The sequence below is a fragment of the Myxine glutinosa genome, chromosome 3 (genome assembly GCF_964187855.1).
Source record: "Myxine glutinosa chromosome 3, kmMyxGlut1.1, whole genome shotgun sequence".
Classification (NCBI taxonomy): Eukaryota; Metazoa; Chordata; class Myxini; order Myxiniformes; family Myxinidae; genus Myxine; species Myxine glutinosa.
The window spans coordinates 55243179-55315267 of NC_136263.1; the positions used below are offsets into that span (position 1 = coordinate 55243179).

The following is a 72089-nucleotide window of genomic DNA, read 5'->3' on the forward strand; positions in this document are numbered from 1 at the left end:
CACTTTTTTCTTTTTTTTATTCTTTTTTTTATACAGAATCGAGTTTCGTGAAAGAGCTAACATTTATTTCACAAACAAATCAAACAGACAAACAAAATATATAAAAAGAGGGAGCAGAAGACAAGATGGGGAGAGAAGGGGAAGCACACAAACACAACATTTGAGAGCAGGGAGATGTATGGGAGAGGGCTTGGGGGGAGGAGGCGTGGGAAGGGGGGGGGGGGGGGGCTGGGAGAAGTCTAAAACACAAGGACACCAAGGACTTCCAGGACAGAAGTTGGTATTTCAAAAAAGTGGATTTGGGGTGAAATTAGCGGGGGTAGAACAGATCAAGGTTTTGGATGGGGGAAGATAAGAGATGGTGGTGAACAGCTGTTTTAAAGACCTGGAGGGTGGAGTGGGATTGAAAAGAGTGAGGGAGTTTGTTCCAGAGGCGGGAGAAAAGAGGAATGAAGGCGTGAAGGTGAGCAGAGAGTCTTGATTTTGGCAGTTTAACCATAAGAGGGGTGCAGGCAGATCTTGTGCGACCTGCAGGAATATTTGGGGGACAGAGCCCAGAGAGAGCTGGGGGGGCAAGGCCAGAGATGAGTCGGTAGAAGACGGAAAGACCACCAACCTGCCTGCGGTGAGTGAGTGAAAGGCCCTTGGAGTTAGCTTCATCGCGGGAGATTCCAATGATTCTGAACACTTTGGTTTCAACAGCGTGAAGACGAGCTAGGTGTGAGGCAGGAGCATCAGCCCAGAGGGGAGAGCAGTATTCCATTGAGCTGCGAATGAAAGCCTTGAATGTGGCGAGGAGCTCAGGTGTGCCAAGGAAGGACTTCGCACGATGGAGGATGCCCAGTTGGCGACTGGCTTTGGAGGCCAGATTTGAAATGTGGTTTTCCCAGGAAAGATCATGGCAGATAGTGAGACCCAAAAGCCAGAGTGATAGAACTTCTTGGAGAGGATTATTCAGAAAGTGGATGGGAGGGTTGTCCAGTCGGTCTTTTCGGAGAGACATCGTAAGAGTTTGAGATTTGTCAGGATTGAAAGACATGTTCCACTTGTTCGCCCAGTCTGTGATTTTGTCCAGGTCTGCAGAGAGTGAGGAGGCTGCAGACTGCCGATCTGAGGGATGAGGAATGGAGCGACAGAGAGTAGAGTCATCAGCAAAGAGATAGAGAGGATTTTCAAGAGTCAGAGAGATCATTGATGAAGACCAGAAAAAGCACAGGGCCCAGAACACTGCCTTGGGGAACTCCAGCCTGAACAGGAAGAGGAGATGAGAGAAACCCATTCAGGGCCACACGTTGACTACGACTAGAGAGGAAGTCCACCAGCCATGCGTGGAGATTTCCATGGATACCAAAGGAGGAGAGTTTGGTGAGCAGAGCGGGTGCCAGACCGTATCGAAGGCACGTGATATGTCAAGGGAGACAGCTCTGATTTCCTGTTTGGCATTGAGGACCTCCATTCTTGAGAAAGCAGAAGCAGCATGTCCAGAGTTCATAAGTCCATAAGCATAAGCATGCATGTCCATAAGTAGAGTGACCAGGTCTGAAACCAAATTGATGATCAGAGATCAAGCCATTGGAGAAGGGGAAAGATTTCATATCCGAAGCAATGATGGATTCCATGACTTTGCTGATAATTGGGAGAAGGCCGATTGGTCTGTTGTTGCTAGGATCTGTTTCTGCACCTTTTTTATGCAAAGCGGTGATGTTGGCTGATTTCCAAGCAGATGGCAGATGACCTTGAGCAAAACAGAGGGTGAAGAGAACAGAGAGAGGGAGTGAAAGAGCGGAAGAACAGGATTTTAGGACCCGTGGGCTGATGCCGTAAGGTCCAGTTGACGAATCAGAGACAAGGGTTGACAAACTTTTCCACCTTGTCAGGAGGAAAGGACACAGAGTCCAGGAGCAGCTGGGTATGACTGGGTACGGTGGGTACAGAGAGGGATGGGTTTGGGACACAAGGTTTAGAGGCAAACACAGAGTTGAGGCATTCAGCTTTTTCACGTGCGGAGTCAGCCGTGTAGCCGTTTGAGGTGAGGGAGGGGATGGAGGGGGGACAAACATCAGAAACAGATTTGACCAGACGCCACCAGGATTTGGAAGAGGGAGACAGACAAGAGAGTTCGGTCCTGAGAACGGAGAGAAATTGTTTCCTGGCTCTCCTGAGGGTGGACACACACTTGTTTCGGGCTTTGTGAAAGGAAATGAGATTTCCTTCCGTTGGATTTGCTTTCCAGGAGACGAAAGCAAGTTGTTTCTGGGCAACAGCCTCACCACAAGATTCCGTGTACCATGGACGGGAGGAAGGGTAAGACAACTGAAGACGAGATGGGATAAATTTGTGCATGAGAGAGAGCAATTTACTTTGGAAGAATTCCCAGGATGAGTTGATATCAGAGGCGGTAGAGATGGGAGACCAGTCCAGATGGTTGATGGCTGCTTGAAGACCGTGCCAGTTGGCCTGAGTGAAATGCCAGACTCGTCGACGCTGAGGCGGCTCTCTGAGAATGGTCAGAGAGATGTCCACTTTATCAAGCACATGATCAGATGAGCTGATTGGAGCAGAAGAAGAGCAGCAGACATTTTCAGGGAAGTTAGTCATAACCAAGTCCAGAAGAGAAGATGCTCCGTTGACTGAGATCCGGGTCGGGAAATTGACAGATTGTGTCAGTCCCAGTGAGTCGCAGAAGTCCTTTGATGAAGAGCCATGGCTGGTGAGAGAGGTACCCACACCCAGCCAACTGGCATGGTGACAATTGAAATCACCACATATGAGGAAGAGAGAGTTGGGATGGGTAGATAGAAGTTGGTCCATATTATGAGACAGCGAGATGCAGATGGAGTCATCACTGTTTGGTGGACGGAACAACACACATATGAACAAAAGGTGGGAGCGAAGGGGAAGCCGTAGCCAAAGGTATTCCTGGGGGTGAGGTGGAGAGAGGGTAGTGCAGGGCGAGTGAGGAAGAGAGTTTTTTTTATAAAGATAGAAACCCCACCACCAGGACGAGGCTCAGGTCTATCATACCGGAGGAGGGAGTAACCTGGGAGAGATACCAAGGAATCAGAGACATCATGAAGGAGGAAAATTTCTGTTAAGCAGATCACGTCTGGTTTGTCAGAAGCAACCTGTATAGAGAGATCAGTCAAGTTTGAGTAAAGGCCCCGGATGTTTGAGGTCCATACCGTTAATGGAGGAAGGGGGAGCATCGGATACAGAACAGGGGGGGGGGGGGTGGAGGGGTAGGGTAAGATGTGGAAGAGGAGGAAGTGGTAGGAAGCGCTGTTGAAAGTGTGTCAGAGATTTCAGAATAGCTTGGAGAAAGGGAAGAATGAGGCGGACAAAAGGTTTGATGGTGATTGGGTGAGGCACAGTGAGGTGTTATTTGAGGAGGGGGAAGAGCGAGGCAGAAGGTTGGGGGAGATGAAGGTGAAAGTTGGAAGGGTGAAGAAGCGGGGAGGATTCTTTGAGGAGGAGGGGTGAGAGGGGAGTCAAGGAGGGGAGGATTGTGGGGGGAGTTTAGGAGGGAAGGGGCAAGGGGGGAGATTTGAAAGGGATGGGTGATGGGGAAGATTTGGAGGGGAGGGGCAAGGGGAAGATTTGAAAGAGATGGGTGATGGGGAAGATTTCGAGGGGAGGGGCAAGGGGGTAGATTTGGAGGGGAGGGTGATGGGGAAGTTTTGGAGGGGGAGGGGGGGTAATGGGGATGTTTTGGAGGGAAGGGGTGATGGGGAAGATTTGGAGGGGAGGGGCAAGGGGGAAGATTTGAAAGGGATGGGTGATGGGGAAGATTTGGAGGGGAGGGGCAAGGGGGAATATTTGAAAGAGATGGGTGATGGGGAAGATTTGGAGGGGAGGGGCAAGGGGGTAGATTTGGAGGGAAGGGGTGATGGGGAAGATTTGGAGGGGAGGGGTGAGATTGGATTTTGAAAAGTGTACGATTAATGGGAAATGAACATTTATTGCAAAATGAGTTTCTTGTGACCTTCGAGTCAAAAATACGTTTGAGGACGCTGAAGGAGGGGTGGAGTGCAGGAGAGTTTCGGGAATGTAGAAAAGAGGAACTGTAAGAGATGGAATTTTTTTTTCGAATGAATAGATTTGGTGAGCAAGTCAAAAGCATCCTTTTATAGAAGAAGAAGAAAAAGGTGTTATAATATCTGACAGAATACAGTTCTTCAGGGGAAAGTTTAACCATTTTTAAATTGAGCAGTGAAAACTATCTGGGGAAATGGAAAATGGAAATGGGGGTGAAACACGTGATCGAAGAACGAACGAACAAATAAGAACAACGAATAAGCGAATAAGAACAGAGAAGGAAAACTATTATTATTATTTTTTTTTGAGGAGATTTTAAACAAGGAAGACTGGGACAAAAACAGAGAACGAAAGTAATTGCAGCGCAATCGACGGACCGCTGAGAGAAATGCTTCAGCTTCAGCCACTTCAGCTTTCAGCACCACTTTCAGCCACTTCAACTCACTTCAGCCATTCTCAAGTTATAGACCGATTACAGATTTGACCTTTGACCCCAAAACATAATAAGTTAATCTTTACATCATTATAAATACCTGTACGAAGTTTGAATTGGAACACTTCAGCCGTTCTCAAGTTATAGACCTATTGCAGACTTTGACCTTTTACCTCGTGACCCCAAAATCTAATCAGTTCATCTTTACATCATTCTACATAAATGTACGAAATTTGGTCAGAATCCCATTGCTGGTTCACAAGTTATCGCAGAAACAGTATTTTTACCGAACATGACCTCTGACCTCGTGACCTCAAAATCTAATCAGTTCATCTTTACCTCATTATACATACTTGCACCAAGTTCGACTAAGATCCCTTTAGCCGTTCTCAAGTGATCGTGGTAACGAAAACATATCACGGACGGACGGACAGCCGGAAGGACAACATGAAAACATACTGCCTCCGGCGACTTCGTCGGCGGAGGCATAATAATTCAAATTTGTGCGGAGAATGGAGGGGAGCATACAGATAAATTCTAACTAAATTCGAACTGCGTGCATAGGGACTTTGTGGCCACTCTGTGCATGTAAATTTCCAGGATCGCTCAGTTCAGGTGAGGAAAATGTAACATTCCATATTATGCATTCAATTTCACGAATGGATTTCTTTCCTCAATAGCCAAGGTTTTCTGACACATGACCAATACATTTCTGAAGTGTGAATCCATAGTTTGTTCGTTTTTCAGTTTAAAAGTACAATGGTGTCTTCTAATGTCTTTGTCATGCATTGGATTCATGTACCAGCTCCACCATGACACTTAGAACAACGTTATATTTTTGAATCAAGGGGTGCGCAAAGCACCCCTCCCTTTATATGAAACGGTTTCTCTGTATGGAACTTCAACACAGGGACTTAACATTAGTTTCTTGGCTTTTGCTGGACGAAATTGGCTGCAAATTTCAGAAATAAATGCTTTGTACGTCGAAGTAATATGTTCCAAATTTCAGCAACTTTCGTTTCCGCATTCTTGCGTTTTAAGGAAAACCTTAAAACCACGTTGCTGTCTGTCAGTCTGTCTGCCCAAAATGTGTTGACAATCATATCTCAAAGGCTATGCATTGAAACTCGTTGAAACTTGGAATATACATCGGCCAATACATCTCATTAATGGCTTTTGAAACAAATTCCACCTCAGTGCCATAGGTTTTGCTTGGCTCATAGCGGCGAACCCCAAAAAGTTGGACATAGAAAAATTTCGACTCCGGTAGTAATCAATATAGAATGAAGCAGTGGGCAGAGAGCATGAAAAGTCACAAAAACAATGGCAGCAATTTTTTTTCTTTGAACAGGATTGGATTGACACCGTATTTCATGACGAGCAATGGAAGAGGGGGTTTACAGTGTTGGGCAGGACCTCCATACAGACCGTAGGAAATAGGTTGGTTTTTAATTTGTGCGATTTCATTGATGTATGTGATGTCTCCATGTATTTTTTTCTTCCGTCGTCGTGATGGCCACTTTCTTTGGCCACTTGTAGTGGCCAGAGAAAATGAAGGACATTCTTGGGGAAAATGTCAGCGGCATAGAAAAGGTCCCTTTGTATGGTATGTACCATGTGGCAAACTATAGAAAAGAAGGGACATTCCATGGCTTGTGGAAAATGCCAGACGATAGAAAATAACGGACATTCAAAAAAATCTCGCGTGCATGCTGGACTACCCTTGTGTTCTTAGGAGGAACCAAGTAATGCTCTCGAAAAGTTCATATAAAGGGGCACCCTCCATATATTGGTTAAATACATTTACTTCTTCATGCAGCTGTATGAATAAAATTGGCACCCCTTTATATGAACTTTTCTGGAGCATTACTTGGTTCCTAAGAACACAAGAGTAGTACAGCATGCACACAATATTTTTTGAATGTCCCTTATTTTCTTTTGTCTGGCATTTTCCACAAGCCATGGAATGTCCCTTTTTCTGTTGATTGGCATTTTCTACAAGCGATGGAATGTCTCTTCTTTTCTACAGTTTGCAACATGGCACATCTATATCTATAAAACATAGTTTGTGTGTGTGTGTGTGTGTGTGTGTGTGTGTGTGTGTGTGTGTGTGTGTGTGTGTGTGTGTGTGTGTGTGTGTGTGTGTGTGTGTGTGTGTGTGTAATGTTACCGATAGACTCCTAAACGGAGAGGCTCTCGTACTTGATATTTGGCATAGACATAGCCATTGAGCCTGGGACGAACATGGCCGAGACCATATTTGACGAGATCCATATTTTTTATTCATATTTACCTCAGCGCATTTCAGCGAAGTACCCGCTAATCTCAGCCGGTTCCAGAGCAGCTCGCCGATTCGCTCAGAGCGATCACGTGATGTTCCATTCCCGCCGCCAGACTGATTCGCTCAGAGCGATCACGTGATGTTCCATCCCGTCACACGTCACACGTTTTTTCACCTTTTATGCGATCGTGTTTTGTATCGATTTTGTGCGATATGAATTAAATGTCTTTGAAACAGCTGTGAAACATCTTTCCACAACCCTTCCGAAACCGATTGGAGCAGTTTATTGCCGCACAAAACGAGATCCGCGAGCGAGTTGGTCGAGTCGTGCTGACCAAGATGGCGACACGGCGGCTTCACTTTTCACGGAGTATGAGCGTTCTATATATTTTCAATTCAGTGCGCCCGTGATTTGTGGCATAGACATGACCATTGGGCCTTCACGGTGTAATTTGTGCGAGGCTTTTGTCCGAGTGAGCTTGAGTCGAGAGGGCGAATGTACGGGTTGGGAATGTACGGGTCTCCCTTCCCCCGCCCGGCAACGCCGGTACTGGAGGACGTCACAGGATCGGTGAGTCTCCAAAATCCGCTTCGTGCTGTTGCGAATATGCAGGACTATGTCCGATTGTTGTGCTGCTCTCCGACCATGAGAACTGCAACGTCATTGTTGACTGGCCATCCCCTTCCCTCCCCTTTCCCCCTCCCCCCTCCCTTTCCCCTCCACCCTACCCCCTCCCCTTCTCCACTCCCCCTCCCTTCTCCCCTCCCCCCATCTTCTCCCCTTCCCCCCCCGTTCCCCTCCCCTCCCCCGCCCGGCAATGCCGGGTACTTCTGCTGGGTCCCCCCCCTCCCCATCCCCCCTTCTTCCCTCTCCCCCTCCCCCTTTCCCCCTCTCCCCCCTCCGGCCCCTCCCCTCCCCTCTCTCCCCCCTCCCCTCCCCTCTCTCCCCCCTCCCATCCCTCACCCTCCCCATCCCCCCCTCTTCTCCCCTCTCCCCCTCCCCCTCTTCTCCCCTCCCCCCCGTTCCCCTCCCCTCTCCCCTTCTCCACTCCCCCTCCCCTCTCCCCTCCCCCCCTCTTCTCCCCTCCCCCCGTTCCCCTCCCCTCCCCTCCCCTGCCCGGCAATGCTGGGTACTTCTGCCGGGTCCCCCCCTCCCCCTCCCCCCTCCCATCCCTCACCCTCCCCCCCTCTTCCCTCCCCCTTTCCCCCTCCGGCCCCTCCCCTCGCCCCCTTCCCCCTCCCATCCCTCATCCTCCCCATCCCCCCCTCTTCTCCCCTCTCCCCCTCCCCCTCCCACTCTTCTCCCCTCCCCCCCCCCCCGTTCCCCTCCCCTCCCCCGCCCGCAATGCCGGGTACTTCTGCTAGTACCATATAAAGGGGCCGTTTCTATGCCCCTGGCATTTTTCCCAAGTCCATCGAAATGCTGGCACAAAGTGCCTACCACACACACTACAAAGAAACAAACAACCATAGGAAAAATATTTTACTTTTTACATCAAAGCACCCAAAAATGGGGTTTACAGAACCTACTTTCGTGTCAAAAAATCAAAACAACACTGCAATATTGGTTGAAATCGAGAAGCAAAGGTTTGCTTCAGTGGGAGCGACGGAGTCGACTCAAGTAGAGGGGACCCCAAGGATATGCCTCCGTGGGAAGTAGTAGTATGCCGTGGCGAGCAATTTCATGCCCAGGACCAAATTCCCGGAACATGTCGGGAAACGCAGAGAGGACGTCAGATGGGTCTTCAACCTGTGAATATGCGCAAGGTCACTCCCAACTGAAACTCTGCTGCACCACTAACCAAGCATTTGCCCCTGAAACTCAAACCAGACAGTGAGGTTCTGCTACATGGAAGGATTAGAAAAGACATGGCTGTTTACATTAGATAAGCAGATACCACCTGAGTGAGTGATGCAAAGTTACCAGTTACCAGGTTGAAATCCCAAATAAAATATTGTTCATCCATGTGCACCCCTCTCCATTCCCACCCCAATCTTCCACTGGCTCACACTCCCAACTCTGAATCTGAAAACTACTCAATGCCATGAAACATCATGCAGTACTGTTGTATATAATTCCATGGGGATAAATGTCACCAGTTGCAAATCAAGATGGTTTGGAGATTTGTTTTCTCAGTGCAATAAAAAAAAGCTACTCTGATCAATCTTCCTGTCCTGCAGAGTCTTCATTGGTACTAAAGAATACATAGGTTTTGTGCCACACTGCTGTGTTGCAAAATGCTCACAGAACATTACCTAGTGTCAGTCGAAGTTTTAATAACTGCCGTTTCTAATTGCTATACGTTATCCGAGCAATCCTAATATTGGGGAATGTTCCGAAAATGCCATAAGCAACTTAATGATGATCAATCTCCATCTCCAAAAATTAAAAATAACACGAAGTCAAGCCTGATTACCTCAACATTCCCGCTTTCCTTGGATACGGCATCGACAACACCATCATTCTCCAACAGGCTGAGAGTGCAGGTCACATAAAGCACCGTGCCACCTGGACGTAGTGTACGCAGCGCGGAGCTGCAAATGAAGCTTAAGTGACAATGCGGCACCAGTCAATAAGCAGAGACGCCGAGAGCTGCACCACAGTATGCATGCCAAATCACAATCATATTTGTTCTTTCTTCAAAGCAACAACGCCCAAGTTAGACAGTCATCTTGACTTGTCACACCGAAAAGACGGGAAAAATCTCAAATGTATACTTTCATCTCTTCTCCCTGTTAAGGCCCGAGTGCTCCAAGGCAGTGTTCTGGGCCCAGTCTGATTCCTAATCTTCAATGGTTGTTCACTGGAAAATCCCCTATATTTTCTGATGACTCCACCCTCTGCTGTAATATCCCTCATCCTTCTGAGAGGCAGGCCTCTTCCCTCTTGACTTGAGCCCTTGACAAAATGACAATCTGATCAAACACTTGGAAAATGCTTTTCAATCCTGACAAATGTCACACTCCCTCTGAAAGAACCATCTGGAAACCCCCCTCTCCTCCCCGACTCCCTCCGCAACTACTTTCTTAACAATCATCTTAAGGATGTTCAGTCATTCAAACTCCTGAGCCTCACTATCAGCCATGATCTTTCTTGGGAAAACCACATGTCAACGTTGGTCTCCAAAGCCAGCCACCGATGGGGAATCCTCCGTCGTACAAAATCCTTCCTTGGCACACCCCCTGCATCACACTTGGCTCAAAACAAGGCCTTTAAGATCATTGCATTCTCCCACGATGAAGCTGAGTCTATGGGCCTATCACCTCCCCATCACAGACAAGTTGGTGGTCTCTATTTTCTACGGCCTCATTTCTGGTTTTGAACCCTCTATTCTTTCCGTGCTTTGCCCTCCCGCCCCCCCCCCACCCCTCCCTCATTTCCCCCAGGTTTAGGCAGTGCCCACATAATCCTCCATCAACTCCCAAAATCCAGAATCACTGCTCACCTACACTGATTCGTTCCTTTTTTTATCCTGCCTGTGGAACCAACTTCCATTCCACATTCTCTTCAAAATCATTCTTCCCTCTGTCTTCAAGACAGCTGTTCACCACTACCTCAGAGCATCCCCAATCCAAAACCATGATGTTTTCTACCCATATTAAACCCCCACCCACAAGTCAATCTCCTTCCAACTTTCCAATTTTCCCTTTCTGAGAGTTTGCTTTTTGTATTCACGTTGTCCACTCCGTGTTTTTATTCCTCTCCACACCCAGTTGTCCAAGTATCCCTCCATTTTTACTTCAACCCTGCAGTTGACTTCACCCTCCCCCCCCTCCCCCCCCCCCCCCCCCCCCCCCCCACCTCTTTGTATTGTTCCTTTTGTTCTGTTGCATCCTCATCCCTTCAGTGTTCTACCTCTTCCGCGAGGCCGGACTCTGTTTTCAAAAAAAGGTATTCAGAAAGATTTGCATTCAATGTCCCTTACTGTAACAAGTTAGCTTGTAGAGATGGCAAGTCCGACCTCCATGCAATGCGTTCGCGCACCTTGTCGGTTTCAGAGTTGTACAGCCAGCTGCGGTCATTGGAGCACGGCACATCAGCAAGCACCTGGAGTTAAGACAGACAAAAGTAAAATTGCAAGTCTGTGTTGGCAATTTGAACAACCTCTGGCTTTAACCCTGGACCACGCAAGCTGGCTAGTTTCTTCCCATGTCACAAACGGGATTTGCTATATCTGGATTTGCAAAAGACAATCCAAAAATCAAACAATTTTTCGAGCTTATATTCTCTTAAATATGGAAATCCTCACCAAATTATCATAGCTCACTCTTGTCTGCTAAATAATTGCATATTTAAGTTAGGCCCTCATTCATTCACAAAGAGCCTCGTTTGGGAAGTTTTCAGAAAGCCAATCACCAAGAAAATACGGTGAATTTCACACACGTTATATATGCCCTCGCTCCACAACACCACACCCGTAGATGCATGCATGCATAACACCAAACGTGAACTCCAAACAATCACAAAATCCACTTCTCATCACGTCAAACCAGACACAAAACCAGCTATGTTCATGCCCCGGAAACAAACAAACAAAGACACGCACAAACAAATGCACGTACAAACAAACGCACGCACAAACACAAAAACAAACACAAGCACAACCAGAGTAGACCAGAAAATCACATTTAATCAAAAGCATCCGTCCACAACGTTTTGAGATAACCTGCTACAGCATATCGTTTTTGGCCCCATCTCCCAATGGTGAAGAATCACTTAACAAATTATACCAGCCGGATCTGAATCTGGATCTTCACCAAAATTGAATCGATTCTTCCTTGTCACACATACAACCTGTCCACCATGTTTCGGCCAAATCCATCCATAACTTTTTGAGATATCCTGCTATGTATCGTTTTTGGCCCCATCTCCTAATAGTGAAGAATCACTTTAAAATTAAATAATTCTCAAATCCGAATCCATATTCAGATCTTCACCAAAATTGAATCGATTCTTCCCTCGTCATACACGCAACCTCTCCACCAAATGTCATCCGAATTCGACCACAACTTTTTTAGATATCTTGTTCACAGACAGACAGACATACAGGGTTGAAAAACATAACCTCTGTCCACCTTTGTTGGCAGAAAGCGGACACGTGCTCACCCGATCGTAGGTTTCTGGTTGCGCCTTGCCAAACCAGCAGCCATCCTTCGCTGTGATGTGAACCATCGGTTGAAGGACCTCCTGTGGTACATACGACTCCAGCGTATGCCTGAGGCGCAGGTTCCGCAGGGGAGATGGTTCATTGCAGCAAAGCAGTGCTGAGATTGGTCATGGCAATGGAGGGAAGAACAGCACGGGTATAACTAAAATGGCACTAGGCAGAGCGCATACCTCCGCCAGTCTGAACAGTTTAAGTTTTGTTTCCCACTGATAGGTCGGATCTGGATCCAGATCTGAACCAAAAGCTATTCGGCTTGTTCTTTTCACTTACCCAAGCTGTCCACCAAGTTTTGTCAAAGGTCATGCACAACCTTTTGAGATATTGCACTACATATCATTTAGCCCATCACTCAATGGTGAAGAATTACAACCCAAAAAAATTATACACACATACACACATACATACACACATACACACACACACACACACATACTTTGAAGAAGAATACCTACAACAAACAACTAAGTTTATTATTGTTCTTTGGTGCAAAACAAAACATGATTACTCGTTAAACAGCCTCTCTAATATACATGAACCAGATCAGTTCAAATGTTCAAACTGCACTCTGACACGCAGTTTTGCATGTTTCAGTTGTTAAGGCAGCAGTCTCATTACGGATGAATTGTTTAAAGTGTCGAAGGGTCGTAGTATTCCTCGCATACACTTTGTGTTTGAGGAAACGCCAAAGGAAGAAATCAAAGGGTGTTGTTAAATCACAAGACCGTGGAGGCCATTCAACTGGACCACGACGACCAATCCATTTGTCTGTAAAGTTCAAATCAAGGGCCTGGCGTACACTGGCAGCATAATGAGGAGGCATACCATCATGCATGAACCACATTTGGCCATCATTGAGTGGAAATACATGCTGCTCCAACATTAGAAGGTAATTTGCAGCATTCACATTTTCTTCGAAACATATTGGTCCAACAATGCCTCCAGAAGTAATGCCTGCCCAGACAGACACACTAGCTTGATACTGGACGTTGTGCTCAACAGTAAATTGTGGGTTGTCTACTGCCCATATCATGCTGTTGTGACGATTCACAGAACCAGATAAAGTAAACTTGGATTCATCTGACCACAAGATCCTGTTCTGCAAATCATTGTCCATGTCCATTAAACCACGCAATGTCTCACATGCCTCAACGCACTTGTCAAAATCATCCTCAGATAGTTGGTGAATTAATCTGGGTATGTATGGTTTCGCATTAAGATCTTTTAGTATTCTTCGAATCGATGATCGGCTTATGTTGGTGACGTTTGATAAACGGCGAGTTGATAATGGTGTGTTACTGTCAAGTTATTGTTGAATAACCGCTCTGCTTTCCTCAGTTTGAACAGGATGAGGCCGACCTGGTGACTGTTTTGGAAGAATGCTGCCGGTTTCATCAAACTTCTTGTTTATTCTGCCGATGGTTCTTCTGACAATTGTGTCGGCGCTACATTCTTTGACAAGTTGTCTGTGAACTTCAGCCAAATATCCAGATACAGAGTACAAGCGTACGGCGCAATTTTTTTGTCTCACGATATCCTCCATTATATTAGGGTGTCAAATTCACAATGAACTGAACTAATGCAAAGACAAACACGTGCAGCACAATGAGCGAAGCTCACCCCGATCCAGATCACGTGATGCACCTCACCCTGTTGCGTATCACGTGATGCTTGTGCATGTTGAAGCGGTCACATCCATTTACGAGTAATCATGTTTTGTTTTGCACCAGAGAACAATAACAAACTTAGTTTGTAGCAGGTAGCATTCTTCAAAATGTGCCCAGGGTGTGTGTGTGTGTGTGTGTGTGTGTGTGTGTGTGTGTGTGTGTGTGTGTGTGTGTGTGTGTATATATGTGTATATTTTCTCGTATCCGGATGCAGATTCACATTCAGATCTTCACCAAAATTGAATTGTTTCATCCTTGTCACACACCTAAACATGTCCACAAAGTTTCGTCTGAATCCGTCCAGAACTAGACCTTTTTGATCATGCAAAATATCAGTTTTAGCCCTAACAATGGTGAAGAATTACTTTTAAAAATTATCTGATCTGGATCCGAATGCGAATCTTCACCAAAATTGAATCAGTTCTTCCATGTCACACACCCCACAAACAGACAAGCAGGCAAACAGACAGACAGACAGGGGTGAAACCATAACTCCCATCCACCTTTGGTGGCTAATGTAACAAGTGGATCGAGATCATGTAAAATAAATAAAAATGAATGACATGTCATTGGGGGCTGAAGAAACAAGTGAGGGTTAATTGAACAATTGGACCTGTTTTAAAATAGGCAACCAGAACCAGATAGAAAACCAGAGTGTGCCATTGCTTCCAACTTAAAGGAAGGTTGAAAGCGAGCAAATATTTCCCCAAGCATAAAGTTCGATAAAAATCAAATACAGTTTAAAAATTCCCCATGTCGACCCCTGTGACACAAAGTCCGCACCCCATGGAAAATGAACAGACAGTCAAATCCAAAAAATCATATTAAATGTATCTCCCAATGTTGATTGCATATACAAAATTTCATTTTAAAATGTGCCCGTAATTGCATTTCTCGGTATTTGACCTTTTCACACCCCCAACCCGCCCCAGGGACCCATGGGGTGGGGCCAAAAATGATAGTACTCTCGCACTTTATTGCCATGTGGTAAGCACAACTTCCAAGTTAAGTGAATTTCTCCCCAACCATTTCGGAGATAGCATGACGGACAGACAGACATCAGAGGGTTGGGGCTTGTTGATTAGCGAGGGATTATGGGTGGTTGATAGAACCCTGGTGTTGGGCTAGCGGCTAGGATGCCGGCTTAGGATCCGAGGATCCTGGGTTCGAATCCCGGTCGATCGCTGAATTAACGCCAGGGGGGTTGACTCAGCCTGTCATCCTTCCGAGGTCGGCTAATTGAGTACCAGTTCACTGGTAATTCCCTGTTTGTCGTTAAAGGCGGCAAAAAGGGTTGGCGTCAGGAAGGGCATCCGGCCGTTAAGCATTGCTTCAAAAAGGGGACCGAAAAACATCAACAACCACGGTCCCCGAAAAAGGCCAACCCCCGCTTGCGGGGAAAAATGGCCTCTAAAGGTGGTTTTTATGGGTGGTTGATTCCCTGTTTGTGATTGCCTCTGTGATCTTTTCCTGTGTTCCTTATGACACCGCACGAGACACCGAGTAAGAGGTCGGCCATTAACCACACTAATTGAAAACCAGGCATGGGGCACTATCGCTAATGACACCGACTTAGTGAGCACAGAGGCGAAAAAGGTTTGTGAGGTCACGCCTTGAGGAGCAGTGATTGGTCCGGGATTTGATTGACATGGTGAAGAATCAGTCCATTGATTGATTCTTGGAGGGGACTGGTAAGATGGGACTATGGGATTGGTGAGGCAGGCACGGATGACGTCAGAGCCACGAGTACAAAACACTTGGAACGGCGAAAATTTCCCTTTCTCGTTTCTTCTGATTCTGGATCCCATAGCGAACGGTCGCATTTTGGCTCCCTCAGCATCGACATCCTCTCGCCCTTCTCGTTTTGGAGCTGGTGGTGAACGGTCGTGGGCCGACATTTTTCTCTCGTCTCTTGGGTCCGGACTTTGTTGGTGGGTGGTCGCTGTTGCTCTTGCGCAAGGAAGCTTCATCGCGAACGGTCGTGTTCAGAGATCTTGCTAGTGGTCGTGAGGAGGACATCTTGCCAGTGGTCATGAGGAGGGGAACTGAGGACGGAGAGCTGCGGTTTCCGTGCAGAGATCGTGTGGACAAGCACGGCTGGAAGAGCGAGCTGCATGCCAAGCTGGTTCGCTTCGCGCAGGAGGCCTACTTCGCGCCAACGAGCGCGTTTTGCGCGCAAAGACACCAAGGCCTCAGACGATCTTTGACGATTCCTGATGAGACACATCAGCTGATTTGAGCTAAGTGCCCACAAATAACACGTATTTATTTTCAGTTATTTTAGACCAATTTTTGTATTCGAGTCTGTATGTGGGGACGTCCAGTTTAGGAATTAAAGTTTTATTTGGCTGTGTTTTACTTTGTCACTGGCATATTGATTCATAAGAAGGCATTTTCTTGTACATTTTAAACCTGTGCCGGTTGGATTAATTATTGCAGGTTTGAGGACTGCCGGTGGAATCCGTGAAGGTAAGCGCTCTTCGGTCTCTTCCCCCCACGTGTATTCTCCGCTATTTTTTGACTGAACGCCTCGGAATTAAAGCTCGTTCGGAAATCCGTTTCCTTGGAAGATTTTAATCACCAATAACGCGACGTATATATATATATATATATATATATATATATATATATATATATATATATATATATATATATATATATATATATATATATATATATATATATATATATATATATATATATATGTATGTATATATATATATATATATATATATATGTATGTATGTATGTATGTATATATATATATATATATATATATATATATATATATATATATATATATGTATGTATGTATGTATGTATGTATATATATATATATATATATATATATATATATATATATATATATATATATATATATATATATATATACATATATATATATATATATATATATATATATATATATATATATATATATATATATATATATATATATATATATATATATATATATATATATATATATATATATATATATATATATATATATATATATATACAGGGTGATTGAAAAGTAACTCCCTATTTTAAAATACTTATAATTTATTTCTTAACTATAATTTTTACAAGAAATGGATATAAGAAGAAAGCGTATAGCATGAAGTTTTATTTAAAATTCCATATGGGCACCAGAATTCGCCACCAGCTTCTCAAGCCGCCCGGGAACTGCGTCAACTGATTTCACCAGGAACTCTTGTGGGATGGAAGACATAACTTCTCGTATTCGCCCTTCAAGTTCTTCCAAAGTCGTTGGTACAGTAGACTTGCTCTTTTACCCAACCCCAAAGAAAAAAGTCACATGGTGTTAAGTCAGGGCTCCTGGCTGGCCACTCATACGGACCACGACGACCCATCCATCTCCCAGGGAAGTGGGCATTCAGCCATTCACGAACAACAATCGCAAAATGTGGAGGAGCGCCATCTTGCATGAAAATCAAATCTTCAACATTCTCCGAAGCACTGATAAATGGCCAGATTTCGTCTTGCAGAATGGTGAGGTACCTTTTGGCATTCATGGTATCGCGAAGAATGAAGGGACCTACAATCCTTTCCGAAGTCATTCCACACCACACCGTTACCTTGGGCCGATATTGCGTTTTTTCAGAAATAACACGAGGATCTTCTCCTGCCCAGTAATAGCAGTTGTGACGGTTCACAAACCCACCGATGTGAAATACCACTTCATCAGACCAGAGGATATTTTTAAAGAGATCAGACCAATCTTCATACCAAGCCAGCATCACCTCCCAAAACTCCATGCGAATGTCGCAGTCTTCAGCAGAGAGTGCTTGACAGTAGTGCGGCTTCCAAGCATGCCATTTAAGCTCCTTTTTGAGCACAGTTCGTACTGTGTGAAAGGAGAGCCCACTTTCCCTTGCTGCTTGTCGAATTGACTTTCTTGGGCTATGTGTAAACATTTCTTGAACTGCTTGCACTGTCTCCGGGTCACTGGACTTGGAAGGGTGACCGCTTCTTCGAGTATCAGATACAGATCCTGTAGCCATGAGTTTTGCATGACAATTCTTGATCGTCTTTGCCTCAACTTGAGCATGTGCTCCTTTAATGGTCCTCCACCATCTTTGCACTTGAACAACGGATTTCCAAACTTCGTAACGTGCCGCTAGCTGGGCACGCTCCTGCAGGGTAAGACGTCCAGCCATGTTTGTAGGGCTTCCGAATTTGAAACAAAAAATAATCTGAAAAAACCAACACAGATTAAATTCTCATACATTAAGGAACAAACACTAAAAATTTGAGAAAGATATTACAATAAATAAATAATTTCTAAATATTTTAAAATAGGGAGTTACCTTTCAATCACCCTGTGTATATATATATATATATATATATATATATATATATATATATATATATATTGTTGCGGATATGAGGACTGTATTTTTTTTGATTGTGTGTATTATTATTATTATTGTTTATTCTGCGCCTCCTGCCTCCGGAGCTGTGTAAAGGTCAAAGGGCGTCCCATAATTAATCCATAAAGCATCCACACGTCAGCCAATCATAGAATACCCCTGTTCAATAGTTATATCTTATTATGTGTTTTAGGGTAAGGCTGTGTCTCCCATTAATTGAAGTACTCCATTGCACCAGTGAAAGAAATAGATTCCCTTCATTCCCACTCCCAAAACTTCCATTCCCCCTTTTCGTCAATTGCCATTCGCATTGCCAACTGCATTTTGGGCGGTTTTCTCTTCATCCGCCATTGACCACGAGGCAGGGTTGGGGAAGAAAGGCGGGTCCCCACCTCGTCATAGAGGGGAGGAGTGAGTCAGCCCCACTCAACCAACCACGAACAAGGGGTTGGACTTGGAGAGGGTGTGGAGAGAAACATCGAGGAGGTTCGCGAAGGTTGAGGGGCGGGGCCTATATAACCCACGGCAGGGCGTTTCAAAAGGAGATGAGCTTTTACAGAGAGACGAGAGGGAGTCCAAGGAGTTGAGTCCGAGAGAAGTCCAGAGTTGAGCTGCAGATCGAGCCACCGCAACTGCATTTTACTGCAGTTGGAGCCACCGAAACTGCAGCCACAGCAGCGTGAGGCCTGGACGGCAGTTTGGAGCAGGGCCGCGAAGGAGCGGCGGCTGCCCAGCGAGTCGATCGTGCTGCAGGACCAGTTGGACCTCCCTATCCCGCCAGCCATCCACCAGCCACCCACCTGCCATCCCTATCATCATTCCCCGTGTAAGTGTGCTCGTAGTCTGTCTTTTGTCTTGTCCCTGGGTTAATTAAGACTGTAGGTAAGCTAGCGTTGCACTGTGTATCTAATATCTTCTGTAAATAAACGTGACTGCTTTCTTCTTGATTATATGTGTAAATAATAAATCCAATTACTCTTCTGTACGTCTTCTCGTCTTATTCCTTTTCCTCTTTGTATTCGGTCGCTTTAGAGTTTTCCATATTGAGCAGCCGCGGTGCGATACGGCCAACGTTTGGGTGGAATCGGGTTCTAGTCGGGGAATAACTGTTCGGTCGCGGTAATACCACCGCTCGGTCAAAATAACATCTTTAACCGCGTCCGTAACAATTGGTGCCGGGGAGTGAGATACGAGGCCCGAAGCGCGCTTAACGCGCTCAAAATTACAAGCTGTTGGAAATTTGTGTTTTAAAGCAAAACCCGAATTTTGAAATCGCGCCATGGCTGGTCAAGGCGACGGGATGCCGGTGGGAGAGATAGACGGGGTGGAATCGACCCAGGACCTAGGGGAAATGTATGTGGATGAAAGAGAGGAGGAGAACATTGGCAATGTGGTTGAGGGGGTATCAGACGCGCAAAATGGCGCTCTCGCGCACGAGGTTTCAGGCACGCAAAATGGCGCCTTTGCGCACGCGGTTACAGCGGCACCAAATCTAGCCGCGCCCGGGACCGTAGCAGCGCTGCTGGGGGATTCGGACCTGTTTGTGTTACAAATGGGAGCCCTTATGGACAGGCTAGAAGCCAAAATGGGGAACCGGATGGATGCTCAGAGTGAGCAAATGGGGGGCAAAATGGGCGAAATGGGGGGCAAAATGAGAGAAATGGGGGAACGGCTAGAAGCTAAATTTGAGGGGTTAGACAATAATTTTAAGGGATTAGACAAGAAATTTGGGAAATTAGACGACAAATTTGAGGGGTTAGACAACGGGATAAAAGAGGTAAAGAATGGGTTAACGGGGGTGGAAAATAGAATGGCTGCCCAGGAGAATCAGTTAGAGGGGGTGAAAAATGGGTTAATGGGGTTAGAAAATAGGATGGAAGACAAATTGCGGGAAATAGGGGAGCAATCCGCCCGGGAAATCGAACAGATGGGGAACCAGATAGAGGAGGTGAAAATCGGGTTAGAAAGTAAATTGGATGCTCAGAGGGATGAATTGGGACAGATGAGGGTAGCATCTACAAAAGAGAGGGAGGAGATGAAAGAGGAGATACGACGAGGTGTAAGTGAGGAGGTCTCGGGGGTACGCGAGGAGGTAAAGCGAGGCGAAAAGCGTATAGAGAAAGAGGTGAGGAATAATACGGCGAGGTTACAAGGGGGAATAGAGGGTCTGACGAAGGGAGTAGAACAGCTGACGGTGGGACAAAAGGAACTAGTGGACCAAGTGGAAAAGAACACGGCAATAATCGGGGGGTTAAAAGCGACACAAAAAGACATTAAGAACGAATTAATAGCGACACAGAAGGAATGTCAGATGGTACATGAGGGGTTGACGAAGAAGTTGGAAGAGGTGACAGAAGTAATGGAGACGAAGGACCGAGAGGTGAGGACGCACATAGAAACGGTTAAGGTGGCGTTAGAGGAAGAGATAGGGGGGGCGCACCGGGAGATGAAGGAAGTAAAGGAAAAATTAGAGGAGGTGGAAGAAGGGGTGAGTGAAATTAAGAAGAGACGAAGGGAAACTAAAAAGGAAATAAAGGAGGAGGTGATGGAATTGGTACAAGGTCTGTGCTCGAATCGTGATGAGGTGCTCACTAACCAAATAAAGAGTTTGCAGGTAGCAGAGGAGGTGCGGAGACGAGGTGTCAAGGTGAGTGGCGATATATTCGGAAATGTATATGATGTGAGGAGAGCTTCAGTCGGCTTGGGGGTTGATTTAGACCCGGGTGTTCGTGAGGGACCAATGGTGAGGTGTATGACTGGTCCGGAGTGTGTGGAAAGAGGAGGTGTACAAGGAGGTCTGGCTATGGGGAGTGAGGGGGGTGCTGGTGAGCAAGAATGTGCGGGTATGGAGTGGGTAAGCGGGTTGCGGCAGGGCGACCCAGGCATCGACACCACGGGGGGTAGTGTTTGGAGGAACGGGGGACGCGCGGGAGCCCCCGGGAATAGCGTACTGTGGGAGCCCGAGCGGTTTGGTCCCGCGTTGATCCCGCAGGGAGTGACGCGCGGGGTCCGACCTTCGGGCACCCACAAAGTCCCACTCGCGCCGTATGACGGCAAGAGTGATTTGAGGGCGTACCTGGCACAGTTTGAGTACGTGTGTAAAGGCAACGGTTGGAATCCGGACGAAGGTGGAGTACACCTGGTAGGGGCGCTGCGCAGTGCGGCGGCGGAGGTGCTGACAGCTTTACCACCGGGTGCTCTCACCCTGCCAGCTCTCCGTGCGGCTTTAATTAACCGTTTCGGTATTGAGCAGCAAAGCGAGCTTGTTAAAGCTCAACTTGCGCAGCGTAAACGCAAGCCCCAGGAGACCATCGGGGAACTTGCTCACGATATTCGCCGCGCAGTAGGGATTGCACACGCGGACATGGCAGCGAGTTCCCAGGAAAGCCTGGCGCTGGATCACTTTATTCAGGCCCTTCCGGATCTGGAGCTCCGACAACAGCTCGCCATGTGGCGCCCGCAGACCATGAGTCAGGCGGCCGACGCTGCAGCCCGTTGGGAAGCAGCGAGGCCCCTGGCCCGGGGAGGCGAGCGCCATGCAGCGGCGGTGCGTCAGGTGGGGCCCGAGATGGGGGGCGGCCCCCTAAGGGGGCCCGCCCCCGACGGGGGCCCTGACCTGGAGAGCATGGTCCGGAGGCTGGTGGATCGGCGTCTAGCGGGACCTGGACCATGGCAGGCGGCCCCAGTGGTGGCCCCCGGTAGTCCCCGACAGAGTACCCCAATTTGGACATACAGGGGGGGGGAATTTGGAATACCGGAGGCAAGCACCTTACCAGGTGAGGTGCTATAATTGTGCTCGGATGGGTCACCGTGCGTGGGAGTGTCGAGCTCTGCGCCGGGACGTTCCCCGCCAACCGATGCCCTAACTCCGCCCCGTATCGATCGGCCTAGCCGACCTCAGACACCCCCCCCCCCCCCCGCCAGGGCCAGGGAAACTAGAACGTGCCGGGCATGCAGGGCGGTGTTCGGCAGTAGGGGATGGGGAGAAGCCCTCGTTGACGTGACAGGTCATTCATTGTGGCCAAATTGGAACAGGTAGTTTGACAATTCGGTGCAAAATTGCCGGCGTGGGGGTAGACGCCGTAGTGGACACGGGAGCCAGCGCCACCATCATCAGCCCCGTGGTCCTTAATTCGAGTGCAGACGGCTGGGGTAAAATCCAGCGTCTGGAAAATCATAGCTTGCAGCTGGCTACCGGGGCAACGGCTCCGATCATAGGGCGTGGTTTTGTGACCCTCAAGTTGGGATCGGTAAAGCAAGAGATAGAGGTTTGGGTGGCGGAGGTGTGCGACCCGTGCTTAATAGGGTTGGATTTGTTGACTGCCGGCGGTTGTAAAATCGACTTGGGCCGGGGGATCCTGCAATGGGGGGTGGAGGAGCTACCATTGGAGGGGGTGAGCACGGCCGAGAGGGTGGAGCTGGAGGCTCCTGAGGCCGTGACCATCCCTCCGGGGGCCGAGGCCGTAGTGCCGGCCCGATGGTTAGCCCGCCCGACATGGCAGGAATCCTGCGGCCTGGTCGAACCGGTGGCAGCGCGATCCATACCTGGTTTAATCGTGGGCAGCACCCTTGTAAAAACGGACGGGCCGGTAGTGGCCGTCCGAGTAATTAATATTAGCACAGAACCACGCACTATAGTAAGGGGCACGAAGATAGCTGGCTGCACCCCAGTTAGAGAAGTCGCGTCAGTGAGGGGCGAGAACATCCAGCCGAGCCGGCCCCAGGGGGAGCCTTCAATAAGTTCTAGGAATTGGCCCGATCCCATTTGCGAGATGGTAAATCGTAGTAGTGTAGAGTTGGGAGGTACCCAGAGGGAGGCCTTACACAAACTGGTTGGGTCCCATTTGGACCTCTTCTCCTTGTCCACCGAGGATATTGGACGTACGGGCCTGGTGAAACATCAGATCCACACCGGTGAGGCCCGGCCTATTCGTCAGGCCGCCCGACGGCTCCCTTGGAGCATGAGGGCGGAAGCTGACGAGCAGGTTGAAAAAATGCTCGACGCAGGCGTGATCGAGCCCTCAGGAAGTCCTTGGATGTCACCTGTTGTGCTGGTCAAAAAGAAGGATGGGTCCACGCGGTTCTGCGTGGACTATCGCCAGCTAAACAACGTGACACTCAAGGACTCATATCCCCTGCCAAGGATTGATGACACCCTCGATGCCGTTGCGGGCTCAAATTGGTTCTCAACTTTGGACCTCAAGAGTGGGTATTGGCAGGTGGAGATGGATAGGGCAGGGAAGGAGAAAACGGCATTTTCCACAGGTAAGGGACTGTATCAGTTTACTGTGATGCCGTTTGGTTTGTGTAACGCCCCCGCCACCTTTGAAAGATTGATGGAACATGTACTAGGCGGCATGCCATGGCAATCATGCCTGGTGTACCTGGATGACGTCCTAGTACATGCCAAAACGTTCCCCCAGGCAGTAGCTAATTTGGACCAGGTGTTCGGGTGCCTCAGACAGGCAGGGTTAAAGCTGAACCCGAGTAAGTGCACCTTGTTTGCAAGAGAGGTGGCCTATCTAGGTCACGTGATCGGCCGCGAGGGGGTAAAAACGGACCCAGACAAAATTAAAGCGGTAGAGGAGTGGCCCGCACCACGTACCATCAAAGAGGTGCGGGGATTTTTAGGACTCTGCTCCTACTACCGGCGCTTTGTGGCAAAATTTGCGGAGTTGGCCCGTCCCCTCCACCGGCTTACGGAGAAGGGGACGCGATTTAATTGGACACGGGAGTGCCACGAGGCCTTCCAAAAATTGAAGGGGTGTCTAACATCCGCACCCCTTCTAGCTTACCCCACTAGCAACGGGGCATTTACCCTGGACACGGATGCGAGCCAGGAAGGATTGGGCGCAGTTTTGTCTCAGACACAGGAGGGCGTGGAGAGAGTGATTGGTTACTATAGTCGGGCCTTAAGTAGGCCCGAGCGAAATTATTGTGTCACTCGCAAAGAGTTATTGGCTATGCTGGCTGCCATGAACCATTTCCACCCATACTTGTACGGGCGGAAATTTTTGGTTAGAACTGACCATTCCTCCTTGCAATGGCTCCTTCGGTTCAAGGAACCGGAGGGCCAAATTGCAAGGTGGTTGGAAAAGTTGCAGCAGTACGATTTTGATGTGGCCCATAGGGCCGGGAAGGCCCATGGTAATGCGGACGCACTTTCTCGGCGTCCTTGTCTGGGGGAAAACTGCAAATTTTGTGCGAGACACGAGGAAAGGGAGCAATTGGGCGATTCTGCCCTGATTCTCGTCGTCCGGGCAACCCGGGTGAGAGGGCCAATTTTGCCACTAACCGCGGACGAGGAATTTGGAGAATTGGCTTGGAGCACGGCCCAGCAGGAGGATCCTGTCCTGGGGCCGGTGTTCAATTGGGTCAAATTGGGGCAAAGACCAAAGGGGGAAGAGGTCACCCCCCTCGGGGCGCAAACAAAGGCGTATTGGGCTCAGTGGCAGACCCTGGAGTTGAAAGGCAACATCTTATATCGCAAGTGGGTGGAGGTTCCCTCTGATAGAACATCCTGGCTGGTGATAGTCCCTGACAAATTCAAGAACGTCATATTACAACAGGTGCATGGTACCCGCTCCGGCGGCCATTTGGGCAGGACAAAGACAATATCTCGGGTCCGCCGGAGGTTCTATTGGGTGAATATGGGGCGCGACATACAGGACTGGTGTCGGAGATGTGACGCCTGTTCTGCCAAAAAGGGACCAGCACGGAGGATGAGGGCCCCCCTTCAATTACATCAGGTGGGGGCCCCCCTTGAGCAGGTGGCTATGGATATTCTAGGACCGCTGCCCCGCACCCGCCAAGGTAATAAGTATATCCTCGTTGTAATGGACTATTTCACCAAGTGGCCGGAGGCCTACGCCCTCCCCAACCAAGAAGCCGGGGTTGTGGCGCAGGCCTTCGTAGAAGGATTTGTATGTCGGCACGGGATTCCACAGGAGCTGCACACCGATCAGGGACGAAATTTTGAGAGTCAATTATTAAAAGATGTGTGCAGACTCCTGTCAATTCGAAAAACCAGGACCACGCCCTTGCGGCCACAATCTGACGGGATGGTGGAAAGGTTCAATCGAACATTGATCCAACAACTGGCATTGTTCACCACCACCCGTCAGGATGACTGGGACGAACATCTCCCGTACCTGTTGATGGCCTACCGAACTAGCCAGCACGGGGCCACCGCATGCAGTCCAGCGTTGCTTATGTATGGGCGGGAGTTACGGGCTCCCGCCGACTTGCTATGCGGTCCCGTGCCAGACACCATGGATACACCGCCGAGGGAGGGTTACGCACGTCACCTGGAGGAAGGCATGGAACGGGTCCATGCCTTCGCCCGCCGCCAGCTCCATCTGGCGGGGGCCAAGATGAAGCGCAGGTACAACGACCGGAGCCAGGGGAGTCAATACGCTCCGGGGATGAAGATTTGGTTCTTTAATCCCCGGAGGCGGAAGGGCAGGTGCCCAAAATTCACCTCCCCCTGGCAAGGCCCGGGAGTCGTCCTGTCGCAAATCTGTGACGTGGTCATTAAAATCAAAATGGGGCCACGGGCCCCCCCTCGGATCGTCCATGCCGACCGGATAAGACCTTATGCCGGCGAGCAGGCGCCCTCATGGATCGCCTCGGCTCTAGATGCCGAGGCAGGACCCAGTACCTCTTGCGGCGGGGGCTCGTAGCGTCAGAGGACTGGGGGGGGGGGTGATAGTAGGAACGTCCCCCATGTGGTGGGATGGCAACTCTGTCATCCCTCACAGTGGGGGGCAAAGGAGCACTAGCTTATGGGGTGTATGGCAGTGAAAACTAGCCCGGGTGGGTTAGGATATTGTGTGTAGGGCCCTAGAAGATGACATTAGGTAACGTTAAGATTAGTTAGTGACAATGACACCTGTAGTGGGGACGCAGGTAGAGTAGAGTGGATGATAATGACGTGGTATGTGCTTAGTTTAAAGGGAAGACGGGGAGCACTAGGTTAGCAGGGCAACAGGTAGATGAGATGATGCCGTGTGTTTGAGGATTGAACAGGTGTGATTGCACAGGTGTGCAACTGAACAGGTGGATGGAGCAGTGTATGAGTGAGTGAAGGTGATTGTGTATTGTGCTGACCGAATGGTCCAGGAAGAGGAGGAGGGTGCAGGTGGCACCAGGTGCGAGTGCGCAGGTGTGCAACTACAGGTGTATGGAGAATGGTTGTGTGGAATACATGGAGTGTGGAGTATATGGAGTATTGGAATGGATGGTCGTGGAGTGAGTATGGTGGAAATTGTGGAGTGGAGTGGATGGTGCGAAGGTGTGAATGGGGGAAGAGTGGACCCCCATCGCGAATACCCGGGGCGGGTAGTGTAAGTGTTAGGTAGAGGGTATAGGTAAATTGTGGTTGGATATTGGCATCTGTGGTGCGGGTGGAAGAATGGTGATTGGATGGGTGCATTAGTGTTGTGGAAATGGCTGGGCGTGTAGCCTGTTAGTGTGTGTAGTTGGTTTGGGCACTCCACCACTGTGAGGATGTCAGCCAGGTGAGGCCGCAGGTGGGCTCTGGGAGCCGGTAGTAGTTGTTGTGGATGGGGCCTGAGGATCCGGAGGACGGACCCGGGTAGCCCAGTGCCAGGGGGCAGGTCTAGCTCTCCCAGCAGGTCTACCCACCTGCACACCTCCACCACTGCAGTTGCCAACCGAGCTTACCTAGCTCCTCACCCTAACCTAACTAACTGGGGAAGGCCCCTCCTGGCTCTGTCACCCCACTCGGTGCCCTCTGGCACTGGGCTACCCGGGTCCGTCCTCCGGATCCTCAGGCCCCATCCACAACAACTACCGGCTCCCAGAGCCCACCTGCGGCCTCACCTGGCCGACATCCTCACAGTGGTGGAGTGCCCAAACCAACTACACACACTAACAGGCTACACGCCCAGCCATTTCCACAACACTAATGCACCCATCCAAATTCCATTCTCTCACCCGCACCACAGATGCCAATATCCAACCACAATTTACCTATACCCTCTACCTAACACTTACACTACCCGCCCCGGGTATTCGTGATGGGGGTCCACTCTTCCCCCATTCACACCTTCGCACCATCCACTCCACTCCATTGTTTCCACCATACTCACTCCACGACCATCCATTCCAATCCGCCATATATCCCACACTCCATGTATTCCACACAACCATTTATTCCATACACCTGTTGGTGCACACCTGTGCACTCACACCTGGTGCCACCTGCACCCTCCTCCTCTTCCTGGACCATTTGGTCAGCACAATACACAATCACCTTCACCATCACTCAAACACTGCTCCATCCACCTGTCCAGTTGCACACCTGTGCAATCACACCTGTTCAATCACACCTGTTCCTTACACACTGCTCAATACACTTCTTTACACCTTCAACACTCACTCGGCATCATCTCATCTAACTACTCCCCTCTGAAACTTGCGCTTCCCAGTCGTCCCTTTAAACTATTGCGCTCCTTCGTCATTATCATCCACTCTACTCTACCTGCGTCCCCACTACAGGTGTCATTGTCACTAACTAATCTTAACGTTACCTAATGTCATTTTCGCTAGATCCCTACACACAATATCCTAACCCTCCCGGGCTAGTTTTCACTGCCATACACCCCATAAGTCTAGTGCTCCTTTGCCCCCCGTCTGTGAGGGATGGTGGATTGGCCATCCCTTCACATGGGGGACGTTCCCACTATCAATTTTGCACATCAAATCCAACAAATCAAAAATTTTCTAATCATCTGCCAATCACTGTACCATTACCAATCATCAAATTTTGCCTTTTTCTAATTTTGGGTCCAAAACACTAACCTCATCACCCGTCTACTTATTAGATCCTCTCGGTGCGCCAATTCACTTCGAAAGCTCGGCTTCGTACAGCCGAGCAATGAACGCGGGTTCTTTGGTGCCGGCGGCTGGATGCGTCCGGCACTCGGTGCAGGGACGGGGGCTTACCCGGGCCGAGATCCCACGCACCACCTCGGCGTGGAGCCATCCAATTGCCCGATCTCGACCTGCCGGAACGTCTCAATAAAAAGTGGTCGCCATGACGACCCTTCCTATCGGGCTGCCCGCTCCGCCTAGTGGAGCACGGACGCGGCCGTTCCAAGCGAGGCCCAGCGTGGATCGCGTACGGCGGTCCTTTCGAACCCGCCGTGGCTCGGATCCCCGCTGGTTCTCGCGGCACGCGAAGCCCGGCACGCACCGAGGGCCCGATTCGGCTAAATGTCGTTCTAACCGCTAACCCGGTTACCGTCGATGCCTCACCTGCATGCTTACACGCATACGCTACCCCTTTCTTGCTCATACCTCCAGCTGTTCCCATGCTCCTCGTACCTTTCCTTACACACCTCGGTACACTCATTCCGCTCACAGACTTGGTCACACACCTGACCACCGAACACCTTGGCACACATTCGTCGCTCGCACACCTCACCAACACACCTCTTCGCGCCCCCTCCTCGGTCACCTCCTCTGTGACAATCACAGGTGTGCTCTCACTCGCACACCCAACCACGGGCCTCACGACCAACTCAAGTGTGCATTCCCACACACGCTCTTCCATTCCAGGTGTGCATCCTTCCATTCCAGGTGTACATCCTCGCTCACCTGTCACAACCAACTCACGCTCCGTGTCACTCTCACTACTTTCACCACCACTCTTGACAGCGCACTCACCCTTACTCTCGACAGCGCACTCTTTCCCCAAGCACCCGTCCATTACACACCTTTCTCACGCATCCTCTTGTGCACACTCTTTCGTTACTTCCTCCATAACACTCCCCACACCGCGCTTCCATGTGCCCCCTCGCACACGCGCTACGACCGACTCACTCTCGACAGCACACTCACTGGTCGGCACGCCCTTTTTCCTCACACACCCCATGGTCGGACATTCTCGCACACCTCTTTTTTCACACACCAGACCTGTCGCACACTTCACCAACGGCCTCTCACGAACACCCGGGTCCACAACAACCCCCAAGCCGACTGAAGCTCCCCTCACATCATGTACATTTCCGATTATATCGCCACTCACCTTGGCACCTCGTCTCCGCACCTCCTTTGCCACCTGCAAACTCTTTATTTGGTTAGTGAGCACCTCTTCACGATTCGAGCACAGACCTTGTACCAATTCCATCACCTCCTCCTTTATTTCCTTTTTAGTTTCCCTTCGTCTCTTCTTAATTTCACTCACCCCTTCTTCCACCTCCTCTAATTTTTCCTTTACTTCCTTCATCTCCCGGTGCGCCCCTCTATCTCTTCCTCTAACGCCACCTTAACCGTTTTTATGTGCGTCCTCACCTCTCGGTCCTTCGTCTCCATTACTTCTGTCACCTCTTCCAACTTCTTTGTCAACCCCTCATGTACCATCTGACATTCCTTCTGTGTCGCTATTAATTCGTTCTTAATGTCTTTTTGTGTCGCTTTTAACCCCCCGATTATTGCCGTGTTCTTTTGAACCTGCTCCACTAACTCCGTCTGTCCCTCCGTCAGCTGTTCCACCTCCTCCGTCAGATCTTCTATTCCCCCTTGTAACCTAGCCGTTCCATTTCTCACCTCTTTCTCTATATGCTTTTCGCCTCGCTTTACCTCCTCGCGTACCCCCGAGACCTCCTCACTTACACCTCGTCGTATCTCCTCCTTCATCTCCTCCATCTGGTTCCCCATATGTTCGATTTCCCAGGCGGATTGCTCCCCTATTTCCCACAATTTGTCTTCCATCCTATTTTCTAACCCCATTAACCCATTTTTCACCCCCTCTAACTGATTCTCCTGGGCAGCCATTCTATTTTCCACCCCTGTTAACCCATTCTTTACCTCTTTTATCCCGTTGTCTTACCCCCTCAAATTTAGCTTCTAGCCGTTCCCCCATTTCTCCCATTTTGCCCCCCATTTCTCCCATTTTGCCCCCCATTTCACCCCCCAATCGCTCACTATCAGCCCTCATTTGCTCACTCTGAGCATCCATCCGGTTCCCCATTACCCCCATTTGGCCCTCCAATCGCTCACTCTGAGCCTCCATCCGGTTCCCCATTTTGGCTTCTAATCGCTCCCCCTGAGCATCCATTTTTGCCATCATTTGAATCATAAAGACTCGCATGTACTCTGGCATCTCTGGCTCGGCTGCCGCGAGACCGGGCGCAGCGCAATTTGGTACTGCTACGGTCACGGGCGCGGCAAAATTTGGTGCCGCTACACCCACGTGCGCGAGGACACCATCTTGTGCGTCTGATACCCCCTCAACCACCTCCTCCATATACATTACCCCGAGGTCCTGGGTTACTCCTAACCCCTCCTCTAGCTCACCCACCGGCATCCGATCGCCTTGACCAGCCATGGCGCGATTTCAAAATTCGGGTTTTCCTTTTAAAACACAACAATTTCCAGCTGCTTGTAATTTTGAGCGCGTTAAGCGCGCTTCGGGCCTCGTATCCCACTCCCCGACACCAATTGTTGCGGACGCGGTTAAAGATGTTATTTTACCGAGCGGTTGGTATTACCGCGACCGAACAGTTATTCCCCGATTAGAACCCGATTCCACCCAAACGTTGGCCGGATCGCACCGCGGCTGCTCAATGAGGGAAAAGACTAAAACGACGAATGCAAAGAGGAAGACGAAGGCAAAGAAAGGTTTGGAAATACTACTAAATTTATTTACTATTTACACACATAAGCAAAAAGAAAGCAGTCACGTTTATTTACAGCACATAAGACGCAGGTGACACAGTGAAAATACTAGCTTACCTACAGTCTTAATTAACCCAGGACAGAACAAACAAAAGACAGACTCACGCGGGGAATGATGACAGGAATCGCAGGAGGTGGATGGCTGGAGGTGAACGCTTGGTGGAGCCAACGCAGAGCTTGGTGGAGCTTTGGTGGAGGTGAACGCTTGGTGGAGGTGAACGCTTGGTGGAGCCAACGCGGAGCTTGGTGGAGGTGAACGCTTGGTGGAGCCAACGCGGAGCTTGGTGGAGCCTTGGTGGAGGTGAACGCTTGGTGGAGCCAACGCGGCTGGTGGGGGGTTGGTGTGACGGGTTCTCTCTCCTTCCCTCTCAAGCTTCAGGACTCTTTCTCTCTCTTTCTTAGTCCCACCCAGTCCAACAACTTCCTCTCTTGCTTAGTCCAACTCAAGGCCTTTCTGTCGTCTGATCTCCTCCCTCCTCGACTCTCTCTGGGGGCCTCTCCTCGGGTTATATAAGCCCCACCCTTGACCCTTTTGCGAACCTCCCCAAAACGTTCTCTCTCCGCCCTCTAAAGCCAACCCCTCGTTCTGGGTTGGTCGGCAAGGGCTGGTTCACTCCTCCCCTCTATGACGAGGTGGGGACCCGCCTTTCTTCCCCAACCCTGCCTCGTGGTCAATGGCGGCAATTGGAGCGGAGGTAGTTTCCAATCGACGAAAAGGGGGAATGGAGGTTTTGGGAATGGGAATGAAGGGAATCTATCTCTTTCACTTGGTGCAATGGAGTACTTCTATTAATGGGAGACACAGCCTTACCCTAAAACACAGAATAAGATATAACTATCGAACAGGGGTATTCTATGATTGGCTGACGTGTATGCTTGTGGACTAATTATGGGACGCCCTTTTGACCTTTACACAGCTCTGGAGGCAGGGGGCGCAGAATAACAATAATAATAATAATAAAGCACACAATCAAAAAAAAATACAGTCCTCATATCCGCAACAATATATATATATATATATATATATATATATATATATATATATATATATATATATATATATATATATATATATATATATATATATATAATTGGTAATTATATTAACTGGTAATTTTAACCAGTAATAATTAACTGGTAATTATATTAAATACAACTGGTAATTCCCTGTGTGTCGCAAGAGGCGACCAACAGGGTTGGCGGCAGGAAGGGCATCCGGCCATAAAAACATTGCTTCAAAAAAAAGGGGACCAAGGTGTCCGAAAAAGGCCAACCCCTGCTCTGCGGGGAAAAATGGCCTCTAAAGGTGGTTCAGCATATAACAGAACTTGCAGCTCATACAGCTCTCACTCCCACAACACCCTCGTCCCAAACATGATTAATACTATTCTAATCATATCATTTATAACTTACCATGTGCATTCACAAGTCCCAGATATGAACTTCCCACCGGTGTTAAGCAAATAAACCAGATACGGAGTCCACTTGAACGTTGGTAATGACGGCCTCAGCTTTCCAATTGAAGACATCCATTAAATGTCACCAAGGCTGCAATGTTCACATGAGGTCATCCCGCAAGGTTCAAAGTTAATTCACTGGCATCGATGGTCAAAGGTTTGGGTAGAGTGTGCCCATTTACGAAATTTCAATCCTTGCACTTCAGGCCTTCTCGCTTGGGATTTTCAGCACAGGGAGTGCACGGTGAGCTACCAACTTTTTGGGCGAGTTCAGAAAGTTCCCCAAATCATTTGTTGTGCAGAGGCACACCTTTTTCTTGCCAAGACATTTCCAAGTATTTGCTGCTTATTTTAGAAGCTTTGTGAGCCATTTTAAGTAACAATCTTCACCTGTCACACATGATATACTTTATGGTGCCCCAAACCTCAGTTTCCTGGTGTTTCTGAGCATGCGCGCCGAGCATCCTGGGGTAGATTACGTCATTTTGAAAGTCTCATATTGACGAATTACAAAACTACCATCGGTGCTACTCTTACATAATACGATTTTAATCATCCAAGTGAAGCTTGGAGAAAGAGGTCAAATATCTGGTTGCTCAGCTCTGTCCTGCGTCATCCAAAATCCCATCAGCTTCCAATATTTCGCTCCTCCATGATATTTGTATCTTAATTTGAAAACAGCTACAAAGCGTTTACAGACTCCAACAACAAACTAGAGGTTCCAGGGAACCTGAACTCAACTGGTCTATATCAATATGGTTAGAATATGCCTAATAGAACCACAAACTATATAGTTTATATGTGCTAACAAATATATGACAAAAATTGATTTTTCAATATGGCCACCCTGCCGTGCCCATTTTTGGGCGTGCAACGCCCAAATGCAATCCCAAATAGTTTATGTCTTAAAGATGCTGCATAACAAGTTTCATCAAATTTAATCAATATTTGACTTTTAGAGCGTAGACGTCGAATTGTTTACAGACGACAGACAGACAGACAGACGACAGACACTGGGTGTCGACCAAAACTCAGCTGGACATAGTCCAGTTGAGTTAAAAAGTAAATGAATACAGCAACATCAGTAGTTTTGTGAATGCCTGAATAGACAAAATCATTTGGTACCACAATGCATGCAACACACCCCCATTTAAACCTTCTTTTTTTTTTGAAGGTACCTCAGAAAAACTTAATTTGGTATTAATATTCATGGCAATGTAAAGACGTATGCAGCACCTGGAGTTGTGCACTGGAGCAGAGCAATTGCTTTTCCACCAGGCGCTGAGCACAAGTCCAGGCAAGTCTCATTAGGTTTCAAGGCCAATGCGCAGGCAGCCACTAGAGATGCTGCGCTCAGCACAAAGTATGGCTTCAGGTAGCCTGGCTGAAATCTGGGCCGCTCAAATCTGCGGCCTGGTGGTGCGAAGGCAACGTGTGCACCTACGTGATAAGATAGAAAGGTGCAAATCCAAATCACCATACATGGAATACTGAAGAACTAATATGTCCACAAAGTTATACGAGTGTTGAGATCACTTTAGCAATGGGGATATTTATTGACAAAAGAGTGAAGCAGTTTTCTTTAGCTTTTATCAAGTAACATGTGATGCATGATTGTTGTATGCCATTGGTTTCATCAATGTGATGTTGTCGTTTCACTGTAAAATTTAGAAGTTTGCTACAACATATGATTACTAAAATTGAGCATCAACAAGTCATAAAACTTTTATGCAAAGGTGGCAGCTCCAAAGAACTCTACAAACGCATGGTGAATGCGTGCCCTTATATCTACGTAGTTGCCAAATGGGTGGACCTGAGCTCAGGGACAGTCGGTAGATGTGACCGTTAACAATCCCCCCAAAAAAATTTTTAAATGTTGCCCAGGTCGAGGCAATAATCATTGGAGGATCAGTGCGTTCTTGCAAAATTATCCACAGAATTTAGAATTTCTCAAAGCATTGTATCAGCTATCATCTGTGAACACTTTGGTGTGTCCAACACAACAAGAATGGTATGCCCGAAACTTCAGCACTATCTACAGAAACAAACTTCTCGAAATGACCAACACAGATACAGCCAACTTAATCGCTCATTTAATGACTGGTGACAAAAGGTGGCTTGACCACCAAGATCCCAAAACAAAATTGGAATCCATTCAATGGATAAACCACACCAAATGAATGTAATGCCGAACACTCGGCCAGCAAGAAGGCCATGGCCTCTATTTTCTGGGATGCCAAAAAAATTCTTCTGATTGACCACATGCCTCATAAAACAATAATCACAGTGGAATATTCAAGTAGCCTCATGCAAGAATTGTGGGGAGGCCATCAAAGATAAACACTGAGGGATGTTAGGTAAGTGTGTACTTCTTCACGCAAGCGTCTGAAAAAGGGAAACCAAGGTACGACGAGGGAAATCCAAAACAGGGAGCCTTCCTCACCACAGCTTCTTGTGTGGCTCCCAACTCACGAACCACCAAGCCTTCACCACTGTGGTTAAAATACCCAAAACCTAATCGTGCATTTGCAATTAAATACCATGCAGTACTACTACTTAAACAGCCTCAATTATTCACACGTTCATGCAGGGTTGGCCGTGAAACTATTTTAGTCTTTCACGAAATGGCTGGCCAGACCTGATGTTTAATACGAGGTGAGGCATTTGAAATTTAGGAAGGGTGGGGTTGGTGATAAGATAACACCTACTCTTTCAGTAAGACAACATGGGATCTTCTTTAACGGTCGCCAACTCATGCGAGCAGACAGGATGTCGATTAACATCCATCCAAGCGATGACTGACTGACACACACTGACACACACTGACACACACTGACACACACTGACACACACACACACACTGACACACACACTGACACACACACACACACACACACACACACACACACACACACACACACACACACACACACACACACACACACACACACACACACACACACGTTTCCCATGAATCGTACACTTTTCAAAATCCAATCTCACCCCTCCCCTCCAAATCCTCCCCATCACCCATCCTTTTCAAATCTCCCCCCTTGCCCCTTCCCTCCCCCCTAAACTCCCCCCACACCCCTCCCCTCCGAGACTCCCTCGCTCCTCCCCTCCTAGACTCCCCTCTCACCCCTCCTCCTCAAAGCATCCTCCCTGCTTCTTCCCCCTTCCAACTTTCACCTTCATCTCCACCAACCTTCTGCCTCGCTCTTCCTCCCCCTCAAATAACACCTCACTGTGCATCACCCAATCTCCATCAAACCTTTTGTCCGCCCCATTCTTCCCTTTCTCCAAGCTATTCTGAAATCTCTGAAATCTCTGACACACCTTCAACAGCACTCCCTACCTCTTCCTCCTCTTCCACATCTTACCCTACCCCTCCCCCCCGCCTGTTCTGGACCCGATGCTCCCCCTTCCTCTTCATTAACGGTATGGACCTCAAACATCCGGGGCCTTCACTCAAACTTGACTGATCTCTCCATACAGGTTGCTTCTGACAAACCAGATGTGATCTGCTTAACAGAAACTTTCCTCCTTCATGATGTCTCTGATGCCTTGGTATCTCTCCCAGGTTACTCCCTCTTCCGGTATGATAGACCTGAGCCTCGTCCTGGAGGTGGGGTTGCTATCTTTATAAAAAACTCTCTTCCTCACTCGCCCTCCACTGCCCTCTCTCCACCTCACCCCCAGGAATACCTTTGGCTACGGCTTCCCCTTCGCTCCCACCTTTTGTTCATATGTGTGTTGTACCGTCCACCAAACAGCGATGACTCCATCTACATCTCGCTGTCTGATAATATGGACCAACTTCTATCTACCCATCCCAACTCTCTCTTCCTCATATGTGGTGATTTCAATTGTCACCATGCCAGTTGGCTGGGTGTGGGTACCTCTCTCACCAGCCATGGCTCTTCAGCAAAGGACTTCTGCGACTCACTGGGACTGACACAATCTGTCAATTTCCCGACCCGGATCTCAGTCAACGGAACATCTTCTCTTCTGGATTTGGTTATGACAAACTTCCCTGAAAATGTCTGCTGCTCTTCTTCTGCTCCAATCGGCTCATCTGATCATGTGCTTGTCAAAGTGGACATATCTCTGACCATTCTCAGAGAGCCTCCTCAGCGTCGACGAGTCTGGCATTTCACTCAGGCCAACTGGCACGGTCTTCAAGCAGCCATCAATCATCTGGACTGGTCTCCCATCTCTACCGCCTCTGACATCAACTCATCCTGGGAATTCTTTCAAAGTAAATTGCTCTCTCTCATGCACAGATTTATCCCATCTCGTCTTCAGTTGTCATACCCTTCCTCCCGTCCATGGTACACGGAATCTTGTGGTGAGGCTGTTGCCCTGAAACAACTTGCTTTCGTCTCCTGGAAAGCAAATCCAACGGAAGGAAATCTCATTTCCTTTCACAAAGCCCGAAACAAGTGTGTGTCCACCCTCAGGAGAGCCAGGAAACAATATCTCACCATTCTCAAGACCGAACTCTCTTATCTGTCTCCCTCTTCCAAATCCTGGTGGCGTCTGGTCAAATCTGTTTCTGGTGTTTGTTCCCCCTCCATCCCCTCCCTCACCTCAAACGGCTTAACGGCTGACTCCGCACGTGAAAAAGCTGAATGCCTCAACTCTGTGTTTGCCTCTAAATCTTGTGTCCCAAACCCATCCCTCTCTGTACCCACCGTACCCAGTCGTACCCAGCTGCTCCTGGACTCTGTGTCCTTTCCTCCTGACAAGGTGGAAAAGTTTCTGTCAACCCTCGACTCTGATTCTGCAACTGGTCTTGACGGCATCAGCCCACGGGTCCTAAAATCATGTGCTTCCGCTCTTTCACTCCCTCTTTCTGTTCTCTTCACCCTCTCTTTTGCTCAAGGTCATCTGCCATCGGCTTGGAAATCAGCCAACATCACCGCTTTGCACAAAAAAGGTGCAAAAACAGATCCCAGCAACTACAGACCAATCAGCCTTCTCCCAATTATCAGCAAAGTCATGGAATCCATCATTGCTTCAGATATGAAATCTTTCCTCTTCTCCAATGGCTTGATCTCTGATCATCAATTTGGTTTCAGACCTGGTCATTCTACTCTGGACATGCTGCTTCTGCTTTCTCAACAATGGATGGAGGTCCTCAACGCCAAACAGGAAATTAGAGCCGTCTCCCTTGACATTTCACGTGCCTTCGATACGGTCTGGCACCCTGCTCTGCTCACCAAACTCTCCTCCTTTGGTATCAATGGAAATCTCCACGCATGGCTGGCGGACTTCCTCTCTGGTCGTAGTCAACGTGTGGCCCTGAATAGGTTTCTCTCATCTCCTCTTCCTGTTCAGGCTGGAGTTCCCCAAGGTAGTGTTCTGGGCCCTGTGCTTTTTCTGGTCTTCATCAATGATCTCTCTGACTCTCTTGAAAATCCTCTCTATCTCTTTGCTGACGACTCTACTCTCTGTCGCTCCATTCCTCATCCCTCAGATCGGCAGTCTGCAGCCTCCTCACTCTCTGCAGACCTGGACAAAATCACAGACTGGGCAAACAAATGGAACATGTCTTTCAATCCTGATAAATCTCACACTCTTACGATGTCTCTCCGAAAAGACCGACTGGAAAACCCTCCCATCCACTTTCTGAATAATCCTCTCCAAGAAGTTCTGTCACTCAAGCTTTTGGGTCTCACTATTTGCCATGATCTTTCCTGGGAAAACCACATTTCAAATCTGGCCTCCAAAGCCAGTCGCCGACTGGGCATCCTCTGTCGTGCGAAGTCCTTCCTTGGCACACCTGAGCTCCTCACCACATACAAGGCTTTCATCCGCAGCTCTATGGAATACTGCTCTCCCCTCTGGTCTGGTGCTCCTGCCTCACACCTAGCCCGTCTTCACGCTGTTGAAACCAAAGCGTTCAGAATCATTGGAATCTCCCGCGATGAAGCTAACTCCAAGGGCCTTTCACTCACTCACCGCAGGCAGGTTGGTGGTCTTTCCGTCTTCTACCGACTCCTCTCTGGCCTTGCCCCCCCCAGCCCTCTCTGGGCTCTGTCCCCCAAATATTCCTACAGGTCGCACAAGATCTGCCTGCAACCCTCTTATGGTTAAACTGCCAAAATCAAGACTCTCTGCTCACCTTCACTCCTTCAATCCTCTTTTCTCCCGCCTCTGGAACAAACTCCCTCACTCTCTTCAATCCCACTCCACCCTCCAGGTCTTTAAAACAGCTGTTCACCACCATCTCTTATCCTCCCCCATCCAAAACCTTGATCTTTTCTACCCCCGCTAATTTCGGTCCCCTTGTGTTTTATACACCTCCCACCCCCCCCCCCCCCCTTCCCACGCCTCCTGCCCCCAAGCCCTCTCCCTCCCACACTTCTCCCTGCTCTCAAATGTTGTGGTTGTGTGCTTCCCCTTCTCTCCCCATCTTGTCTTCCGCTCCCTCTTTTTGTATATTTTGTTTGTCTGGTTGATTTGTTTGTGAAATAAATGTTAGCTCTTTCACGAGCCTCGATTCAGTAAACAAACAAACAAACAAAAACACACACACACACACACACACACACACACACACACACACACACACACACACACACACACACACACACACACACACACACACACACACACACACACACACACACACACACACACACACACACACACACACACACACACACACACACACACACACACACACGTATGTGTGGCAGTTTACAGCTGGGCCAAGTTAAAACCCAAGCTGGACAGCTCAGAGGCAAGTACACATAAACAATGGGCTATCCTACAGGCCCAAAAATTGTGCTGAACAATCTATCTATAATTCCAGTAATCTCTGTCTGTACGTTTGTACGTTTGTACGTCTGTTTGTCTGTGACCGCTGTTTCTCGACAACCACGGGTCCGATATACTTTTAACTTGCCAGGTATATTGCTGGGGACCCGAGGATGTGCCTTTTCAAGGTTTCATATTAATCGGACAATTACTTACCGAGCTATGTCCAAAAAACGATTCAACCAATCAGAGAGCAGCGAACGATCGCGTGTGCCGAACGTGGCGGACACACTCTGCCTCGGATGGCACATTTGAGAGCGTATTCATTTATTTCACGTTTGCAAACTATGTTGGCGTTAAACTATGTTTTAAAACTAATAAAACCGAATTTGCGATTCATTCGCTTTCCTGCGCATTTGTGCACGCGATGGCGATTTCTTTACCAAACTCCGGAAGCCGTTCGCTTTGGACCAAACCATTGCATGTAAATAGAGGGGGGGGATTGTCACCGTACTCGCAAGCCGTTCGCTTTGGACCAAACCATTTCATGTAAATAGAGGGGGGGGATATAATTTTAGATATAGATATAGTACGGGCAATGCCCTAGTCTATCTATAATTCCAGTAATCTCTGTTTGTACGTTTGTTTGTCTGTGACCGCTGTTTCTCGACAACCACGGGTCCGATATACTTTTAACTTGCCAGGTATATTGCTGGGGACCCGAGGATGTGCCTTTTCAAGGTTTCATATTAATCGGACAATTACTTACCGAGCTATGTCCAAAAAACGATTCAACCAATCAGAGAGCAGCGAACTATCGCGTGTGCCGAACGTGGCGGACACACTCTGCCTCGGATGGCACATTTGAGAGCGTATTCATTTATTTCACGTTTGCAAACTATGTTGGCGTTAAACTATGTTTTAAAACTAATAAAAACGAATTTGCGATTCATTCGCTTTCCTGCGCGTTTGTGCACGCGATGGCGATTTCTTTACCAAACTCCGGAAGCCGTTCGCTTTGGACCAAACCATTTCATGTAAATAGAGGGGGGGGATATAATTTTAGATATAGATATAGTACGGGCAATGCCCTAGTATAAACAAAAAAGGGAATTTTATAAGACTCTATAAATCAAAATTCTCATGCTTCCAGCTCCATCGTTTCATACCTCTCCATTTTCCAACATGTGTAATGCACAAGTACAAGCTCAAGATCTTAACACCATTTCTCTGGCTAATTACAAAACAATTTCCCAGTGCATTTGTTGCAGAACATGTCTGCACAATCTAAAATAAAAAGAAAAGATTATGCTAAACCCACCTCTTTGGTTCACTGTAGATCCAGGAAGCTTAAGAAAAGAGCATGTTCCTTCAGAATCACCATTGTACATCATGAGGGGAGGCCAAGCCATGCTGGAAGGGCCTGGGGAGCTTGATGAGGGGCTTTGTCCATTGCTGGGCACCAGTAGTTGCTTGTCCGAATAACACGCTGGCAGGTCGGTGTGCCGGTCTTGGCCATAGAGGGCAAAGCCGTTCAGCAGAGCAGAGTATTGCCATTTTTGGGGCGACAACAAGATGGACCTGTAACCAACATTGTGATGTTCACGTCCAGGGCGAGCCAAGATCGAGGTATGTTCTTCTTCTAACAGGCCACGTTTCATAAGTTTCAAGGAAATGACGGTTCTTTAACATCAAATTGTATTAAAAATGCACAGAATGATAAAAGGATAACTCTTGAGCACATTAGGTGACAAGGAAATGCATTTAGACATGCAAAGAAGAGCAAATTAAAGAGGGTAAGAGTAACACAGATCCCTGGTATTAGAATTTCCCAATAATCATTTTAACAACTATTTATTGAACCTGTTGGCATAACACTGAAATTTAAAACAGAGCAAACAGCAAAGTTTGGACAACAACATCTTAGGACATCTGAAAATCAAGAATTACTGTGCCAGGTGTGGCAATCACTGCTTGCACTTAGGCAGGGAGCCAACCACCTGCCCAGAGCTCGAAATACAGCCATGCCGATATGAAGAACACCAAACATGACGAGAAAATAGTCTTCGCCATGAGTCTCTGGCCAGCTCATCTGAATATGTTCGGCCAAGGCATACAAGGGGGTGGTCGACGGCCATGACAGGTATTTGAGCTGAACTAGCATGATGGGTGGCCACTCTGTTTACTTCCATTGCATGCTTTTCCATGGCATTTGTTTGCACTCTCATAGAAAAATGGCATCAACACAGTCCTGCAAAGTGGGTGTGGAGGTTGTGGCTGTAAAGAGGCATGATGAGCAGCCCATGGCACATAGTCCCCTTTATCATCTTGCTCCTTGCATGAGAGACTACTCACCTGTTCCAGCCATTCTCCCTCCTCTACAAGTGCACCAGGAAATAGAGTTTCAGTTGGCACAACAGGAACAGAACTTTTTGGTAGCCGCATCGATTCTGTGAGCAGAATTGCTGGTGGGACGTCTGCAATAGCATCTGGGAATGGCCCGACGTTTCTCTGCCCTGCCGATGAGTCGATGGGTCCAATAAGCTTCACACCTCCCTCAACACAAGGTAGCACTTCAGTCGGACATTGAAACATAGGGGCAATACCCTTGGGCGCTCACCTGGCAGAATAAAGCAGTATACTACACTGACTAAAGGTATTTTAAACTGTATCATATATTTTTAAACAATTTCAATGGTTGCTAGAAGACAGGGCAGCATGTACAATCACACTAATGTAATCATACAACAAAACAACAACAGGCATTTTAAGGCCATTTTCCCTGCAAGAGCGGGGGTTAGCCTTGCAATCCCCATGACCTTGCGGTCCCCATTTTGCCCTATTTTCTGCATCTCCCCTTGCTAACCCCCTTGCCCGCATTTTTTCTTCGACCATCTTTAGCCAAGTCTTTCTCGGTCTTCCCCGTCCTCTACTTCCTTCTACATTCATTCCCATCACTCTTTTCAACTAGTCACTTTCATCCTTCCTCAACACATGACCAAACCATCTCAACCTGTTTCTCTTCACAGCATCAATCACAGGCTCTATTCCCATCATCTTTCGCAATTCATCATTTGTCTTCCTCTCTCTCAACGATACTCCACACATCCACCGAACAATTCGCATTTCCACCCTTTCCAGCCTTCGTTGCTGCTCTATGTTCATTACCCATGTCTCACTTCCATAAATCATAACACTTCTCACACATGCAGCATACACCTTTCCCTTCAGCTTCAATGACACTCCCCTCCTCGTCAGCACGCCACTCAGTTCCCGAAACTTCTTCCATGCACATCTCACTCGAGCAACCGTTGCCGAGTCTGATCCACCTTCTCCATTCAGCATGCCTCCAAAGTAATAAAATGTTTTCACACCTTCCAGCTTCACGCCATCTCCAAGATCCAACTCAACATTTCCTCCATCTGCAGCTCCCTCTGTGCACACCTTACACATGAATGTAGCTGCCACACTGGTTAATGACCCTCTCAAACCACTACATTTTTTATGAACCCACTCAGCGCACATTGTACATTGAATGGAATTCACTCCGACACCCTTCCTGCACACAGCACACGGCCACTTCCCAGTTCTTTCCACCTCACCACATGCTTTGCCACTTGCCATCACCTTCGTTTTTCCGATATTCACCTTCAGACCTTTTGTCTCCATACATTCCTTCCACTTGTTCATCTTCTCCTTCAGTCCATCCATACTTTCTGCAATCAACACCAGATCATCTGCATACAACAACTCCCACGGTAAACCCTCCTTTACGGTCTGAGCCAGCACCTCCATCACAGCTACAAATAGTAGTGGACTTAGTTCCGACCCCTGATGCGCTCCCACCTTCACCTCAAACTCACCACTGTTCCCGTCCTTCGTTCTTACAGCTGTGCGCGCTCTTTTGTACATTGCCATCACTACTCTGATCAACCATTCCTCCACTCCTAACTTCCTCAATGCCCATGTCACTACTTCACGTGGAACCCTATCGAATGCTTTCTCCAGATCAACAAACCCAAGAAACAACTTCTTCCTCTTCTCCATATACTTCTCCTGCAACTGCCTCACAATAAAAAGCGCGTCTGTCGTTCCTCTTCCTGGCATAAATCCAAACTGCATTTCGTCAATCTTCACTTACTTCCTTATCCTCCTCTCCAACACCCTTTCCAATACCTTCATTCCATGCTCCAATAACTTTATCGCTCGATACGAGCCACAGTCCAGAGGGTCACCTTTCCCCTTGTTCACTAATGTAATCATAGAGTTTTAAAAAATCATAGAGACTTTCTGCTTTCGATCCACTAATGCTTTCGAAGACTTCGCTTATCCAGACACCGGGGCAGAAATCATCTGTGAAAAGTGAACGAGGAACTGTGATGAAACATAGATGATTGCACTACTTTGGCAGCCCCAGCAATATACATTGCATCCATATCATAGTCCCTACGAAGGCTTGCCTGGTGGAGAACGTGTGCCTAGGTCTTAGTCAAACAGCAGTAATGCTCCCCCTGCTGTGCTTGTTACCCATGTATACAGACAAGTCTGGTATTTGCAATAGTATTGTGTCTTTCAATCTTGTGCCATGCACATTTTCATCAACATCAAGCTATCTAGTTCTGTCTGTCATGATAGAGCTGCACAAGATAAGCCTATTTGAATACTGGCCGTTCCTCATCACTCATGGCTTCTTCGATGTAAGCTACCAATTCAGCAAAGGCAATGTCAGGAATGTCACGAGAACAGTCACCCTCTGTTGATTCCTCAAAGTATTTCGAGTGTATTTAATTGCACAAGGACATCAGACAGTTTGCATAGTACTCCGCTTCTATAGATACCATAATCGCCCTCTGCTAATTTGGTCAACATATGAGAGTCACATCGATCAGTTGCACATTTGCGAACCAATCGAGGTCAAAAGTAGTGACAACATGTCTGTATTTGTTTGATGTGGAAACGACCTGATCACAGAAAAAAAAATAATCTTTTCATGACAAGTTTTGGTCACTTGCTTGCAGATCTGGGGATTTTGACACAACTTGGTCTTTCTTCATTTCCAGAAGTTTTGTCCTCCCCTTTGTGCTAAAGTATCCATTGAAGCTCAGAGCTGCTGTATTTAATCCTACATGAATTGTGTCAAGATACGCTATTGTGCTTCAAAGTCGCAGCATTGAAAATCGCCAAATTGAAATTGCTTGGTCGGGTCCCGTCATCAAGGAAGTCACAGATTGTCCACAAGTGATACGTTACCTTTTATTTTCCACTGTCACTCTTTAGATTTTGCAGGACACCGACTGCTCAATTGTGGTATCTCAGCAAAATATGCGGAGGCACCAGTCAAGTGAAGTAACTTCTGACACATTTTTAGTCAGTCTTCAGTCACTACAAAAAGACAGCAGAACTTTCAAAATTAATGATGACAAACTGAAATAAAGTGGCAAAAACTTCAAGTATATTGCACGTTATAACCATTGTGTCTATGATCTGTACTGATCAGACACAAAGAGTTCCATATGGCGCTACCTGCGACCAGGGGGCGTCGCCAACTTGCTTTCATGGCAACAAATATTCAGCATGATTAGATATAACAATATGCCAAGTTTCATACTGGTTTCCAAAAGTGCACAAACACGGCAGATTTTGGAGCAAATCCACAGGACTATAACCCCCTCCTGTTCCTCCATTCCCTTAATTGTTACATCCACCTGTTGTGCCACTGTCACGCCATTAACCTCTATTTTTAGCTCACCTGGAACGAAGTTCAGGGGAGCTTATGCAATGGCGCGTCGTCATTCAGTTAGTCAGTCCGTAAACACTTGCAACTTCTTCGAAACCACTGAAGGGATTGTGAACAAACTTAGCACAAATTATATTTGTTGTGTTTTGACTAAAGCTTGTTCGCGTCATTAAAAATAAAATAAATACAATTTTTTTATATATATATAATTTTTCGAATATATATATTCGAGGTCTAAGGGGGTTTAGCGGGGGTCAAAGTGGATCCAGGTTTAACCCCCAAAAATAGGTATTTGTTATTTCCTCTGAAACTACACACACTATTTCGATGAAACATGACCACAACCTTTACCACCAGTGCTGTACCAAAGTTTGTTGACGGCATTAAAAAAAATCTGCCCCTTTTGGGGTCTACGGGGGGAGGGGGGAGTTGCCCCCAAAACAGGTATTTGCTTTCTTCTCAGAAACTACACAGGTAATTTCGATAAAACTTCACCACAACCTTCCTCACCCATGATGTGTCAAATTTTGTTCAAGACATTAAAGAATTGGGGTCTGAGGAGGTATACGAGGTTGGGGGAGGGGAGGGTTTCCCCCCAAAATAGGTATTTTTTTGTTTGTTTGTTTAAAGTCTTATGATTATGTTAGTATGATTCTACATCCTGCCCTGTCTTCTGACAACCATTGAAGTTGGTTTTAAAATACCTTTAGTCAGTGCAGTATACTGTTTATTCCACAAGGTGAGCACCAGGGATATTGCCCCGATGTTTGTATACATGGTCGAAACTCGTGGAAGAGCCAGAACAGAGTAGAATCGAAGGGAACAAAATGGAAAGGGGGGGAAACACCAGCAACAGAGTAGAAGTGAGAGAGAGGTCAAGGGGAGAGGGAGAAACACATGGGGGTGAACAGAACAAGTTGCTTACCAGTGAAATTAATCACAGCAAGAAGGGGAAAGCAGAAATGAAACAGAAAAGGACCAAACCAACCGACAACAAACAAAAGAAAAAACGTGAGAGAGGAGGGGAAAATCATAACCTGGAAAAAGGGGAGTGCTTGGGAATTGGGGTAGAATATATCATGAGTATGGATGGTGGATGACCTGAGGTAGTGGTGAACAGATGTCTTGAAGCCCTGGAGGGAAGAATGGGACTGAGCAGACTAGGGAAGTTGGTACCACAGGTGAGAGAAAAGAGGAACAAATGAGTGGAGGCCTGTATTTTGGAAGTTGAAGAGGCTTACTGGCAGATTTTGAGAAAGCAAAAGCTGGTCGACTGCAACTACCTCACAACAGCATCAACTATAATCAGGAACAGGAGTGTGGATAGATCAGCCACATACGGTAGAGGATAAACCTGCACAAAGTAACTTTCCAAATACGATAAAACAATTGTTGACAAACGAATCGAGACACAATTTGCTCCTATTCAAATTAAACAAACACAAAGGTACGAATGATGCACTTACCGAGCTTCATCCCACAAGCTCCCGAGCTGTTGACGGTACACAGCATCGAAATGTTCCAAAACAGGTTGGCAAATCACCTTTTCCTTCCCGCCTTTCAACCGTCCTGTTCGAGCAGTCTTCAAACACACAAGTTCACATCATCACAAAGATGCCAACCAATCTCATTATAAACTACACCGGCACTCAGTAGAGCACATACCTCCACCAGGGTGAACAGTTTAAGTTTTGCATTTGACTGATAGGCCAGATCTGGATCCGGTCTTCAACCTAAATCTAATTGGTTTGTTCTGGTCACCAACCGAACTCATCTACCTAGTTTTTTTCCACAAGTTGTCCACAACTTTTTGAAATACCATGCAATACATCATTTTTGGGCCATCACTCAATGGTGAAGAATCACTTAAAATTTTAAAAATTCTCTCATCAAATCAGCACCAAAATCGAAACAATTCTTCCTCGTCGCACACACACACCTGTCCAAAAATTTCATTCAAATTCGTCCATAACTATTTGAGATATCCTACTCACAATGAATACCAAACAAACAGGGGTTAAAACACAACCTCCATCTACACTTGGTGGTGGAGGTAACAAACCGACAAAATGTGAATCGTCCACAGCAAAAAGGTACATATTGTTGAGGTTTTGAGTTTTGTACAATAAAGGGTAAATTTCCCCCCTCATACACATTACAACATTTCCAGATCAGAGAACATTACAACATGTAGCCTCGCGATAGTGCAGTTATTTCTTAGTATTTGTGAGCAGAGTCCTTTTCCTGTGTTAGTTTTGCGTTGAGTAGAATAATGAGAGTAGGTTCCTTCATTGCCTTATGCCGCCTCCGTTGCCTTATGACTCCTTCTGCTGCCTTTGGCTTTTTGGCGCGAATTAACACGAGGCAGGCCTGGCAAATCGAGCAGGGACGGTAAGCGCGAGCCGCCAATCAGGGCTCGAAGGGAGCGGCTGCGGCATTGCGTCACAGGGTGTGGTTGGAACATTCGAGAGGGCTCAGGGCATGGCAATAAAACCCGTTGCACGAAGCCCCCACCAGGAGTCCTTCTGTGGAGAGGTGAGCTTGCAGTTCTGCAAAGGGAGGCGCTTGACTGAGTATTGATGAGATTTACGAGTTCGGAGAAAAGACGCGCGTGAACTAAGTATAAGCGCTCATACCAAAGTGACGCTCGGTTGAGCTTGAGGCCGAGCCTCCATTGGGTTACGCGAGTGATAGCGTGCCGGTAACAACGCGCTGTGGAAAACCGCCTGCCTGCTGCCCTTTGTTCGAGAGACATGCTCCAAGGGTCCCTTCCACCACCTGCTTGCCATCTTCGCGGGACGTGCTGTGACCGTGGAGAGCCACGCCGGGTGAAGCCGCCGTTCCTGGATGACCAAGGCAACGCGTGAACACCATCCTACCTGCATTTCCCCTTTGTGAGTGTGATCGGGCCCGTGTCTGGGCTTTTAAACAAGCCTGCTTAAGTTCTGCTCTGTGTCTGCTTTCTACCGACTTGTACATATACGAGGTGTGTTCAAAAAGTATGCGACCTTAATTTGTCGTGCGTAAACAAATGAAGCTAGGGAGGCGTTGATTGGTGCACGTATGTAGGCGATCCTAATGCGCACGCGTGAATTTTTTCCCACCTGCAGAAGCCGTCATTCGACGGCAGACCGCCGATGAGTGAGGAAGTGTAAGTGAGCGCCGTCGGATTTTCGTTTTTGACAAAATGCCGGAAAAACTTGAACAACGCTACTGCATCAAATTTTGTGTAAAGGTTGGCGATTCCCAAGTGGAAACGATCCGCAAGATTCAACAGGCCTTCGGGGACGAGGCAATGAGCACCACACAGATAAAGGAGTGGTACAACCGCTTCAAAGATGGCCGCACATCAGTGGAGAGTGAAGCACGTTCGGGTAGGCCCTCAACATCCCGAAATGAGATCGTCATTGACCAATTGAGGACCCTGGTGATGCAGGATCGTCGAATCACGATCAGAGAACTTACAGACGAGGTGGGCGTCAGCATTGGATCCGTTCATTCCATTATGAAGGAGGATTTGGGCTTCAGGAGAATCTCAGCGAAGTTCGTACCAAAGCTGCTAACGATTGAGCAGAAGCAACTCCGTTTGGAGATCGCACAGGACATGCTGGAGACTGTGAACAGCAATCCCAGCTTCCTCAACACAGTGATCACTGGCGATGAGTCCTGGGTTTATGGGTACGACCCAGAAACCAAGTTGCAGTCATCACAATGGAAGCATCCAACATCCCCGAGGCCTAAAAAAGCAAGGCAGGTCCGCAGCAATGTCAAAGTCATGCTGACCGTCTTCTTCGACTCCAGTGGCGTGGTTCATCACGAGTACGCACCACACGGCACAACCGTCACCAAGGAGTATTACCAAGAGGTTCTGCGTCGCCTTCGTGACGCTGTGCGACGCAAACGGCTGGACCTGTGGGCAGCGGGCAATTGGCAGCTCCATCACGATAACGCACCCGCCCATTCTTCACATTTGATAGAGTTTCTTGGCCAAACACAACACACCTGTGCTTCGTCAGGGTCCCTACTCTCCCGACATGGCTCCGTGTGACTTCTGGCTTTTCTCCAAGCTGAAAATGCCCCTGAAAGGGACCAGATTTCAGGCCAGAGAAGACATAATGCGGAATGCGACGGACCAGCTGCGGGCCATCCCAAAAGAGGCGTTCCAGCGCTGCTTCCGACAGTGGCAGAACCGTTGGGAGAAGTGTGTGGCAGCCCAAGGGGACTACTTTGAAGGAGATTAGTATAAGTTTGTTGTATCTGGATACGAGTATTTTTTATGAACAAAGGTCGGATACTTTTTGCACACCTCGTAAGTGTAAATAATAATTAAATAGTGTTCTTCCTTTATTCGACCGTCTCGTGTTTTCCATCATTGACTAAGCATGGTACGAATAGAACCGCTCGAATCGGGTTCCAATATTAATGGTAACTGCACGGACCACGTGGTACGCAATCCGCTCGGTGTACCCAAATTACACGTGGCTCGTGCGAGGCTTGGTTCCCCGATTCCGTGGCGGCGCAGGTATTTAGGTACGTGTGAGACTTGTCCCGAAACCCTACCTTGCGTTTGCCTGGGAGGGGCGTTTCAAGTCTCGGTTACGCCAGCCCAGAAAGAACAAGGGGCTTAATCTCCCCTTGGTAAGGGTAGGAAGTGTGGCCGAAAACCGTAACAATATTTTGAAGATCAAATGGGGTTCATCACCTCCATCTCAATCATTCCCATCATCCTCTCCAGGGGGTCCCTGAATTCCTTCATCCCCACCACAGTCCTTCCTGTTTGTGGCCCATAAACCGACACGACACACATCATTTCCCTCTGTATCACCACCCATGCCGTAATTACAAGTCCTTTCCACCTTTCCACTCTGACCACCTACTTGCTGATCTCTTCCGATACTATTATTCCCACGCCATTACTCCTTCCATCTGCACCTGCGTGCAACAGCTTGTATCCTCCTACCAAACTCCTCGTCGCCCCATCTCCTTTCCTTTGGTCTCCTGCACACACAACACCTTAGAACCTCCTTCTTTGCATCATCTCCACCACTTCAACAACTAATTCTGTCAATCATTAATCAATGTTTCTCCGGCCATTTCAGACTAAAAAACCACCGTTTAGAGGCCATTTTTCCCCGCAAAGCGGGGGTTGGCCTTTTCGGGGACCGTGGTAGTTGTTGTTTATGGACACACAGATGCATCTCAGGATAGACTACATCAACACATCAATTTCCTTACAAATCATGATGTTGATATTTAAACCTATTTGACCATCTTTGCTGAAGTGGTTCACAAGATGAAACCTTTAACTGTTTAACAGGATGTTGCATTGATTATTCCAGCCCTCCAAACGTACCCCTTAAAAGTGACACATTCCCGGAATCTATTTGCACTATGGAACTGAATGAGATTTCCGGAAGGCTTAGAAGCTAGTACATCCGCACCACTCAACGACAGAAAAAACCACCCTTCAAGACCACCTTTGATATAACACCCTGAGGACTGACCTCAGTGAGTTCACCTGACTTTACAAACCAAATAAATTTCCCTTTTATTCTGAAGATAAAGTTACATAAATGGGAATTTTCTTGTATTTTATGGTAGGTTTTATATATTTTTGTCGATTGAAGAGCAGTTTTAGTTGGTGTTATGTATGTTACTACGGGTAGTGGTAGTGGTAGTAGTAGTTGTCCCCATCTGCTTGTGCATTAGGCCCAGGGATGTTTTATTTGGCCCAAGTCTTACACGAACTGACTGGCCATGCCCTGTTTTTAACTAAAAACGATTTGGGCTGAAATTTCTAATTTGTTCAGTGCCGACCAGAACTCGCCAACTCTTCATGTAATATAACATGTGATATTTAACGTACAAGACTAATGTTAACGGACCGAACACCCAGTTCAACGCTCTTCAATGGACTGCGCACACACAGATGCATCCCATGGTCTGCTGAACATAAGGGTAATGAGTTTAAAGCTCGGTTGAGATTCCAGATAGCTCAGAGACCCAGGATAGAGAGCTCAGGGACCCAGGATAGAGAGCTCAGGGACTCGGGATAGAGAGCTCAGGGACCCAGGATAGAGAGCTCAGGGACCCAGGATAGAGAGCTCAGGGACCCAGGATAGAGAGCTCAGGGACCCAGGATAGAGAGCTCAGGGACCCAGGATAGAGAGCTCAGGGACCCAGGATAGAAAGCTCAGGGACCCAGGATAGAAAGCTCAGGGACCCAGGATAGAGAGCTCAAGGACCCAGGATAGAGAGCTCAGGGACCCAAGATAGAGAGCTCAGGGACCCAGGATAGAGAGATCAGGGACCCAGGATGGAGAGCACAGGGACCCAGGATAGAGAGCTCAGGGACCCCGGATAGAGAGCTCAGGGACCCAGGATAGAGAGCTCAGGGACCCAGGATAGAGAGCTCAGGGACCCAGGATAGAGAGCTCAGGGACCCAGGATGGAGCGCTCAGGGACCCAGGATGGAGAGCTCAGGAACCCAGGATGGAGGGCTCAGGAACCCAGGATGGAGGGCTCAGGGACCCAGGATGGAGGGCTCAGGGACCCAGGATGGAGGGCTCAGGGACCCAGGATGGAGAGCTCAGGGACCCAGGATGGAGAGCTCAGAGACCCAGGATGGAGAGCTCAGGGACCCAGGATGGAGAGCTCAGGGACCCAGGATGGAGAGCTCAGGGACCCAGGATAGAGAGCTCAGAGGTGTGCATACCCTAGGTTATCATGCCAGCCATCGTGTATACCGACGATACTCGTCATTCATATTGTCATAAACGTTTTGGATAAAGTTGAGTGAATCCATAAGGATGGTATCCAAGAGCTGTCTACTCTGGGTTCAATTCCCGATCAGACTATAAACTGTCAGAATTGTGCTCTGCAGGCAGGTTATTGCGTGGCAAGGTGCACCCTTCGGACGTACATTAACCTGGGTGTCCCATCTGCAATTGTTAGTCGGTGGACGTTAAAGATCCCACGGTTTCTTTCCCGAAGAGTTATTGCCAGCAACCTGAACAAATTCCAAATGCCTGTCATCTTCAGTCGAACCACGGCCGACCAGACGGTTCCCGAAAAGATTTGGGGTCATCGGGGTGGGAACCAATGATCTTGAAGGCCTTGGTTGTCGTGGAAACCAAGGCCTTCAAGATCATTGTAATCTCCCGCGATGAAGAAGAGTCCATGGGCCTATCAGTTTCACATCGCAGACACGGACTGTCAGGTCGATGTATCTGTGTGGCCTCCAGTCTCCTTTCTGCTCTGGTCTTGCACCCTCTGCTCTTTCCATGCTTTGACCCCCCCCCCCCTCCCCCACCCTCCCCGTTCCTTTCCCAAAGGTTTCTGCGAATGGAATCATCTGGGCAAGGTTCACCGTATTAGTCTACTTGCCAAGCCTATAGAGCCCTCCTGTGAACCCGGAAATGTTGAGTACCCCAACGTTTTAAGTTAGAAATGTACAGTATGGGTCCCCAGCACTTAGAAACTGCCGGATGCTAACTTGCATATGTTGGGCAATTAGCAAAATTAGCATTAATAGCATTAGCCCTATCAAACATAGGCCTGGGACACTGAAATTTCTGTTTCACTCTATTGCTCCGTTTGAATGTTACAGGAAAACTCCCATCCACTCACCATAGAGACCGCGACCCTCCACCATATCATAAATGGCCAGGTGGCAGATGAAAAGGTAAATGTGGAAGATGCTTTGAAGATCGGACAGGACATGAGCACACTGTTCTCTTCATCACTTCCTGAGAGATTTCATGCGCCCATCTCAAATAAGGTGGTGACAATGACATTCACCAAAAAAAGAGTGAAGGTCAATGCGAAGATCATATGTGACCTTGAGGCGTTGTTTGCTCGGCTGCTGGTGGTGGGGAGCAAGAGAAGAATGGAGCTCTCTGCCCTCTTTTGACTACGAGCTCGGCCCGGTCCCTGCATCCATCATCGATGAGTATGGATGCCTCAGGAAGGGTAACAGGTCTGTGATCGTCCAGCGTCTTGGAATCCTTTCCCCCAATCCCCACCCACCACATGTTGTACTCGTTGATGCATCGCAGCTCATCTACCACGTGGTGTGGCCATCGTCAGGCACTGTGGCTGACCTCGCAGCCAGCATGGGGCGCCGGCTTAATCGCTACATCACCGAAACATTTGTCATCTTTGACCGGTATGAGCAAGTCTCTGCCAAAGACCACGAGAGGCAGAGAAGAGCTGGGGAGAGCTCAACAGAGTACCGACTCTCACCGACAACCCCTCTACCTAGCCACGACAAAGTGATGAAGAACAAGACAAACAAACGGAGACTGGGTGAGCTCCTGTGCACACACAGCATAGGAGATCACATCAAGATGGTCAGCAAAGCAGACAGTATTGTCACTCATGACGAGGCTGACGTCTCCCTCATCTCATACATGTTGGATGCAGCCAGTCGCGGAGCTGAAACTGTCCGCATTCTCAGCGACGACACTGATGTTTTCGTACTCATGGTCTATTGGTGCTGGAAGGTGGGTATCACATGTAACCTGCAGATGGAGAGATGGGATGGCACTATTCTCAACATCAATTCGACAGTAGAGCATCTCGGTGAGCAGTGTCGCTCCATCCTGGCTATGCATGCTCTCTCCGGATGACACCACCTCCGATCCCGCGGGGAAAGGGAAGGTGTCCGCACTCAAGGCCATGAGAGTAGTACCTGGTGACCTGCTTCACTTCATCGGAGAGGAGGGAGCTACTGATTTACAGATTACAGAGGCAGTGAGTGGTTTCTTCCTGGCTCTGGACAACGAGAGGGAGTCGGCATCTCTGAACGTCGCCAGATATGACATCTACCGAAAGCGCAATGATGGATGTTTTATGTCGTGTAACTAGTGCACATATTTTTCAGCTCTGATAATTTTGGGTATACTTGTGTTTTAATTTTGAGGATATTATTTACCCATAGTCATATTATTCTAGTTTGGTATGGTACTTGCCTTTGTTACCTCTAATACCTGTGAATAAAAGTGGAGCAATAGAGCGAAACAGAAATTTCAGTGTCCCAGGCCTATGTTTGATAGGGTTAATGCTATTAAGGCTAATTTTGCTAATTACCCAACATATGCAAGTTAGCATCCGGCAGTTTCTAAGTGTTGGGGACCCATACTGTACATTTCTAACTTAAAACTTTGGGGTACTCAACATTTCCGGGTTCACATTGCTGGCAAGTAGACTATATCTGTAACCCACCAACGCAACAGTCAAGAAACGCGCCAGAGTGACACCATCGACCGTTCTGTACGATCTCCGGCATGCTCTCCTGATACGACACCAAGGAGGCGCAGCATCGCGGATCATCCTTCACATCCATCCGGATAAACCCCGATCAGATGCAATTCCACGGATAAGATCGCCTGAGCAGATTACGGTAATCCTCGGGGCGTTACCATGGGTACGAAATCATTCACGGAGCTTATCGCGCACGATTAAAGGTTTACCTCAGCTTTGAATCCTCATTAGAGTAAAATCGAAAGAACCAGACAACACATATATTTATGACCGTAAAGTGAAAACATGCAAAACGACGTACCGTACCGTCTTTGTCTTAGCTTGAGGAACACCTTTCAGTTTCATGTCAATGGCGAGCGAACAGCAAAAACGCTTTGGCAGTAACTCGAGAAGCGGCATTATATCGTTGTTTATTTTAACCAAAAAAAAAAATCTAAATCCTGAAGCAAACACAACGTGCGGGGAAAAAATTAACAAACACGGCATAATAAAGCGCCTTTTACGCACCGCGGATCGTGCTTCCAAATATCGCGAGATCACGAAACCTTTTTCTTTTTAAACCTCTACGTATTTGTAATTATGAACATCCTGTTTGCCCTCTAAACACTGCCATCTCACTAAAGGTTCACAGAGACAACGGGAGGAAATCATACGACAGAAAAGTAGGATCACACCAACTTCATGAATACTACCGCGAACCTATCCGCCATGGTCATCATGTAGTGCACACATGTATACACTTTAAAGATGGACAAATAAAAAGTTGACGTTTTTAACTACCAATTTGGCGCCATTACGTTTGTTTTGCTTTCACCCGTGTAAGGGAATAAAAGCAAAACAAAATGGATTTTAAAATTACGTCGTTAAATCAACCCAAGTGACCATTGTAAACTGGTGAAATAAAACACTGGAATATTTCAACTCCCTCTTCCTCCTCTCCAAAGTTAAGGTGGGTATAATGCAAAAATTAATTATATAATTAACGAACGATACATTGGCTTCTTGCCGGGGCTGTGTTCGAATATTCATGCAGTTCTGGTGTGAGCGTTAAAAGCGAGATAGACTACAAGCTGAGAGTTGCTGCTTGAAGAGAAAGGCTATTATAAAGTAACAAGAAGGCCACAACGAGGGATTTGATCAAGATGCCACAACGTAATGAAGGGAATAGGCGATACTGCCATAGCTACAGAAAAGAACACAACATCAGGCCGAATTTACGAAAGGCGTTTAAGAGTTAGACGCGTGTAGAAACGCTAATCATGCGATGATCACCCGTTCAAAGTTAATCGCCAATCGACTATCACCAAAGAGTGTTTATTTAATAGGCGATCAAAACGAAATCACAATCGTTTGAATAAGCAAAGAAACTTTTACATGTCAGTGAGGGCATGTTTAAGAATGTATTTAATGCCTTGAAGCACACTTTAGGCAAAAATGGTATAGTTACTGCACTTTATATATTTTTTTGTATACAGAATCGAGGCTCGTGTAAGGGCGAACACAGTGAACATGAAAACATGCACAGACACATAAAACATGCAATGAAGGGAGCAGGAGACAAGACGGGGAGAGAGAGGGAAGCACACAAGCACAACAACATAAGAGAACAAGGACATCGGTAGATCTGTGGAAGGGGGAGGCCTGGGGAGGAGGGAGGGGCACACGGTATAAAGCAAATGAACACTTCTCGGAATGTCAGGAAAGAAGTTATGGATTGAAAGAGGTGGATTTGGGGTGTTTTAACGAGGGTAGGAAAGATCAAGGTTTTGGATGGGGGAAGATAAGAGATGGTGGTCAACAGCTGTTTTAAAGACCTGGAGGGAGGAGAGGGGTTGAAGAGAGTGAGGGAGTTTGTTCCAGAGGCGGAAGAAAAGAGGAATGAAGGAGTGAAGGTGAGCAGAGAGTTTTGATTTTGGCAGTTTAACCATAAGAGGGTTGCAGGCAGATCTTGTGCGTCCTGCAGGAATATTTGGGGGATAAAGCACAGACAGCGGCAGTGGGGACAGCTGGAGAGGAGTCGGGAGAAGACAGAACACTGAGACATAAGACACTTACAACTGAGCAGTACACTCATATACTTCCTGGTAGTTTAAGTTAACTTTCGAATCACCATAAGGGTGTGGAAGGACTTGCAAAACTTCACCAGACCTGCAAGCATAAATACATGGCCACTAATTCATTTTCTACGGTGTATTCAACCCAAACAAAAAACACGATAGATGTTTCAATAACCATCATCAATCAATCAAGCAAAGCACCAACCCTGGGCCAAGAAGAGCAATACACCAAATGTAAGTTTAAAGCAAAAAATAACCCTATGGTTAAGGAAGCAAACTAGCCACAAGCATAAATCCATGGAGCATTGAAAGAACACCGAGACAAACGACCCCACACTCCAACACCACCCAACCCCCCACCACCGTTGGTTTTACACCACCTTATTCAATATTGTCGTGTGTCTGCCCTGTAGTGAACACCGCAGGGCGACACGGATGACCAAACGAGCTTTAACTCCATGGCGTTCAATCCAATGATGACGGTATTATTTGCACGAGAGGGAAAGGATGACGAACTTAACTGGAAAGTTTCCACCTGACGTCTTCGCACCTGGATAATAATCAATTAACTCAGACACGAAATTAAAATATAAAAAAATACCGGCTTTATTGAAGAAAATGCTGGTAACAACAGAATGCACGGTAAAACGAAATTCCTAATTGGAGCTCCATCCCTTCGTGAACGGGCGAGGCTAACAAAGCAAGAAAAAAAACATAGGGGCAATCAATACCCCTGGCACTCACCTGGTAGAATAAACAGTATACTACACCGACTAAGGGTATTTTAAACCAATTTCAATGGTTTCTAGAAGACAGGACAGCATGTACAATCATACTAACCTAATCATAAGACTTCAAACAAAGAAAAAAATACCTCCGAAGACCCCAATTTTTATAATGCCTTGAACAAACATTGGTACATCATGGGTGATTAAGGTTGTGGCGAAGTTTCATCGAAATTGTGTGTGCAGTTTCTGAGAAGGAAGCAAATACATATTTTGGGGGCAACCCCCCGTAGATCCCTAAAGAGGCAGATTTTTGTTAATGCCATGAACAAACTTTGGTACGTCACAGGTGGTGATGGTTGTGGTCAAGTTTCATCGAAATTGTGTGTGTAGTTGCACAGAAAGCAAATACCTATTTTGGGGGTCAAACCTGGACCCACTTTGAATCCCTCCTCCCCCCCCCCCCCCCCCCCCCCCTCATAAACCATCAAAGAGGCAGGTTTTTGCTTTTTTAACGCTTTGAACAAACTTTGGTACATCACGGGTGATGAAGGTTGTGGTGAAGTTTCATTGAAATAGTGTGTGCAGTTTCAGAGGAAAAAGCAAATTCCTATGTTGGGGGGTCAAACCCAGATCCACTTTGACCGCGGTAAGTCCCCTTAGACCCCGATTATTTTTAATGCCGTGAACAAACTGAAGTCACAACACAACAAATATCATTTGTGCCAAATTTGGTCGCAATTCCATCAGCAGTTTCGGAAGTAGAAGTTTCAAGTACGGACGGACAGACAGACAATGCACCATCGCATAAGCTCACATGAACTTCGTTCCAGGTGAGCTAAAAATAAATAAAAAAAATCATATCAATCTTTGATCTAAAATTCCAGAAGGAATATGGAGACGTTCACAGACAGTGATGGCAATTATATGAACAAATACATTCAGTCGACCGATATCCCACTTTGTGGTCACCCTGTACTGCGAGGGATTTAAATGTGAATACACTCTGGATAATTCAAAACTCAAATAAAACAAGAAAAAGAGCAATCAGAGATTGCAAACCCTCGCCAGGGTGTATTTTCAGTGGTTTTAAGGCTTTTGTCAAAACAAATATGGCGGCCGAACCGCGTGACCGATGATGTCATCATCCTTTTTTTTCTCCACTAATTTATTCCTAGATTATGCTCAAGAAATTTCATCTTGATCGGATGACGTATTGTACTTGTCAAATTATGACATCATAATGGAGGCACCTATCATCATTCACAGATGTTATTCCACATGGAGAGTTCTTTACAATGAGACTTCTCAATTTTTCTATTCAGCGCTTTCAGAAATATGGAGGTGCAAAGTTTTTCGGTTTTTCCAAGATGGCGGCCGAACCACTTGACCGATGACGTCATAATTATCCTTTAAAAAAACTCCACAGGTGGATTTGCACCGATGGTGAAATTTTCCTGTCAATCGGACCAACGGTTGCAGAGAAAATCATATTTATTCTGTGTGGACAAACAGACAAACAAACAGACAGACAGACTGACTAACAGACAAACAAACGGACTCAAATGCAATACCCTCTCTGGCGAGGGTAATAAAACCTTTGAAGACGGGATTTTGTAATCGTGTGCGTGTGTAGGCCATAACTTTAACTGTTTGAGCTTTTGTCATAAAAAAATTTCAACAAACCGTCATCACGAGATGGACAAAATAAATAAAAATTGGGTAATGTGTGAAAGGACAAATTCAGTGACTATAAATAGCACTTTTCCCAACCACAGCGCTCACGTGCCAGACGGCCCTTTTTCTCAATAATCGCTTGTGTTGATTTATTTACCATTGAGCTTCAGTGTGTCTGTCCAGGCCATATCATATTCACCAATTGAGCTTTTGTCATGAAATCTTAAACAAACCTTTAATATGAGGATATGGAGAACACAAACGAATAAAATGTACAAGTTTAACTGTTGTTTTCGTCGTTTAGTTCAAGTACAAAGTTCAAGCATTTTGAGATGCTTTCGAGTTCCAAATGTAATTCGAAGAAATGTTAGTTTGGCCATCGGCTCTGATGACCAGCTTCTGCGACATCTTCAAGTCTTGCACATTAAATTTCAAGTTGTTGCACAAACAACAGCACTTCCAACCCCTCCTCCCCCCACACACTCCCCAAAGTATGGCAATTTGATCAGCACCGATTAAAGGAGGTTCTACAACACAATGCATGCATTAGAATGATTAGATGATACAAAATGTCATGAGATCGACCGAAGAGTTTGAAAACACTGCCAGTTGCCTCCTCCCCCCAAGCCCTATCCCTCCCACAGATCTCCCGATGTCCCTGCTCTCAAATGTTGTACTTGTGTGCTCCCCATATTGTCTCCCGCTCCCTTTCTTATATGTTTTGTGTCAGTTTGTCTTTTTGTGATCAATGTTAGCTCTTACATGAGCGTCGATCTTGTATACAAAAAAAAAAAAAAAGTTGTAGCGCCTCCAGCAAGGAAATTGGATTTTCTTGCCGTTACGAAATTGAACTAACTTGGTGTAAAGCGCGCAAAGCACTTTTGGGCTCTGGTTTCATTTCATCAGGAAAAAAGCAGTGTTTGGATTTTCTTTGCACATGTACGATTGATACATTAAGAAATAGAGAGTTCATAGAACACAATACCCCGTGGTGTTTAAGTGTATACTTAATTATTTTTTTTGTATACTGAATCGAGGCTCGTGAAAGAGCTAACATTTACTTCACAAACAAATCAACCAGACAAACAAAATATATAAAAAGAGGGAGCGGAAGACAAGATGGGGAGAGAAGGGGAAGCACAACACAACATTTGAGAGCAGGGAGATGTGTGGAAGGGAGAGGGCTTGGGTGGAGGAGGCGTGGGAAGGGTGGCGGGTGGGGGGGGGGGGTGAGAGAGAAGTATTAAACACAAGGACACCAAGGACTTCCAGGACAGAAGTTGGTATTTCAAAAAAGTGGAATTGGGGTGAAATTAGCAGGGGTAGAAAAGATCAAGGTTTGGATGGGGGAAGATAAGAGATGGTGGTGAACAGCTGTTTTAAAGACCGGGAGGGTGGCGTGGGATTGAAGAGAGTGAGGGAGTTTGTTCCAGAAGCGGGAGAAAAGAGGATGAAGGTGAGCAGAGAGTCTCGATTTTGGCAGTTTAACCATAAGAGGGTTGCAGGCAGATCTTGTGCGACCTGTAGGAATGTTTGCGGGACAGAGCCCAGAGAGAGCTGGGGGGGCAAGGCCAGAGAGGAGTCGGTAGAAGACGGAAAGACCACCAACCTGCCTGCGGTGAGTGAGTGAGAGGCCCTTGGAGTTAGCTTCATCGCGGGAGATTCCAATGATTCTGAATGCTTTGGTTTCAACAGCATGAAGACGAGCTCGGTGTGAGGCAGGAGCACCAGCCCAGAGGGGAGAGCAGTATTCCATTGAACTGCGGATGAAAGCCTTGTATGTGGTGAGGAGCTTGGGTGTGCCAAGGAAGGACTTCGCACGACGGAGGATGCCCAGTCGGCGACTGGCTTTGGAGGCCAGATTTGAAATGTGGTCATTTGAAAAATGTTTAAAATGACTAAAGATCGTTTGAAAAAAAAAATCGGAGAGTTTAGCGCTATTAAAGCAGTCTTGTACAACAACCACCCTATATGACATGTCCAAGTACTGCAAAACTGGAGGTTATTGGATGTATTATGAAAGCAATTTGTGTTCTATCATGTTCAAGTATACAATCCCATTTACATGAAGGTTTGAAAGCATATAAATAAGTGAGCTGTCCAACCAATGGAGTGAAGGCAGTCTCGGCGTCACTTTATGACAACCTTCAAAACAACAGGTTTCTTGTTTGGAATGCTTTTCAACCTTGTTTGACTGCCAGGCAGGCAGACGGAGTGAAATGTTATCTCGCTCCATCCATTCCGCACAGGTGTGATCGGGATGAATTAAGAGCATAAGTACTGTAAAACAGCAAAACTTTTCTTTCTGTTCATGTTCCAATTCGTGTTCAAAACATTACATTCGATTTAAATAAGTTGTTCCTCGATCATAAACTGAGAATACAGATGGACATTTACCAAATGCTTAACCACGCTTTTCCCTTTGGGAGTGCAGGGCAACTAGAACAGCACTCAGAAGAGAGCACACCTCCGCCAGGCTGAACAGTTCACGTTTTGTATCCCACTGATACGCCAGATCTGGATTCAGCCCTGAAACAAAATGTAAGCGTTTTGTTCTCCACATCTAAACAACTCATCCACCAAGTTTTGTCTTTATCGGTCCACAACGTTTGAAATATCGTGCTACTATTGTAGCTACTACTCCGAAATATCGTGCTACTACTCTACTCCGATCTCCCAAATGTAAAGAATCACTTTATAGATTATAGCTTCCGGATCTGGATCTTCACCAAATTAGAAGCAATTCATCCTTGTCACACGCACAACCTGTACACAAAGTTTCATCCGAATCAGTCCACAACTACGAGGTATCCTGCCCAAAGCAGACAGACAAATAGGGGTGAAAACATAGCATCCGTACAGCTTTGGTGACGGAGGTAATGATTGAAAAAATAATTCGAGTCAAAATTAATTGAAATTTTTTTTATTTTTGGATACATATTCGAGGCTCATGGAAGAGCTAGTACATTGAACAGATAAGTACGCAACAGGATGAGGGAACAGTTGAGGATGAGAAACACCAGCAGCAGCGTTGAAGGCTAAGATAGAGGGACACTTGGACAAACAATGTGTGTGGAGAGAAATGGGTAAGGTGGGGCAGGAGAGGATGTATTGGTTGGACAAAATGGAGAGAGAAGGAAATTCCAAGGAGAGTAAACTGGAAATTTGGATGGAGTGATTGAGGTGGGGGGGGGGGGGAGGGTTAACGAGGGTGGCAAAGATCATGGTTTCGGATTGGGGACGATCTGATATGGAGGTGAACAGCTGTCTTGAAAACCTGGAGAGAATGACATTGAAGAGGATGTGGGAGTTGGTTCCACAGCAAGGAAAAAAAGAGGAACAGATGAGTGGAGGTGAGCAGTGATCCTGGATTTAGGTCGTTTCACCAGAAGGGGGTTGATGGTGGACCTTGTGAGCCCTGCAGAAACATGGGGTGGGGGGTGGAGGGGGAGACAAAGCATGGAAAGAGCAAAGGGTGCAAGACCATAAAGGAGGTGGTAGAAGACGGAGAGACCACTAACCTGTCTGTCTGTGATGGCAAAGTGATAAGCCCATAGACTCGGCTTCATCGCAGGAGGTGCCATTAATCTTAAAGGCCTTGGTGTCCACGACGTCAAGGCTGAGAAAGAGGCGAGGCAATGGAGCGAGCTTGGAGGGGAGAGCAGCACTCCAAGCTGTGGATGAAAGCCTTGTAGGTGGATAGGAGTTTAGGTTTGCCAAGGAAGGACTTTGTACGATGGAGGATGCCCAGTCACCTGGCTTTGGAGGCCAACTTTGAAATGTGGTTTGCCCAAGAATGATCATGGCTTGAAATTGGCTTCTGGTTCTGCTGGCGAGGCTTTTTTTCCAAGCTCTCCACACTATTAAAGTAAACTATTTTTCCCCGTTTGTATTTTTGTCAAAACTGTATTTTTATTCTACTGTTTCTGTCTTTCTCATAAGATCTCGGTGTAAATTGTGCATACCTGTGTATAATTGTCTGTTCCTGCCGCGTTTTCAAGCCTCGTCCCTCAAGGCTTTCCTGTCTCCTCGGCGGCCTTTTGTTGTCCATTTACTTTCGTTCTTTCACTGTATTGCTTTTTCCTGTCTTTTCAGACATATTTCCATACTTCCACTCAAAAAAATTCCTAGTTTCCTTCAACCCCAATGGCATCCTCTCCACAGATCGTGACCACGTGTTTCGCACCACCCACTTTTTTTTTCTCTTCTTTGATAATTCGATCCTCCAGCCGACACCTTTCCAATTCTAGTTTTCACAATACTCCCTCAACTTTCACCTTCTTCCTCTGATCCACTTTCACCGAACCTTCAAAAAAAAATTAACGAATAATTTTTAAAAGTAGGCCCCTCCCGTACTAACACTTGCTTATACACCTCCCTGTTCCTTCGTTCTCTGCTCTACTGGCTGTTAATATCCTATTCTTCTGTTCCTGCTCTGAACCTGTCCTGGAATCCTTCATGCTCTCATTTAGGGAATTATCCCAGACAGTTTTCACAGTTTAGTTTTAAAATGTTTAAACTTTCACCTGAAGTGTTGTATTCTGTTGTATATTACAACACACTTTTCTTCTTTTTCTTTAAAAGGTTGTCTTCGATTTGCTCACAAAATCTCTTCACTTCAAATAAAAATTCAATCTTACAGTTCTGCCTTTCTACATTCCCGAAACTCACCTGCATTCCACCCCTCCTGCAACGTTTTCAAACAGATATCCGACTCAAAAATCACAAGAAACTAATTTTGCAATAAATGTTCGTTTTCCATTCATCATCCAACACTTTCTAAAATCCAAACTCACCCCTCCCCTCCTAAACTCCCCTCACCCATCCCTTTCAAATCTCCTCCCTTGCGCCTCCCCTCCTCAACTCTCCCCTCACACATCCCCTAACCCTTCCTCTTCAAATCTCCCCCTCACCTCCCAAACTCCCCCCTTGTCCCTCCGAAATTCCACTCTCACCTTCAAAACTCCCTCTCACTCTCAGCCCTCCCCCTCAAATCTCCCCACCCTCTATTTTTCTCCAATTCTCCACTCACCGTCTTCCTCCCCACTTACTCTCCATTCCAACTCTTACCCCCATCTCCTCCAACCCTCTTCCTCACTCTGCTCACCCCCCTCAAATAACACCTCACCTCATCAGTACCTCATCGAATCACCGTCAAGCCTTTTGTCCTTCTCATCCTTCCCTTTCTCCTGGCTCTTCTGAAATCTCCGACACACTATCAACATAACTCCTCTCCCTCATCTTACCCCACCCCACCCTGTCCTGCATCCGATGCTCCCCCTTCCTCTTCCTTAACGGTATGGACCTCAAACATCCGGGGCCTTCGCTGAAACCTGACTGATCTCTCCATACAGGTTGCTTCTGACAAACCAGACTTGATCTGCTTAACAGAAACTTTCCTCCTTCAAGAAGTCTCTGACTCTTTAATATCTCTCTCTGGTTACTCCCTCCTCCGGTATGATAGACCTGAGCCTCGTCCTGGTGGTGGGGTGGCTATCTTTATCAAAAACTCCTCACTCTCCTAGCACTGCCCTCTCTCCACCTCACCCCCAGGAGTACCTCTGGCTACGGCTTCCCCTTCGCTCCCACCTTTTGTTCATATGTGTGTTGAACCGTCCACCAAACAGTGATGACTCCATCTACATCTCGCTGTCTGATAACATGGACCAACTTCTATCTAATCATCCCAACTCTCTCTTCCTCATATGTGGTGATTTCAACTGTCATCATGCCAGCTGGCTGGGTGTGGGTTGCTCTCTCACCAGCCATGGCTCCTCAGCAAAGGACTTCTGCGACCAACTGCCTCAACAGGGAGAGATGAAAGAATTCCATTGAGTGCCACAAGTTGGCTATGATATAATAGAGGAAAGTCAGAAAGCCAAGGGTGGAGTTGGGCTTTATAGATTTAATAACAGATATTTGTTAATACTTTATTTACTTTTTACACTTTTACTGTGAGCTATAAACGGTTGCTGTTGTGATTTTGCTTTGTTTATGAGCTCGTTGATGTCCTAATTTAAGATTTTTATGTCGGTTTTCCAAAAGTTTAATAAACAATTGAAAAGAGAGAGCAGGGATGAGGGAGAGAGCAGGGATGAGGGAGAGAGCAGGGATGAGGGAGAGAGCAGGGATGAGGGAGAGAGCAGGGATGAGGGAGAGAGCAGGGATGAGGGAGAGAGCAGGGATGAGGGAGAGAGCAGGGATGAGGGTGGGTGAGAGGGAGAGAGCAGGGATGAGGGAGAGAGCAGGGATGAGGGAGAGAGCAGGGATGAGGGAGAGAGCAGGGATGAGGGTGGGCTTGGAGGGTGATGTTGGCCTCCAGGGCACATTCTAGCTCTCGACAACCCTGAAATTGATGCTCCCAAACACCCCTAAAACAACCCCCAAAAAACCATGTTAGATGGCATCCTGAATAAATACATACAGGTGTAAAATTGGATTATTTGGACAGTCCTGCATTCCAGAAAAAAAGATTTGTAACCTCATTTCTTTGGACATGCAATGTGTGTGCATGTGACATTTATACAATTGAAAACTGGTGGGCCAATCTCCACCAAATATTGCATTTGTGATTGGGGTACCCAGTCAGGCCATGGGCACAAAATAACCCCCTTCTCCCTCGAAGGAGGGGAGATACACGATTTTCACCTGTATACGTGGCTCAGTGCAAGTGGTTTATTGACCCCTGCTGGAGAGAGCGGGGGTTACGAGCCATGACAATACTTTCTCCAGCTAAACCTCAACCCCTAGCCACTCCCGGGTGGAGCTGGTGTTTCACGTTTAATAAAAGTAAAACCACCAATCATATCATGATCAGCCCTTGGCAGGGTTCCAAATTTGAAATTCCCCCAATCTGAAGTATTCTGGTCAGACTTTTCAAAACTGGCCTCCAAAAGCAGATGCTGGTTGGACAGTTGCATCAAATACTTCACCATTTTTATTTTCCTTTACTCATGGCAGAGAATCTTGGTATCTCAGCTTGAGCCAATGGTCATTTTCTTCACACAGATCTGGATCTGATCAACGAAAGGGGTTTGGCCTGTTTGCTTTCTCTTCTCATCTATATATTCAGGCGTAACATGATTGAGCACTCCTCTTCCTGCCCCCATCATTAGCCCCTCATTTTTGTAATGCAACCAAAAAGTTTATTTTATTTATTTATTTTAACAAGTTTTATTTCATCATTGAGATTTGATTCCCACTATGTATAACTATGCAAGTCAGTGAGGAGTCTGCACCAAATCCTCCCACCTCCATCTCAAATTCCATCCAAATTGCAAACAAACTGTGTTATCTTCCAAACAGAACATCCATTTTAAAAACAAGCACAAGCACTCACAGACCAAAATCGTTATTGCACAAATACATTACCTCTTATGGAAACTACCACTTGACCAAATAAGAACAAACGAAAAGATGGATAAACTCTTTGGAAGCATCCGTCAGGGTAGAGGGGAAGGGTTGCATGTGCAAACGAAAGTGGTTCAACAGCAGGATTCCCAGGTTTAGCAAATACCAACACCGTTTCAACGGCGTAGCCTGTAGGGCAATGCCATCGACAACAGACAGCGTTTTGTCTGTCCATATGTCCCCACAAACGTACACTAATAAGAGCTGAGGATCTGGTCACAGACAGGGGGACACGTTTAGTTTCTACTACAGTTGCATATTTTATGAACAGGAAATATAATAACCTTCTGTGGAATGTTTTGGGGATCCCAGCGGGTGTCATAAGGTAGGTAGGAGGTTTCAGAAATTCCTCAATACAATTATGATCGACACGGACCTTGCTCCTGAATCCAGAAGTAAACAGATGATGACGGCTCACTGTATTGATAATATATCAATACAATCGTGATTTAACATTATATTTTGATATATTAATGCCACAGCGACTTCGACCTCTGCACGGCAGCAAAGTTAAAGTATTTTTTCCATTCGTGTCCTCGTCAATTTCCACTCGTTTTTTATTGTGCATGTGTTGCAGTGTGTTTTCCAGTTGGTGTTGATTTGCAATTCATGCAAACTTTTGTATAATTTAATCGTTTTCTGTTCCCACCGCGTGCGCGGCCTGGTTTCTCTCGGCTTCCCTCCCCCAATCGGTGTTTTGTGAATTAAGTTCTTTCCTTCGCTGTATTGCTTATTTCTTAGATTTTCTCTTCTCCCCCTAACTTCCCCGAACATCGACCACTTGTCTAACGTTTTAAATACTGTCTGGCAAATACCGTAATTAATCGTTTTTTGCTCCTCGTGTGCGGCCTTGTACCCCCGTCGGTGTTTGTTAACTTAAGTCCCCTACTTCGTGTTTTGCTTGGCTCTTAGATTTTTCCCTTCTACCCTGAACATAATACTCTTTGTCTGACGTTTTAAATCCCAATCCCCCACAAAAACAATAACCAAAAATATTTATTTTCCTTTCTCCACGTGTGCTGTTGTCTCATCCTGTACTTCTGTCCAGGTGTGCTGTTCGCCCCGCCCCCATTATCTCCTCGCCTTCCACCTTTTGCCCGGTTCACGTGACTCGTGGTGGTCCCTCTCGGCCCTGCCCCCGTTGGAATTTTGTGCATTTAAGATTGTTCACGGTTCTGTTTAAATATTATTTAAATAGTTTGAACTTTCCCCTTCAGTGTTTTATTCAGTGATATATTACAACAGGCTGTTTTTCCTCATATTTAAAAGGCTTCTTTCAATTTCCTCTCCAACTCATTCCACTTCAAAAAAAATAAATTCAATCCCTTATAACTCCAAATCACTGCATGCTCCAAATTCACATTCTTTCCATCCTTCCTCCATCGTTCTGAATCGGATTGCTAACTTGAAAATCACAATAAACCCAATTTGTTATCAATGTTTTCGTCTTTCATTAATCATCCACTTTCTAAACTCCCCCCTTGCCCCTCCCCTCCAAATCCCCTCCCTTGACCCTACACTCCCCCCTTGCCCCTCCACTCCTAAACTCCCCCCTTGCCCTTCCCCTCCTGAACTCCCCCCTTGCCCCTCCCCTCCTAAACTCCCCCCTTGCCCCTCCCCTTCAAAACTCCCCCCCAACCCCTCCCATTCAAATCTCCTCCCATACCTTTCCTCTCCAATTCTCCCTCCCCCCTCCTCCTCCTCAAAGCTGCCTCCTCCCCTTCTACTTTCCTCTCCCCCCCCCCCCCCTCAAACAACCCCTCACTGTCCCTCATCCCTTCACCATCAAACCTTTCGTTCTCCTCATCCTTCCCTTTCTTGTAACTTCTGTAATCTCTGACACACTATCAACTGCTCTCCCTACCTCCCCCTCTCATCCTTCATCTTACCCTACCTCTCCCCTCTCCTGTCCTGTCCTGTACCGGATGCTCCCCCTCTCTCTTCATTAACGGTATGGACCTCAAACATCCGGGGCCTTCGCTCAAACCTGACTGATCTCTCCATACAGGTTGCTTCTGACAATCCAGACTTGATCTGCTTAACAGAAACTTTCCTCCTTCAAGATGTCTCCGATTCCTTAATATCTCTTCCTGGTTACTCCCTCCTCCGGTATGATAGACCTGAGCCTCGTCCTGGTGGTGGGGTGGCTATCTTTATCAAAAACTCTCTTCCTCACTCTCCTTGCACTGCCCTCTCTCCACCTCACCCCCAGGAGTACCTCTGGCTATGGCTTCCTCTCCGCTCCCACCTTTTGTTCATATGTGTTCTGTACCGTCCTCCAAATAGTGATGACTCCATTTACATTTCACTGTCTGACAACATGGACCAACTTCTATCCACTCATCCCAACTCTCTCTTTCTCATATGTTGCGACTTCAACTGTCATCATGCCAGCTGGCTGGGTGTGGGTTCATCTCTCACCAGCCATGGCACCTCAGCAAAGGACTTCAGTGACTCACTGGGATTGACACAATCTGTCAATTTCCCGACCCGGATCTCAGCCAATGGTGTATCTTCTCTTCTAGACGTGGTTATGACAAACTTCCCTGCTAATGTCTGCTGCTCTTCTTCTGCCCCAATCGGTTCTTCTGATCATGTGCTTGTTAAAGTGGACATCTCTCTGTCCATTCTCAGAGAGCCTCCTCAGCGTCGCCGAGTCTGGCATTTCACTCAGGTCGACTGGCACGGTCTTCAAGCAGCCATCAATCATCTGGACTGGTCTCCCATCTCCACTGCCTCTGACATCAACTCATCCTGGGAATTCTTCCAAAGCAAACTGCTCTCTCTCATGCACAGATTTATCCCATCTCGTCTTCAGTTGTCTTACCCTTCCTCCCGTCCATGGTACACTGAATCTTGTGGTGAGGCAGTTGCCCTGAAACAACTTGCCTTTGCCTCTTGGAAGGCTAATCTAACTGAAGGCAATCTCAGTTCCTTCCACCAAGCTCGGAACAAGTGTGTGTCTACCCTCAGGAGTGCCAGGAAGCACTATCTCTCCACACTCAAGAATGAACTCTCAAACCTGTCTCCTTCCTCCAAATCCTGGTGGCATCTGGTCAAATCCGTTTCTGGTGTTTGTTCCCCCTCCATCCCCTCCCTTACCTCAAATGGCTACACAGTTGACACCGCACGTGACAAAGCCGAATGCCTCAACTCTGTGTTTGCCTCAAAATCTTGTGTCCCAAACCCATCTCTCTCTGTTCCCACCTTACCCAGTCGAACCCAACTGCTCCTGGACTCTGTGTCCTTCTCTCCTGACAAGGTGGAGGAGTTTTTGTCAAACCTCGACTCTGATTCTGCAACTGGACCAGACGGCATCAGCCCACGGGTCCTAAAATCCTGCTCTGCCACTCTATCTCACCCTCTCTCTGTTCTTTTCACCCTCTCTTTTACTCAAGGTCATCTGCCAGCATCCTGGAAATCAGCAAACATTACCGCTTTACACATAAAAGGTGCAAAAACAGATCCTTGCAACTACAAACCAATCAGCCTGCTCCCAATTATCAGCAAAGTCATGCAATCCATCATTGCTTCGGATATCAAATCCTTCCTCTTCTCCAATGGCTTGATCTCCGATCATCAATTTGGATTCAGACCAGGTCATTCTACTCTGGACATGCTGCTTCTGTTGTCTCAACAATGGATGGAGGTCCTCAATGCCAAACAGGAAATCAGAGCTGTCTCCCTTGACATATCACATGCCTTCGATACGGTCTGGCTCCCAGCTCCGCTCACCAAACTCTCCTCCTATGGTATCCATGGAAATCTCCATGCATGGCTTGCGGACTTCCTCTCTGGTCGTAGACAACGTGTGGCCCTGAATGGATTTCTCTCATCTCCCCTTCCTGTTCAGGCTGGAGTTCCCCAAGGCAGTGTTCTGGGCCCTGTGCTTTTTCTGGTCTTTATCAATGATCTCTCCGACTCTCTGGAAAATCCTCTCTATCTCTTTGCTGATGACTCCACTCTCTGCCACTCCATTCCTCTTCCCTCAGATCGGCAGTCTGCAGCCTCCTCACTCTCTGAGGACCTGGACAAAATCACAGACTGGTCAAACAAGTGGAACATGTCTTTCAATCCTGACAAATATCACACTCTTACTATGTCTCTCCGAAAAGATCGACTGGACAACCCTCCCATCTACTTTCTCAACAATCCTCTCCAAGAAGTTCTGTCGCTCAAGCTTTTGGGTCTCACGATCTGCCATGATCTTTCTTGGGAAAACCATTTTCAAGCTGGCCTCCAAAGCCAGTCGCCGACTGGGCATCCTCCGTCGTGCGAAGTCCTTCCTCGGCACACCTGAGCTCCTCACCACATACAAGGCTTTCATCCGCAGCTCAATGGAATACTGTTCTCCCCTATGGGCCGGTGCTCCTGCCTCACACCTAGCTCGGCTTCACGCTGTTGAAACCAAAGCTTTCAGAATCATTGGAATCTCCCGTGATGAAGCTATCTCCGAGGGCCTTTCACTCACTCACCGCAGACAGGTAGGTGGTCTTTCTGTCTTCTACCGACTCCTCTCCGGCCTTGCTCCCCAGCTCTCTCTGTGCTTTGTCCCCCAAATATTCCTACAGGTCGCACAAGATCTGCCAGCAACCCTCTGATGGTTAAACTGCCGAAATATCGGCTCTCTGCTCACCTTCACTCTTTCATTCCTCTTTTCTCCCACCTCTGGAACAAACTCCCACACTCCCTTCAATCCCACTCCTCCCTCCAGGTCTTTAAAACAGCTGTTCACCACCATCTCTTATCTTTCCCCATCCAAAACCTTGATCTTTTCTACCCCCACTAATTCACCCCAGATCCACCTTGTTTGAAATTCCAACTTCTTTCCTGGAAGTCCTGGCAGTGTCCATATGTTTTATACCTCTCCCACCCCTCCCCCCTTCCCATGCCTCCCCCCCCCCCCCAAAGCCCTCTCCCTCCCACAGATCTCTCGATGTCCCTGCTCTCAGATGTTGTGTTTGTGTTCCTCCCCCTCTCACCCCATCTTGTCTACCGCTCCCCATGTTATATGTTTTATGTGTCGGTTTGTCTTTCTGTGTGATTAATGTTCGCTCTTTCACGAGCCTCGAGCTTGTATAAAAATAAAAAAAACTTAATTTGTCATTGGACTGACGAATGATCCTGTTTGGAATGAAAATAGAGAACGTGCTGTCAATGGCTGCCATTTGACCGAAGGTGGCACAGGAATGTGGAATTTCTTGGTTCGTCGTTTGCCATTCGCCGTTTTTTATTTTTACCCAAGTCATTCACGAACCGGCTGTCCATGCCTGAATTTAAAAATATTAATACTTGCATTAGTTGCTAACTGCTAATTGGTATCCCCACCCAGGTAATACTATCCACTTCAACTAAAGTATCAAACAAGCCCGGCAACACCGTTGTTTGACTATCTGCCTTGGTGTCAAATGTCTGAACTGCTGCACAACATCATCAAAATTATATGCAACTTTCCTTTGTTGGACAAAAAGACTTGTTGGTCCAGAATGGTAAAAAAGTTCGAGTTTGCAGCAAAACAAAAGAAAGGCCTGTTAGACGTGTGTAAAACAAGATGAAGAATGGGGTGGTGTTGGAAACAAGCAAACAATGCACAATTTTCGCTTTTATTCCTTTCCTTTTTTGACAACCACAAAAATAAATAAATAAATTAAACAATGGTTCGGTGCAATGAAACACTTTTCATATTGCGCTTTGGGGGAAGGGGTGGGGCTGGGGGAGAGGGGAGGCAAAATCTCAAAAGAAATCACAAATCAAAAACTTTTTTTCCTATGAAAACAAAGCATTTTTAGCATTTACTCACCTTTTCACTTACCACGAATGTACACGGCTCTCTCAAAACTCTGAAACAAAGCAAAGAAAGCAAATCACGGTTACACATGACATGACAAATCCAATTGAAAAACCTCAAAACAGGCGTCGTCACACGACCAAAAACCGAGATGACTGGGGAATGTAGTAGTTTTATTTTCCTTCATAGAGATGAACAACGTTTACAATATGATTACATTTTAAAACCAGGTAAACCAATGAACCCCAACCCTCCCACGCTCCAAATCCTACCCTTTCCCACAAAAGATGTGTACCTGGTCAAAAAGTGGAAGTCGCAGTTAATGCAGGGGTGCAAAAGCCGAGTAATGGAGGAACCTACTTGACAAGGAACGGAAGGAATGAAGGGAAAGGAATGATGAACAGATTGAAACACAAAATTGCCACAAGCAATGGAACAGCCTCAGATACAAGTGCCAAGATAAATGACAAGCTTCACTCGTAAGATAACACCAACACAGATGGGGCAACACCAATTTTTGAGTGTG

At 47.1% G+C, this 72089-nt stretch overlaps 1 protein-coding gene and 1 long non-coding RNA gene across 2 annotated transcripts in view; both read right to left on the minus strand.

The window, feature by feature from the left end:
- Nucleotides 1-8217: 8217 nt before the first annotated feature.
- On the minus strand, nt 8218-54456 carry NSUN3 (NOP2/Sun RNA methyltransferase 3). Its single transcript, XM_078774075.1, has 8 exons — nt 54414-54456; nt 46109-46224; nt 40227-40486; nt 33377-33580; nt 11857-12014; nt 10676-10797; nt 9167-9284; nt 8218-8499 (listed from the first exon to the last, which is right to left on the minus strand). The coding sequence occupies exons 3-8, from the start codon at nt 40315-40317 to the stop codon at nt 8344-8346; spliced, it is 849 nt and encodes a 282-aa protein (XP_078630201.1). The 5' UTR covers nt 40318-40486; nt 46109-46224; nt 54414-54456; the 3' UTR covers nt 8218-8343.
- A 16908-nt stretch (nt 54457-71364) lies between these two features.
- The window catches only part of LOC144891308 (uncharacterized), a 1675-nt gene continuing 950 nt past the window's right edge, over nt 71365-72089 (minus strand). Inside the window, exons 1-2 of the long non-coding RNA XR_013622830.1 lie at nt 71859-72089; nt 71365-71615 (exon numbers count right to left, since the gene is read on the minus strand). The exon at nt 71859-72089 is cut by the window's right edge and continues 950 nt beyond it. This is a non-coding gene — a long non-coding RNA (uncharacterized LOC144891308). The remainder of the gene's footprint in view (nt 71616-71858) is intronic.

What these genes read in the sequence shown, in the direction of transcription:
- NSUN3 (XM_078774075.1), bottom strand. Translation starts at nt 40,317, where the DNA reads ATGGCTTGGCCTCCCCTCATGATGTACAATGGTGATTCTGAAGGAACA. An exon ending in ATCTACAGTGAACCAAAGAG is followed by an intron (nt 33,581 to 40,226) that starts GTGGGTTTAGCA and finishes CTTATCACGTAG; the next exon opens with GTGCACACGTTGCCTTCGCA. An exon ending in AACCAGAAACCTACGATCGG is followed by an intron (nt 10,798 to 11,856) that starts GTGAGCACGTGT and finishes TCTTAACTCCAG; the next exon opens with GTGCTTGCTGATGTGCCGTG.